The following is a 72,089-nucleotide window of genomic DNA, read 5'->3' as shown; positions in this document are numbered from 1 at the left end:
ATTGGATATCGCTACAAATCATGATCACTATATACTTTCTCTACAAACCTCTAAAACGAACCAAACTACTCATCCGTCCGCTATACCACTTTATCCCACCTAGAACTAGTGCCCAGTTAAAATACTTGACTCTTACTTACCCACACTCAGTCATGCCACACACATTTCACCACTACTCTCACTGAATCCCTCTGACTACGGCTAAATTCATCTTCTACATCAGAACACTACTCCTAAGAGTGGGTTGTATCCATGTCTCGGGTCTTTCATTTAGAATAGGGGCAGCTTCGGTCTCCTTCAACACTGACACTCCAGTGCATATTATTAAAAGATTGGGCAGATGGAAATACTCAGTCTACAACCAATATATTCCTCATCCCAAGAAAGAAATGTGAAAATCTATTAAAAGTTTGGCTTTGTAAATTTGATGCAATAAGTGTGTTTTTCTTTAATGCCTTTTCACCCTCTTTGCATGAACCCGATTTACATATATTACTAATATGTTTCTGAACATATATATTATATTATTCACTCACTCACTCACTCTCTGGGCCGGCCTAAGACATCATGCTGCCTAGGTCCAACGATAAATGACTATGGGGGATAATGTATAATAAACACAGGTTACTGGCTATGGGTGGTATAATGTATAAAAACACAGGTTACTGGCTATGGGGGGGGGGATAATGTATAATAAACACAGGTTACTGGCTATGGGAGGGATAATGTATAATAAACACAGGTTACTGGCTATGGGAGGATAATGTATAATAAACACAGGTTACTAGCTATGGGGGGATAATGTATAATAAACACAGGTTACTGGTTGTGGGGGGATAATGTATAATAAACACATGTTACTGGCTATGGGAGGATAATGTATAATAAACACAGGTTACTGGTTGTGGGGGGATAATGTATAATAAACACATGTTACTGGCTATGGGAGGATAATGTATAATAAACACAGGTTACTGGTTGTGGGGGATAATGTATAATAAACACAGGTTACTGGCTATGGGAGGATAAAGAATAATAAACACAGGTTACTGGCTATGGGAGGATAATGTATAATAAACACAGGTTACTGGCTATGGGAGGATAATGTATAATAAACACAGGTTACTGGCTATGGGGGGGATAATGTATAATAAACACAGGTTACTGGCTATGGGAGGGATAATGTATAATAAACACAGGTTACTGGCTATGTGGGGATAATGTATAATAAACACAGGTTACTGGCTATGTGGGGATAATGTATAATAAACACAGGTTACTGGCTATGGGGGGAGATAATGTATAATAAACACAGGTTAATGGCTATGGGAGGGATAATGTATAATAAACACAGGTTACTGGCTATGGGAGGGATAATGTATAATAAACACAGGTTACTGGCTATGGGGGGATAATGTATAATAAACACAGGTTACTGGTTGTGGGGGGATAATGTATAATAAACACAGGTTACTGGCTATGGGAGGATAATGTATAATAAACACAGGTTACTGGTTGTGGGGGGATAATGTATAATAAACACAGGTTACTGGCTATGGGAGAATAATGTATAATAAACACAGGTTACTGGTTGTGGGGGGATAATGTATAATAAACCCAGGTTACTGGTTTTGGGGGGATAATGTATAATAAACACAGGTTACTGTCTATGGGAGGATAATGTATAATAAACACAGGTTACTGACTATGGGAGGATAATGTATAATAAACACAGGTTACTGGCTATGGGAGGATAATGTATAATAAACACAGGTTACTGGCTATGGGAGGGATAATGTATAATAACCACAAGTTACTGGTTGTGGGGGATAATGTTTAATAAACACAGGCTACTGGTTGTGGGGGGATAATGTGTAATAAACACAGGTTACTGGCTATGGGGGAGATAATGTATAATAAATACAGGTTTCTGGCTATGGGGGAGATAATGTATAAAAAGCACAGGTTACTGGCTATGGGGGGATAATGTATAATAAGCACAGGTTACTGGCTATGGGAGGATAATGTATAATAAACACAGGTTACTGGTTGTGGGGGGATAATGTATAATAAACACAGGTTACTGGCTATGGGAGGATAATGTATAATAAACACAGGTTACTGGCTATGGGAGGATAATGTATAATAAACACAGGTTACTGGCTATAGAGGATAATGTATAATAAACACAGGTTACTGGCTATGGGAGGATAATGTATAATAAACACAGGTTACTGGTTGTGGGGGGATAGTGTATAATAAACACAGGTTACTGGTTGTGGGGGGATAATGTATAATAAACACAGGTTACTGGCTATGGGAGGATAATGTATAATAAACACAGGTTACTGGCTATGGGAGGATAATGTATAATAAACACAGGTTACTGGCTATGGGGGAGATAATGTAGAATAAGCACAGGTTACTGGCTATGGGGGGTAATGTATAATAAACACAGGTTACTGGCTATGGGAGTATAATGTATACTAGACACAAGTTACTGGCTATGGGGGGGGATAATGTATAATAAACACAGGTTACTGGCTATGGGGGATAATGTATAATAAACACAGTTACTGGCTATGGAGGATAATGTATAATAAACACAGTTACTGGCTATGGAGGATAATGTATAATAAACACACAAAAAAAATAATAATAATAAAAAAAAAAGAATGCAGCTTCAGAATTAATCTAAATTGTATGCTGTCTAGGAGGTGGGAGGGTCTGGGAGGGAGGGTCTGCTGCTGATTGGCTGGAATGAGTTTGCTGACTGTGAGGTACAGGGTCAAAGTTTACTCAATGATGACGAATAGGGGGCGGACCGAACATCACATATGTTCGCCGTCCATGGCGAACGCGAAACGCTATGTTCGCCAGGAACTATTCGCCTGCGAACCGTTCGGGACATCACTAGTCACATTATATGATCATACATTGCATAAGCCTGCCAACAACGCCAATGTACCCCATATCTGGCAGGTCCTACACTGCCTAATGTATGCTAAAACAACCAAAGAAGACATATATAGAGCTTACCTGCAAGAAAGGGCAGAAGGCTTGAGCAGCTGCCAGCAGGACACTGAAACAAAAAGGAATGAAGGAAAACAAAAGGGTGTGGCAAATAAAACAGACATTTAAAGGAAACCTGGGAATTCCAGGGACGGAATAAAAGGAATGAACCCAGAAAAACCCAGCATAAAGAAAACCAGACATAGAATAGAAAACCAAAAAAACAAGAAAAACTAAACAAGAATTGTAAAAAGGAGTACTGGATACCAGAAGCCAAGGCCAGACATCTCCACAGAACAGAGCAAGATGTGACACCAATGCAGTCATTGGAAAAAATACTAAACTTGCAGTCGATGAGATAATAAGAACAGTTCTGGTATTTCTGTGAAGATGCTAAGAAAACAAATATATGGAAAACACACATAGTGTAATATTGTTTGGGAAACATAATTTTGAATGATAAATATAGGAATTAGTCACATTATTGATGAAGTGTACCAATGTTAAAATTAAATGAAGAACAGAATCACTCAATGTAGTTGGGATGAAATATTTATTGGATACCAAACATAACAAAAATACAAAAAAGCAGGTAATACAAAGTCCAAAGTGCAAGAGTAATATTGCAAGACGCGTTTCGCCCAATGTCTTTTCTTTATGAAACTGGTATCCATGTATGAGGTGGAATGCAATGGTCACCAGTATATATTAGAATTTATTTAATTACATCATTATTTGTGTACTTGTAATATTGTATCAAATACAGTGCACTGTAGTTATAAGTGATTTAGGTATATAATACTCTATGGATGTTTCATGTCTATATCACTCTGCATGCCTTAATGATGCACTATCCAATAGGTGGAACGCAAGGAGCATTCCAAACATTAATAGGAAGATTTCCTCATTTTCAGATGCCCTCACAAGATGCGTTCCAAAGACCAACCAAATGCTGGAACGCAGAGATGAAGTGAGATGGATTGGTGCGTCCATGCAGGAAGTGACAAACTGGAATTCAGAAGCCGGAAGAATCTCTTTTTTATTTCCTTTTGGAGATCGTTTATTTTTAACTTGTTATATACTGTTACCTTCTGTTTGTTCTCTTTTTCTAACAGTGCTAGGGAAATGTATAAATCCTGTAGTGGTTTACCCAACTTTCTCTTTTGTCGAATCCCTATTTTGATTAAAACTCCTCTTATATAACATTTAAATGTGCACCATAAAATACCTGTATTTACTTCTCCATTATCATTATATTTAATAAATTCATCTATTTTGGTTTGCAAAAATTTAAGATTCTCTTCTGATTTCAAAATAGTTTCGTCTAGTCTCCATTGAGATGTATTTCCTCTTTTGTTTTCCTCTTTTATCTCAAGGGTTAATGGAGCGTGATCTGACCATGTGATCACTTCTATTTTAGAATTTTCAAACTTTCCTAAGTTATAGGCATCTGTGATAAAAAAAGTAAATTCTTGAATATACCTTATGAACCTTAGAAAAAAAAAAGAATAATCTCTTTCTCTGGGATGTTGAACCCTCCATATGTCATAATAATTAAATTCCGACAAAAGAACTTGACATTTTTTTCTTTCCTCCTTTCCCCTTGATTATTCTTATTTATTATCTGATTTTTGGTTCTATCAATTTTATCATCTGGGGCCACGTTCATATCTCCCGCTATTAATAGTCTCCCTTTTTGTATTTTGAGAATATTTGAGAAAACCTTCCTACATTTTTTTTTGAGGATATACATTTGGGGCATAGATGTTAACTAGTGTATACAAAATATCATTGATCTTACAAATAATTATGCTGTATCTACCTTCGGTATCCTTTTGTTCTAGTATCAAATCAAATTTTAATCGTGCGGATATCAAAATGGCAACCCCTCTCTTCTTTTTATTACCTTCTCTGGATTCGAATATCAATGGAAATTTTGCATATCTCCATCTTTGTTTATCACTCTCCTTCCAATGTGTCTCTTGTGTAAAACAAATATCTATATTTCTATTTATTAAAGAATTATACAGGCAGCCCCTTTTCTGACATGAGCTTAAACCCTGGGAGTTTATTGAAAACATCTTAATCGTCATAATTGACGATAAGTGCTATATTATTATCAGAAGGTGACCCGATTCACCTCCCCTCCCAAACCGACAGTGCTCTTCCTTCATCCCAAACATACATCCAAAAACTTTCAATCCTATTGAATCTGTGCCTAGTCTAAGCTAAGCGTTTCCCTAGCAGAAAAAAGGATTAAAAAAAAAAAATTTAATAAAAATTGCTCAGCTAGGTTGCAGTTGCTGGCACAAGCCGGAGCTAAGGTGCGAGTGGGAGACCTTAATATAGCCACAAAATGTCCAAACCAAAAGGGATTCCTTACGTCTGATATATCTTAATATATGCCGAAATTTTCTTTTAAGATATCTTTATCTCTTCCTTTCTCTTTTCCTTTCCATTTTTTTTTCTTCTTCTTCTTCTTGGGATTCTATTCACCGAGTCAAATTTGTCTCTGTCTCTGTACTTGATTATTATTTAACTTTCCATTCTTCTCTATTTCTCTCTCCTTCTTTTGTTCTTCATCAATTACTTGTCAACTTCTCCATAATCTGATCCTCCTTTATAAAATTAATCAGGATTCCGTATATTTGTATTCCTTATTGTTCTTTCTTAAATCTAGAGTTATTTTTATATATTTACCCAAATTGTGATTATTTTATATATGTGTTAGTATGTATACAGCATTCTGTTGTGACTATTCCTATATCTTCTTAACAAACATTATCCTCCCATCTCGATCTTCGATATCTTCAATCTTATATACTTATTAGTGTGTCATATATTCAAACTTGAATACCTGTGTTTATATTTTCTCAATTTTAGAAAAATCATTTGTGTTGTGATTAATATCAATGGATTATATATATTATCTCTTCTTTTTCTTTATTTTTTTCTTTATTTTTCTTTATTATTTTATTATATTTTTTAATTTTTTTCCTCCTTTTTCTTTTCTTTATATGTTTCTACAATATTGTGAATTAAATTTATTTAATTTCTGTGTATTTACTTTTTAACTCCATCTTCCAGTTTTATCCTATATATTGGTCTTTGAATATAAATTAACTGAAAAATTAATTCCCAATACGGATGCCCAATTTGTCTAACTCCTCTGTTGAATCTTTGGCCACAATCATTTTCTCGTTATATTGAATAAGAAGCTTGGTGGGAAACCCCCATCTATATGGGATATTATCATTTCTCAGTGTAGTAGTCATATCCCTAAATCTTTTACAATTATTCCTGGTGGCTTGTGACAAATCCGGAAAAATTACTATATCAGAATATTTTCCTTCTTGATGGACCTCTCTCATCAGGGAGTCTCTAAGTGCGCAATTCGGGAATCGTACTATGACGTCCCTTGGTTCTGTTGTTTTTATATTAGGAGGTTTCTGAATCCTATGTATTCGCTCAAATGGTGCTTCTCCAATCTCCTGAGTTTCCATATATTGAGCCATGTATTCTTTTAAATAATCCTCCAATTTATCTGATTTAATTTCTTCCGAGACTCCCCTGAATCTCAAATTATTCTTTCTTGATCTATCTTCCATTTCCATGGTCCTGTTTTCCAATAAACTAACTTGGTCTTTTAATATATTGTTTTGTGTTTGAAGGAAATGTATTTCCTGACGTGTTTCTTTGATATATTCATCTTGTGCACTCACTTTCTGCTTTAATTCCGTCATCTCAGACTTTAGATCCACCATAAATGATTTAAAATCATTACTAATTTTTCCATAAAGTTTATCTAGTGCTTCCAACAAGCTTTCTTGAGAAACCATTTTGGATTTAGGGATAGTCTGTTTATCTGACTGTCCAGATTCTGAAGAAGTATTCAGTAACTCATGTTGTTCTGGGGATATTGATCTTCTTTGTTCCTTGTGAGGAGGTATAGTTATTTTTGGTGAGAAGAGGGTGTTTGTATTAATTAATATGGTTTTCTCTATTTCTTGAGTTTTCTCTTTTTTTGGACCCATTTTTTCCGAATAAAATGAGACTCAGAGAATTTTTTCCTTTTTTTTTTAATTATACCAGAGAAAGTGATAAACTAAAAACAAAAAATACAGCATAAAATATTCTGCCAGCGTTTCGGTCGGCCAGGGCCTTCAATATGTATTGTTTAAGATCCTTATAGTCCTAATATACTCAATTACTGTTTGTTCCAATGATTTCTGGGTCTATAACGGACCATTTTGTTCTAGCTAGTACTAACAGTACTAAACAGTACTAAACATTAAATAGGTGCTAATTAGGACATAGTAGAGATGTTAATGATACTGTTATACTAGCGGCCTCCTTTGTCATTCTCAATTATTCCAGGTATTACTGCCTGTTCCTCTGCTGGTACTGCCTGGTCCTCTACTGAAACGCTCTCAAACGGCTATTCGGCGTTCCGTGCTGCCGCCATTACCGACCTCTCCCCTGCTCCGAAGTCTCCCTCTCGCTCTCCCATTCTCCTACCCAGCTTAGCTAAATTAATCCCCTTATTAATTAATAATGATCAAGTGGGTTTTGTACAGGGCAGACAGGCACCAGATGGTACCAAAAATTGTATCAATTTGATCCAGCACATTAACTTGACCAAACACCTTAGTTACTTCTATCATTGGATGCAGAAAAAACGTTCGACAGGATACATTGGGGATACCTATGGCGAAAATTAAGCAGATTTAATATCCCATTATCCTTTGTTAATGCAATTAAGGAGCTATACTGTGCCCTTACAGCCCATGTCCAACCGCCATTGGATTCTCAACATCCAGTAACATTGTAGCTCAAACGAACTTTGATTAGAGACCAAAGCTGATCAATTACAGGACCTGAAAAAAAAACATATTTGTAAAAAGTAAATAAATAAATGCCAGTAATTTTTGACAGGGCCGCACTGATACTAGGCGGCCGCCTAATTCGCCTCGTGGTCCCGCCATCACTGTGTGTCTGTATGTGTCTACACGGCTGGATGTATTTATATGTGTTTGTGTGTCTGGGCAGTGTGTTTGTAATTGGGTGTCAGTGTTTTGGAAGGGGTTAAAAGTAAAATAATAAACAACATAAATTGGGAAGAGGTGCTTGCATATGGCAGATAGCAATTACTGGATAAATGTAACATTCAAAACAGAGTATTATTATATATTTGCAAATTGACTAATTCATTGACCCAGGTATAAGTGTCATATCTCCCTGTCACCTTAACAGAGCAGGAATATCTTAAAACAGACTCCTTCTTTGATTCACAACTGAAGAATGCAACGTTCAAAACACAGTACCTTTACTATATATTTATTGATTGATTTATTGGAAATAACCCAGGTATAAGTGTCACATCTCCCTGTCACCTTAACAGAGTAGGAATATCCTAATAACATTTCTTCCATGATTCTCAACTGGCCTGGGTAAAACTCAATGTCGGATGGGAATTGTGGGAGTTGGAATTCGTTTACCATTGGGGCTCTCAGATAACCCTTACATTTGTCTCCCTGCAGCTAAATCTGGGATGAGGTCATAGTTTCTCCATTACTGACAGGTTTATAGCTCCATATATGGTCAGGTGCAGTGACATCATAAAACACTGTGATATCATCTGATGGAACAATGAATGTCACAGTGACCGATACTCAGAGAGACTGGGCATCTTGCGAGGGGACAGTGGCTACTGCATTATCCAAGTGCTATTTTCTAAAATTATATCAGTTAGCTGAATGCATTGCAGGTAAGGTTAACATAAAAGCTTTACAGAGATTGGTCAGTTTAGATACAAAGGGATTTCATACACAATTGCTCATATTGTACATCCATTCACACACTCTGTTTAATCATTATTTTCCACACTTTAATTGGCTTAGGTAATGCTATATTAAACTATAAAGTAATGGTACAAACCAATATTTCTTAGACTATAATAAATCTAGAATATTTATCCATCCATTCTCAAACTGCCAATAATATTAATGAGGAATATGTAATATATTTTTTAACACTAACTATTTATGTTGATTTGTTTCCTGAATTCCCTTTAGATATAATTAGTTACTTTCTATCGATTTTATTTCAGATTTCAGCAATGCGGTCTATTTAACCACGTGCCCTGTATGTAACCTGCAATATGTAGGGGAAAGTGAACGGGATGTGAAGGATTGTATCAGAGAAGAATTCGTGGTTACCATGGTGATTCCTCATTTTCTGCAATGTCAGGATAGAAATGTAAGTAGTTTCTGTTTCCAGATTATTCAGAGAATCGAGTGACGGCTGAGGGTGAGTGACCTGCCCACGTTCTCTCCAATGGGTACATGAATTGTGTGTACCCCTTGGTTACTTGGGCCTCATATGGATTTAATGAAATTATCAGGGGGGTATAGAGCCTCTAATGAAAGTGAGTGAGTAAGATATAGATTTGAGGAATGGTAGTTACCCTGGGAATCCTTAGGCTAATCTTAAGAGGCTTTAAGGGACTTCTTAAAGGATTGCAGACTTGGGGATAGACTAGGTTAGTGGCATGGGTACAGGTCCCTTCTCTAAGGATCATAAAGCAATTCAAAGAGATCCAGCTCCAGTCCAGCACTCAGTAATTTCAGGTACAATGTGTGCTTTATTAAGCCATCCCAAAGGACAGATAATGTTTATATAAGCCACGGCTAGATAAGGAAACACGTTGTGTCGAAACCTTGCCTGTCATTTGGGATGGCTGAATAAAACACACACTGAAATTACAGAGCGTGGCTGGAGCTTTATTGCTTTAATTTAAAGAACCACTATAGGCACCCAGACCACTTCAGCTTAATGAAATGGTCTGGGTACCAGGTCCATCTGGGATTAACCCTGCCTGCTGTAAACATAGCAGTTTCAGAGAAACTGCTATGTTTACATATGGGTTAACCCCTTAAGGACCAAACTTCTGGAATAAAAGGGAATCATGACATGTCACACATGTCATGTGTCCTTAAGGGGTTAATCCAGCCTCTGGTGGCTGTCTCATTGACAGCCGCTAGAGGCGCTTCCACGCTTCTCACTGTGATTTTCACAGTGAGAAGACGCCAGCGTCCATAGGAAAGCATTGAGAATGCTTTCTTATGGGCTGACTGAATGCGTGTGCGCATTCAGCCGAAGAGGGAGGAGAGTCCCAAGCTCCGAGGGAGCACGACGCTGGAGAAAGGTAAGTGTTTAACCCCTTCCTCCAACTTCAGCCCCGCGGGAGGGGGACCCTGAGGGTGGGGGCACCCTCAGGGGAAAACGAGTTTGTTTTCCTTGCACTATAGTGGTCCTTTAAGGTGGAATTGGCTGACTTTGGCGACAGACTGGACAAAGGTGAGGCCACAATAAAAGATGCAGATAAAAAACGCAGTTAGCTTGAAAGGTTGGAATGATGCACAGGGGGAGTGACAAAGAATGATCATTAATTAAGGTGGGAGGTTCAGGAGCTCAGTTTTAGACAGATTGAGTTTTATAAAGCAGGAAGACATCCAATCAGAGATGTCTCTGTCTCAGTCGGTTTTCAACCTAGATTACTGTAACGGACCGTTTTGCACACAAGCGGTTAAAAACCGTTTAGGCGATATTCCCCTTTCCAGATGCACCGACAGCTACTGTAAGCACCAATTGCCCAAACTGCAAACACATGAATTCACCAACTCCCGAACAGGAAACACACAAATACTGGAAACAGCCGAACAGGAAAAGCATACCATCAGCTTACACTCCTGGCAATCAGCATACAATCCAATTCCCCCCCAAGAACGAGACGACACTTCGTTTTGAGGGTCAAGCAGAGTCTGGTTTACTGGGGCAAACTGCCCGGCTTTTATGCAGGTCTCCCACCTGGTGGACACTCCCCTAGGGGACCAGATGGGAACTGGGAAACATATTGGACATTGACCAATCACAAGCTTACAATCCCACAATGCATCACAATCCCTCCTCTCTGTCCTGGAGATAATTTGGAAGTAATCCCATTATTTCCAAGGACAGAGGCAAAACTCCATTAGCCACATGGCAGACAAAGGACAATAAAATACATAAAATTACATACTGTTACATTTATCACATAGAACATACACATTCTACCTATCCCCAGATAGCTTAGATCTGAGCGCACATTATTACCGGATGGCGCTCAGATCACATACATACAGTTCAATCGCCATGGAGCCAAAGTCTTTCATACAGTCTTTCAGTATACGGCTGGGCTCCATGGCATAGCTATCTGGGGTAGCATGGCTTTAACAGTCCGCAGAAAGGCACGAACCAGCCTTTCTGCAGGGAAAAAGAATAGGGGCCATAGTCCAGCAGCAGGAGGCGGGCGACCAGGCTCCTCCAGTGGACAGTGGCGAGGCTGGTTGCGCCACAATTACTATGTAACTATGGCAAAGGACAGAACCTTGGGTGACTGCAATAAGGATAGGATGAGAGAAGTGGAACTACAAAGAAAAGTAGACACTGAAAAATTGTAGGAAAATAGGAACATTAAAAGAACAGTGTAATGAAAGACAATAGTTTGAAGAGTTTAGGAGGAGGAAAAAAACGATACTTGGACCCCATCGAAGAGGAGCAGGAGATCGTAGGAGCAGTCCCCCAAGCACAGCTACACTAGCGAGAGCTGACCTCTGCTTCACCAAGGAGGAGCGCTTCGGGCCCAGCTGCACTAGTGAGAGCAGCACTTTCACAGGCTTGGGCTCCACCGAGGAGCAGAACATCGGGCCCAGCCACACTAGTGAGAGCCGCACTCTCCCAGGCTCGGGTTGCACCGAGGAGCAACATAATAGGCAAAGCCCCACTAGTGAGAGGATAGAATATATTAAATTCAGGGACGTTATTGGCAATAATTTCCAAATTACATAATTTAAAGGCTAAGCATCTTTAATTGACCCCCCCCCCCCCAATTATTAGAATGCCTGGAGGAGGGGCAGTGCAGCAGCCATGGTTCCTCACAGGTTTCCTCCACCGGGGGTTTTTCCTGTCCTGAGTGCTGCTGTACAGACCCAAATAATGTTTTTTTAAAATTCCATAAATATTTACATTATATTAATAGTATTATTTATAAATTACCATTATTAATGTTTAGCCTTTTAATCTATATAAATACCAATGTCTATTGACATGCAATATGTATTTTATATTCTATTTATAAAAATACACCAGTATAAACTAATAATAAATTAATCCAATTATATAAAATCATCTCCTTATGTCATTTGTGTTACATTCTTCATCTGTTTATTTGACAAATGTTCGGTATTTAGTATCAGTTAGGAGTTTTTGATTGGTGGATAGAGTACAGTGAATTGCAACAGAATTTCACATAAATCACATCAAGGGGTTTTATACCTGTACAGGCACGCATCACGAGTCATCAATTATAGTTAGAATTGTCGGAAATTGAAAGTAAATTTAAAATTTAAGGCCAAAAAAAAAAAAAAAAAATATTCTCTCAATTAGCAATGTTTCCAGTTCAGCTCTTTTGGTCAAAAACGTGAAATTCACTTTACTTTTTTTTTTTTTTTAATTCCCAGCAATTCTGATTTCAGGAAATAACTTTGTTAGAACAAATATAAAACTCTCTGAATGAAACACAGACATTGATAAACACTCACGACAAACACATTTAATAATCTTAACTTGGAATTCTTAATCACATTCTAAAATATATTAGTGTCCTGGAGGAATAGTCTTAAAAGATAAATATAAGCACCTCGTCGGTACCTAAAGGAATTCTTCTGATTGGTGAATTATGGCTGCCGTGTTACACAATAAATTGTATCCGCTTTTCACACGCATCACATCAGAGGTTATATACATGGAAGGTTTTATTAAGATTAGTGTTATAAGAACTGGGTTAAACGATAAAGGGACTCTAAATAGACAACGTTCAATGTGATTTGTGAGAGATCAGTAGCAACGTACTGGATACCCCATTTGCCAAATAACCCAGGCGGTTTGAAACCAGGACTGGCCAGGCCTCTCTTCCAAGATATGCCGAATGAATGACGGTTTAGGCATTCGGGGATAACAAAAATAGCAGCTTTATTGGGGCAAAAGCAGGAAAGTTTCGACCCTACCGGGCCTTTATCAAGCTACCACATCAATGAAGTGATATACCTACACATCTAAGCTAATTGCTGCTTTATGACGTCAAGTTTTATAATGAATAAATAGTTAATAAGTAGTATTTCAGATGGTCTCTCTCGTATGCCAGGACAAACCTCTGGGAAAGCGTCCGCAATAGTCTTGTGTCTTGTTAGTTTGAGGATATAAGTTGTATAGAGTCTACAAATTATATATGTCTGTGATATCTGAAACAAGCTGGGACAGCACATATATAAAACTGCTGGTCACTCATAACCTGGTGAACCTGGCTTCATCAGTAATTAAAGTCTGATTTTGACTTATCCAGGAAGTTCACTGATCAGCCACAACATTAAAACCACCTACTCAGTATCATGTAGGCCCCCCTTGTGCTGCCAAAACAACTGATATATCAAGGTGTGGACTCCACAAGACCTCTGAATGTGTCCTGTGGTATCTGGGACCAAGACATTGGCAGCAGATGCTTTAAGTCCTGCAAGCTGCAAGGTGGGGCCTCCATAGATCGGATTTATTGTTCCAGCACATCCCACAGATGCTCAATAGGATTAAAGGAGCACCATAGGATCAGGGACACAAACATGTATTCCTGACCCTATAGTGTTAAAACCACCATATAGCCCCCCTGCCCGCTCTTGCCTCCCTAAATATTGTTAAATCTTACTTGTATTTAAGTCTGACACTGTTGCTTCTGCCTGTGAACTGCCTCTGCTGACATCATCAGAAGTGGTGGTCTGAGCCAATCACAATGCTTTCACATAGGATAGGCTGAGACTGTCAAGGAGGCAGATCAGGGGCAGAGTCAGCAAAAGTCAAACACAACCCTGGACAATCCGCATCTCTTCATAGAGATGAATTGAATCAATGCATCTCAAGAAAAAAGTTCAGTGTCTGCATGCAGAGGGTGTAGACACTGAACGACAGTGCTGCCTACTCTGCACTGCCCCAGGACGCACCTCCAGCAGCCATCTACGGAGTGGCTAGTGAAGTTATCACTAGGTTAAATGTAAACACTACATTTTCTCTGAAAATACAGTGTTTACAGCAAAAAGCCTGAAGGTAATGATTCTACTCATCAGAACAAATGCAATAAGCTGTAGTTGTTCTTGTGACCTTGAACTCTTTGCCATGTTCTTCAAACAATTCCTGAATATTTTTTTGCATTGTGGCATTGTCTGAAAGAGGCCACTACGATCAAGGAAGACCAGTGACATGAAGGGGTGTACGTGTCTGCAACATTCTCTCGGTAGGTGGTATGTGTCAAAGTAATATCCACATGAATGCCAGGACCCAAGGTTTTCCACAGAACATTGCCCAGATCATAACACTGCCTCTACTGGCCTGCTTCCCACAGTGCACCCTGCTGCCATCTGTTGCCCAGGTAAACGGCGCACATGCAAACATCCATCCACCTGATCTAAAAGAAAATGTAATTTGTCAGACAAGGCAACCTTCTTCTATTTCTCCATGGTTCAGTTATGTTGTTAATGTCCATATTGAAGGTGCTTTAAGCGGTGAATAGCTGTCATCATGGTCACTCTGACTGGTCTGCAGCTATGCAGCAAAGTGTGATGAACTGTGTATTCTGATACCTTTTTATCATGGCCAGTATTAGGTTTTCCAGAAATTTGAGCTACAGTAGCTCTTCTGCGTGATTGGACCAGTTGGGCTAGCCTTTGCTCCCCATGTGCACCTATGAGCCTTGGGCATCCATGACTCTGGGGCAGATTCACTGGTTAATCTTCCTTGCATCACTTTTGGTAGGTAATGCTACTGCATAATGGGAACACCCCACAAGACTTATTGTAGAGTAACAGCATATAAAGAAATCACCAGATCATGTCCATAATGATGATTTTATAAACATGTTCAGATGGGGTTTTACTACAAACCTATTAACATTGTATGTGATGTATCTCCCAATAAGCGGACTTCACAATTAAATGAATTTTGGTTGTAAACGTAAGAGGATAACCACAGGTGTGTAAACAGTTCCAGGCTGAATTTCAAGAATCCTGTATACTCATAGTAGGACAGAGCATTCAGAGTACTACAATTTCCAGGGTCCAATTTAAATTATAATTAATAGAATGGCAGCTGCATCCCAAATGCTGCAAGGTCAAAAACCATGGGGGGGTTGAAGACACCTGAATAATTACTCTCTCTGTCAGTCCATGGTTTTTGCAGCAGGTAGCTCAAATTTGTTTCTCACCCCAATGTTCCAATGCTGAGTTGGAATCGAATGTTGAAGAGGAAAGAAGAAACTGCATTGACTGAAATTAATTTCGAGTGGCATATTGCTGGCTCTGAAGATTGTGAGTGCAATACTACATTGTGCAAAACTTTGTTTATATATACGTGTTATGCTATTCATTTTGCTTTGATTTCTCTTTTATATTTATCCATGCCATTTTGTACCTGAAGGGTAACAATATTATTTGAGGTTGTGTATACTTACACTTTATTTATTTATTTTTGCCCACATATTTCCTCCAGTGTCTCATGTCTGTGTAGTAGTGAAGCCATTTTAGACTAACTTACATGGAGTCCTGTTATGAGCTTTCATTAACTCTTATGAGCTAAGTCCTGGAGTGTAAAGCCATCTCATTGGCTTAGAACATCATCTGATCACTCTCACCCAGTGAGCCAAGCTCTTCAACGCTGGGCTTATCTGACGCAGAGAGATGGCTTGACAAAAACTGCATCTTCCCTGGCATCTGATGATCGGACCTTCTTCTGTTGCTTGGACAAGTTGAATTTCCTCATAATGTATATGTAATGATAGTCTAAGAGTGCTAGAATTGGTTAGCCCCGTGCACAGACATACCTTGCTTTGGATAGATATTTAGATAGGTATTTCACAAACTGGGATATAGGTATCATAAGATATTACCAAATCCCTTAAAACCGGATACATCAATTTTGTATGCTAGCAAACCATATTTAAAATTATGCCACTTCAAGTACATACAAATATAATAATATAGTAAAAACCAAAGAAAAAGTTACCTGCGCTCTCTTCTAAATCCCTATGTATTTAACCCCTTAAGGACACATGACATGTGTGACATGTCATAATTCCCTTTTATTTCAGAAGTTTGGTCCTTAAGGGGTTAAACAAATGGAGATTATTTACTTACCTCAATGGCCATTGGAGGGAAAGCCCGCCTGCCACGTCAAGACAAACCTCTCAGGTGGGTCCTACACCTAAGCAAGGTGTAAGGTCAGTGTAGGACCCACCTGAGAGGTTTGCCTCCCATGAGTATTGTACGCAGTACCGGAGACCGTATCTTCAGAAGGATATTGATACTTTAGAGAGAGTTTAGAGAAGGGCTACTAAACTGGTTCATGGATTGCAGGATAAAACTTACCAGGAAAGGTTAAAGGATCTTAACATGTATAGCATGGAGGAAAGACGAGACAGGGGGGATATGATAGAAACATTTAAATACATAAAGGGAATCAACACAGTAAAGGAGGAGACTATATTTAAAAGAAGAAAAACTACCACAACAAGAGGACATAGTCTTAAATTAGAGGGACAAAGGTTTAAAAATAATATCAGGAAGTATTACTTTACTGAGAGGGTAGTGGATGCATGGAATAGCCTTCCAGCTGAAGTGGTAGAGGTTAACACAGTAAAGGAGTTTAAGCATGCGTGGGATAGGCATAAGGCTATCCTAACTATAAGATAAGGCCAGGGACTAATGAAAGTATTTAGAAAATTGGGCAGACTAGATGGGCCGAATGGTTCTTATCTGCCGTCACATTCTATGTTTCTATGTCTATAATGAACACCGTGATGAGGCTCATTTACTTGGCCTCCTTCATGTCTAGTGCCTCCCCACTCCTTGAGTACATTGGCTTCCTGTAATTTATTGAGCTCAATATAAAATTCTGGTCCTCATTTTCAAATCTCTTTATAGCAATGCTCCTATCCACCTCAGCACCAACTGCTCCTGTACGTTCAACTGGTCTTGAGCTAAAATATTGTTTGTTAGTCTACATACTGTGAGAATTATATTAGTGCTTTATAAATGATTCTAAATCTGTAGGACAAGATGCAAAGCATTTAGTAATATCAAAGTAGCAAGGGGTATATGGTCGGAGCACCACAAACTGGACTTTTCAACAGACCCTTAATAATTAGGGTTACTCCATGTAATTCAATAATTTTATATAGTTTTATAATTTTATAAATTCATTTGGGTGCTAGAGAAGGCCAGTAAGTCTCACATCGGTACTGAGAAAATTAAGGCATTGCGGATAAAAATAATATAACGTCAAGAGAATATCTATATATATATAAATGTTACTAAGGTTTTACATTTGGATGGATGGTAAATATCCAAATGTTAATAAAACATTTATAATAACTTACTCATAATATCTAGGCATGGATTTGGAGCATTTATATAGTAATCAGTTAGGTGAATACATATTGTAGGCAAAATAGCCAAGATTGGAAATCAACTAAGTTTGAGATTTAAAAGATATGGTATAAAATATACACCAACTAGTGGAGTGCTTATACAAATACAAAGTGATAGAGGGGTCCACTTACCCCAACAATTTAGTGTGATCTCACACTTAAGAGTATGCTTGAAAACATATATAAAAGGGAAAACAAAAACCATATAGTGAGATGGTCTTTAGCAGTGATGAGTGATATTAGTGAATACCTAGAACCACTCACATGGTCTGGAGCATATATGGTATTGGCTCCATGAAATCAACCTTTTTGCTCCTTGGGCAGCAACACACCACTTCCTCTATGATGTACCTCCAAAAATAAACAGGAAAGAGGAGAAACAGACCAAATGAATAGTACTGTGCAAACTGGCAATAATTATGCTGGTAGTAAGTATTATGCTCACCTTGTTGAGAGCCTTAAGTTCCTGGCTCGGAGGATGTCCAGCAGTGTGCCAATATATAGGGATGGCACTTCCTAACAGAAATATAACAGAGATACACATGTCCCCCCTTAAATAAGCTCAGGAACAATGAATGGTTATATCATGCTATTTGCACAAGCTCCCCCTAGACTCCCCTTTACTGTGTGCTGCTATATAAGCTTTGTTCTGTTTAATAAACATCAGACGTTCTCTGAATCAGCTCCTTTATATGGTTTACGTCACTGAAGGACCACAAGTGCATGGGGCGTGTGACGATCTGGAGAGAACATGTCAGAAGAGGCCCGGGAATCACCTAGGAGCAGTTCCAACATTATACATGGTCAATAGAGTGTTTGGTGAATGCGAAATTTTGAGGGAAAAAGATGAAGCATTGCTAAACGGTCATCAGGGTTATATTTTTGGTCCTGCCCTAGTTGATATATTTACACCCCCCCATCTATTGCCCATAATTGCTTAGTTCCAATTCTTGGAGGACTAGCCCCTAAGCCCTTGCCAAAAAAATGTTACTAAATTAGGCATGTGGAATTTAATATAAAACATTTTTAAAAACACAGCATCCAGGTGCCCTAACAGGTCGGGCTTGTCTTTAATATCTTCTCTGAGGGGATGTGGTGATAGGGATGAAGATGGGCTAGGAGATGCCCAATATACAGATTTATTATGTGACAAGAAATTAACAAGGTTGTTCAATAAAGTAAAGGTGGATCAAGGTCAAATACACATCAAAATATTGCTTTAAGTTAAAGTGCAAAATATATATAAAGTGCAAATACTCTCGATAATAGTGTTGCTTGAAGTATATATATATATATATATCTATATATATGGTACAAACTATATATTATATGGTACAAAATATAACATACTCAGTGTTGCTTTAAAATAAAGTCTCTGTTGCCAACAAATTGGTGAAAATAGTCCCAATTGTCAGGGTGGCGGTCCAGTGCCCGGGACACAGACACTGTCCGGGCGGCGGTGCAAGGACCGGGACCCAGTATGCCTGATGTTCAGAGTAGGAGTCACAGTGTGCAGGTGGATTAGCAGGGTCTGATGCAGGGTAACCGTACGCCACCTGGTGTTGAGCACCAGCGTTTGTGTAGCCACATACCAGAACCCTGATTCAGCTTATGCGGATCCCAGGAACTAGGAGCAGGAATTAAGCAGACCTCCCAGGAGCTGAATAGGGAGGCTCTGCAGCAAGATTGTATCCACTACAGAAACAAGGCAAGACTAGGAAAGGCACCAAACATGGAAACAAGACAGAACTAGAGAACCGGAGAAATATAGTAAGCTAAACCCAGAACTTGTACACAAGACATGAGGGAAACATGAACATAACATGGGCATGACTGGACAGGACTGTACATGGACTGGGTATACAAACTAAAACAAGACAAGATAAGATATGCAAAACAAGAGAAGACATAACTAAGCACTATATATGAAAATCATGGGGATTTAGTCACATTTAGTGATGTCGTGAACATGAAATTTTCCGTTCATGAATGGCGAACGCGAACTTCCGCAAATGTTCGCGAACGGGCGAACCTGGCGAACCGCCATAGACTTCAATAGGCAGGCGAATTTTAAAACCCACAGGGACTCTTTCTGGCCACAAACGTGATGGAAAAGTTGTTTCAAGGGGACTAACACCTGGACTGTGGCATGCCGGAGGGGGATACATGGCAAAACTCCCATGGAAAATTACTTAGTTGATGCAGAGTCTGGTTTTAATCCATAAAGGGCATAAATCACCTAACATTCCTAAATTGTTTGGAATAACGTGCTTTAAACCATCAGGTATGATGTTGTATCGATCAGGTAGTGTATGGGTTACGCCCGCTTCACAGTGACAGACCAAACTCCCCGTTTAACCCACCGCAAACAACCGCAAACAGTCCATTTGCACAACCGCAAACTCCCCATTTGCACAAGGTTGGAAACCAAGCTAGCCATGTCCCGTTCCTTGTCCTCACTGATGTCATTGAAGGTCTCTTCCTCCACCCAGCCACGTACAACACCAAGGGTCCCCGAAAGGTGACAACCAGCCCCCTGTATTTATTTTTAAATGTACACTACTGTTACATCAGATATGAGTTGCACTGGTGTGACACTGTGCCCTGGCAGGCCCTGAAACGCACACGTGTGAAGGAAACTGACTGCTATTATATTACAGTCAAAAATGTTTATTTTTTTTTAAATGCAAGCTATTGTGACACCAGATATGAGTGGTGGCACTGGGACCACCTTAAAAATATTGGATATCGCTAAAAATCATGATCACTATATACTTTCTCTACAAACCTCTAAAACGAACCAAACTACTCATCCATCCGCTATACCACTTTATCCCACCTAGAACTAGTGCCCAGTTAAAATACTTGACTCTTACTTGGCTATGGGAGGATAATGTATAATAAACACAGGTTACTGGCTATGGGAGGGATAATGTGTAATAAACACAGGTTACTGGTTGTGGGGGGATAATTTATAATAAACACAGGTTACTGGTTGTGGGGGGATAATTTATAATAAACACAGGTTACTGGTTGTGGGGGGATAATGTATAATAAACACAGGTTACCTGCTATGGGGGAGATAATGTATAATAAGCACAGGTTATTGGCTATGGGGGTAATGTATAATAAACACAGGTTACTGGCTATGGGAGGATAATGCATACTAAACACAGGTTACTGGCTATGGGGGGGGATAATGTATAATAAACACAGGTTACTGGCTATGGGGGATAATGTACAATAAACACAGGTTACTGGCTATGGGAGGATAATGTACAATAAACACAGGTTACTGGCTATGGGAGGATAATGTATAATAAACACAGGTTACTGGCTATGTGAGGATAATGTATAATAAACACAGGTTACTGGCTATGGGAGGATAATATATACTAAACACAGGTTACTGGCTATGGGAGGGATAATGTATAATAAACACAGGTTACTGGCTATGGGGGATAATGTACAATAAACACAGGTTACTGGCTATGGGAGGATAATGTATAATAAACACAGGTTACTGGCTATGGGAGGATAATGTATAATAAACACAGGTTACTGGCTATGGGAGGGATAATGTATAATAAACACAGGTTACTGGCTATGGGGAGATAATGTATAATAAACACAGGTTACTGGCTATGGTGGGATAATGTATAATAAGCACAGGTTACTGGCTATGGGAGGGATAATGTATAATAAACACAGGTTACTGGCTATGGGGGAGAATGTATAATAAACACAGGTTACTGGCTATGGGGGGATAATGTATAATAAACACAGGTTACTGGCTATGGGAGGATAATGTATAATAAACACAGGTTACTGGCTATGGGAGGATAATGTATAATAAACACAGGTTACTGGCTATGGGGGGGATAATGTATAATAAACACAGGTTACTGGCTATGGGAGGGATAATGTATAATAAACACAGGTTACTGGCTATGGGAGGATAATGTATAATAAACACAGGTTACTGGCTATGGGAGGATAATGTATAATAAACACAGGTTACTGGCTATGGGGGGATAATGTATAATAAACACAGGTTACTGGCTATGGAGGATAATGTATAATAAACACAGGTTACTGGCTATGGAGGAGAATGTATAATAAACACAGGTTACTGGCTATGGGAGGATAATGTATAATAAACACAGGTTACTGGCTATGGGGGATAATGTATAATAAACACAGGTTACTGGCTATGGAGGATAATGTATAATAAACACAGGTTACTGGCTATGGAGGAGAATGTATAATAAACACAGGTTACTGGCTATGGAGGATAATGTATAATAAACACAGGTTACTGGCTATGGAGGATAATGTATAATAAACACAGGTTACTGGCTATGGGAGGGATAATGTATGATAAACACAGGTTACTGGCTATGGAGGAGAATGTATAATAAACACAGGTTACTGGCTATGGGGGGGATAATGTATAATAAACACAGGTTACTGGCTATGGGAGGATAATGTATAATAAACACAGGTTACTGGCTATGGGAGGATAATGTATAATAAACACAGGTTACTGGCTATGGGGGGGATAATGTATAATAAACACAGGTTACTGGCTATGGGAGGATAATGTATACTAAACACAGGTTACTGGCTATGGGGGGGATAATGTATAATAAACACAGGTTACTGGCTATGGGGGATAATGTACAATAAACACAGGTTCCTGGCTATGGGAGGATAATGTATAATAAACACAGGTTACTGGCTATGGGGGGGATAATGTATAATAAACACAGGTTACTGGCTATGGGGAGGATAATGTATACTAAACACAGGTTACTGGCTATGGGGGGGATAATGTATAATAAACACAGGTTACTGGCTATGGGGGATAATGTACAATAAACACAGGTTCCTGGCTATGGAGGATAATGTATAATAAACAAAAAAATAATAATAATAATAATAAAAAAAAAAGAATGCAGTTTCAGAATTAATCTAAATTGTATGCTGTCTAGGAGGTGGGAGAGTCTGGGAGGGAGGGTCTACTGCTGATTGGCTGGAATGAGTCTGCTGACTGCGAGGTACAGGGTCAAAGTTTACTCAATGATGATGAATAGGGGGCGGACCGAACATCGCATATGTTCGCCATCCGTGGCGAACGCGAACACGCTATGTTCGCCAGGAACTATTCGCCAGCGAACCGTTTGAGACATCACTAGTCACATTATATGATCATACATTGCATAAGCCTGCCAACAACGCCAATGTACCCCATACCTACACTGCCTAATGTATGCTAAAACAACCAAAGAAGACATATATAGCACTTACCTGCAAGAAAGGGCAGAAGGCTTGAGCAGCTGCCTGCAGGACACTGAAACAAAAAGGAATGAAGGAAAACAAACGGGTGTGGCAAATAAAACAAACATTTAAAGGAACCCTGGGCACTGGGAATTCCAGGGACGGAATAAAAGGAATGAACCCAGAAAAACCCAGCATAAAGAAAACCAGACATAGAATAGAAAACCAAAAAAACAAGAAAAACTAAACAAGAATTGTAACAAGAGTACTGGATACCAGAAGCCAAGGCCAGACATCTCCGCAGAACAGAGCAAGATGTGACACCAATGCAGTCATTGGAAAAAATACTAAACTTGCAGTCGACGAGATAATAAGAACAGTTCTGGTATTTCTGTGAAGATGCTAAGAAAACAAATATATGGAAAACACACATAGTGTAATATTGTTTGGGAAACATAATTTTTAATGATAAATATAGGAATTAGTCACATTATTGATGAAGTGTACCAAAGTTAAAATTAAATGAAGAACAGAATCACTCAATGTAGTTGGGATGAAATATTTATTGGATACCAAACATAACAAAAATACAAAAAAGCAGGTAATACAAAGTCCAAAGTGCAAGAGTAATATTGCAAGACGCATTTCGCCCAATGTCTTTTCTTTATGAAACTCGTATCCATGTATGAGGTGGAATGCAATGGTCACCAGCATATATTAGAATTTATTTAATTAAATAATTATTTGTGTACTTTTAATATTGTATCAAATACAGTGCACTGTAGTTATAAGTGATTTAGGTATATAATACTCTATGGATGTTTCATGTCTATATCACTCTGCATGCCTTAATGATGCACTATCCAATAGGTGGAACGCAAGGAGCATTCCAAACATTAATAGGAAGATTTCCTCATTTTCAGATGCCCCAAGGTGGTCACAAGATGCGTTCCAAAGACCAACCAAATGCTGGAACGCAGAGATGAAGTGAGATGGATTGGTGCGTCCATGCAGGAAGTGACAAACTGGAATTCAGAAGCCGGAAGAATCTCTTTTTTATTTCCTTTTGGAGATCGTTTATTTTTAACGTGTTATATACTGTTACCTTCGGTTTGTTCTCTTTTTCTAACAGTGCTAGGGAAATGTATAAATCCTGTAGTGGTTTACCCAGCTTTCTCTTTTGTCGAATCCCTATTTTGATTAAAACTCCTCTTATATAACATTTAAATGTGCACCATAAAATACCTGTATTTACTTCTCCATTATCATTATATTTAATAAATTCATCTATTTTGGTTTGCAAAAATTTAAGATTCTCTTCTGATTTCAAAATAGTTTCGTCTAGTCTCCATTGAGATGTATTTCCTCTTTTGTTTTCCTCTTTTATCTCAAGGGTTAATGGAGCGTGATCTGACCATGTGATAACTTCTATTTTAGAATTTTCAAACTTTCCTAAGTTATAGGCATCTGTGATAAAAAAGTCAATTCTTGAATATACCTTATGAACCTTAGAAAAAAAAAAAAGAATAATCTCCTTCTCTGGGATGTTGAACCCTCCATATGTCATAATAATTAAATTCCGACAAAAGAGCTTGACATTTTTTAACTTTCCTCCTTTCCCCTTGATTATTCTTATTTATTATCTGATTTTTGGTTCTATCAATTTTATCATCTGGGGCCACGTTCATATCTCCCGCTATTAATAGTCTCCCTTTTTGTATTTTGAGAATATTTGAGAAAACCTTCCTACATTTTTTTTTGAGGATATACATTTGGGGCATAGATGTTAACTAGTGTATACAATATATCATTGATCTTACAAATAATTATGCTGTATCTACCTTCGGTATCCTTTTGTTCTAGTATCAAATCAAATTTTAATCGTGCGGATATCAAAATGGCAACCCCTCTCTTCTTTTTATTACCTTCTCTGGATTCGAATATCAATGGAAATTTTGCATATCTCCATCTTTGTTTATCACTCTCATTCCAATGTGTCTCTTGTGTAAAACAAATATCTATATTTCCATTTATTAAAGAATTATACAGGCAGCCCCTTTTCTGACGTGAGCTTAAACCCTGGGAGTTTATTGAAAACATCTTAATCGTCATCATTGACGATAAGTGCTATATTATTATCAGAAGGTGACCCGATTCACCTCCCCTCCCAAACCGACAGTGCTCTTCCTTCATCCCAAACATACATCCAAAAACTTTCAATCCTATTGAATCCGTGCCTAGTCTAAGCTAAGCGTTTCCCTAGCAGAAAAAAGGATTAAAAAAATAAATAAATAAAAATTGCTCAGCTAGGTTGCAGTTGCTAGCACAAGCCGGAGCTAAGGTGCGAGTGGGAGACCTAAATATAGCCACAAAATGTCCAAACCAAAAGGGATTCCTTATGTCTGATATATCTTAATATATTTTCTTTTAAGATATCTTTATCTCTTCCTTTCTCTTTTCCTTTCCATTTTTTTTCTTCTTCTTCTTCTTGGGATTCTATTCACCGAGTCAAATTTGTCTCTGTCTCTGTACTTGATTATTATTTAACTTTCCATTCTTCTCTATTTCTCTCTCCTTCTTTTGTTCTTCATCAATTACTTGTCAACTTCTCCATAATCTGATCCTCCTTTATTAAATTAATCAGGATTCCGTATATTTTTATTCCTTATTGTTCTTTCTTAAATCTGGAGTTATTTTTTATATATTTACCCCAATTGTGATTATTTTATATCTGTGTTAGTATGTATACAGCATTCTGTTGTGACTATTCCTATATCTTCTTAACAAACATTATCCTCCCATCTCGATCTTCGATATCTTCAATCTTATATACTTATTAGTGTGTCATATATTCAAACTTGAATACCTGTGTTTATATTTTCTCAATTTTAGAAAAATCATTTGTGTTGTGATTAATATCAACGGATTATATATATTATCTCTTCTTTTTCTTTATTATTTTTTTATTTTTTCTTTATTATTTTATTATATTTTTTATTTTTTTCCTCCTTTTTCTTTTCTTTATATGTTTCTACAATATTGTGAATTACATTTATTTATAATCGTGTATTTACTTTTTAACTCCATTTTCCAGTTTTATCCTATATATTGGTCTTTGAATATAAATTAACTGAAAAATTAATTCCCAATACGGATGCCCAATTTGTCTAACTCCTCTGTTGAATCTTTGGCCACAATCATTTTCTCGTTATATTGAATAAGAAGCTTGGTGGGAAACCCCCATCTATATGGGATATTATCATTTCTCAGTGTAGTAGTCATATCCCTAAATCTTTTACGATTATTCCTGGTGGCTTGTGACAAATCCGGAAAAATTACTATATCAGCATATTTTCCTTCTTGAAGTTTTTAATAATGGACCTCTCTCATCAGGGAGTCTCTACGTGCGCAATTCGGGAATCGTACTATGATGTCCCTTGGTTCTGTTGTTTTTATATTAGGAGGTTTCTGAATCCTATGTATTCGCTCAAATGGTGCTTCTCCAATCTCCTGAGTTTCCATATATTGAGCCATGTATTCTTTTAAATAATCCTCCAATTTATCTGATTTAATTTCTTCCGAGACTCCCCTGAATCTCAAATTATTCCTTCTTGATCTATCTTCCATTTCCGTGGTCCTGTTGTCTAATAAACTAACTTGGTCTTTTAATATATTGTTTTGTGTTTGAAGGAAATGTATTTCCTGACGTGTTTCTTTGATATATTCATCTTGTGCACTCACTTTCTGCTTTAATTCCGTCATCTCAGACTTTAGATACACCATAAATGATTTAAAATCATTACTAATTTTTCCATAAAGTTTATCTAGTGCTTCCACCAAGCTTTCTTGAGAAACCATTTTGGATTTAGGGATAGTCTGTTTATCTGACTGTCCAGATGCTGAATAAGTATTCAGTAACTCATGTTGTTCTGGGGATATTGATCTTCTTTGTTCCTTGTGAGGAGGTATAGTTATTTTTGGTGAGAAGAGGGTGTTTGTATTAATTAATATGGTTTTCTCTATTTCTTGAGTTTTCTCTTTTTTTGGACCCATTTTTTCCAAATAAAATGAGACTCAGAGAATTTTTTTTTTAATTATACCAGAGAAAATGATAAACCAAAAACAAAAAATACAGCATAAAATATTCTGCCAGTGTTTCGGTCGGCCAGGGCCTTCAATATGTATTGTTTAAGATCCTTATAGTCCTAATATACTCAATTACTGTTTGTTCCAATGATTTCTGGGTCTATAACGGACCATTTTGTTCTAGCTAGTACTAACAGTACTAAACATTAAATAGGTGCTAATTAGGACATAGTAGAGATGTTAATGATACTGTTATACTAGCGGCCTCCTTTGTCATTCTCAATTATTCCAGGTATTACTGCCTGTTCCTCTGCTGGTACTGCCTGGTCCTCTACTGAAACGCTCTCAAACGGCTATTCGGCGTTCCGTGCTGCCGCCATTACCGACCTCTCCCCTGCTCCGAAGTCTCCCTCTCGCTCTCCCATTCTCCTACTCGCGCGTCCGCAACTTCACTCCGTTGGCTACGTCATCACCGCCTGTATGTGCAGTGTTTCCCCTTTCCAGAAAATTTAATTCCCCATATGACAAAATTGTTCAGCTCCTATAAATCTGAGGGGAAGATCCTGGAGGAGTCCTTGTGCGCACAAATAGTCACCTTGCCAAAACCGGGGAAAACTCCTGATAGGTGTCCTAATTTTAGGCCCCTTTCTCTGATAAATAATGATTAAAAAATGTACTCTAGCAAACAGCTTAGCTAAATTAATCCCCTTATTAATTAATAATGATCAAGTGGGTTTTGTACAGGGCAGACAGGCACCAGATGGTACCAAAAATTGTATCAATTTGATCCAGCACATTAACTTGACCAAACACCTTAGTTACTTCTATCATTGGATGCAGAAAAAACGTTCGACAGGATACATTGGGGATACCTATGGCGAAAATTAAGCAGATTTAATATCCCATTATCCTTTGTTAATGCAATTAAGGAGCTATACTGTGCGCTTACAGCCCATGTCCAACCGCCATTGGATTCTCAACATCCAGTAACATTGTAGCTCAAACGAACTTTGATTAGAGACCAAAGCTGATCAATTACAGGACCTGAAAAAAAACATATTTGTAAAAAGTAAATAAATAAATGCCAGTAATTTTTGACAGGGCCGCACTGATACTAGACGGCCGCCTAATTCGCCTCGTGGTCCAGCCATCACTGTGTGTCTGCATGTGTCTACACGGCTGGATGTATTTATATGTGTTTGTGTGTCTGGGCAGTGTGTTTGTAATTGGGTGTCAGTGTTTTGGAAGGGGTTAAAAGTAAAATAATAAACAACATAAATTGGGAAGAGGTGCTTGCATATGGCAGATAGCAATTACTGGATAAATGTAACATTCAAAACAGAGTATTATTATATATTTGCAAACCGACTAATTCATTGACCCAGGTATAAGTGTCATATCTCCCTGTCACCTTAACGGAGCAGGAATATCTTAAAACAGACTCCTTCTTTGATTCACAACTGAAGAATGCAACGTTCAAAACACAGTACCTTTACTATATATTTATTGATTGATTTATTGGAAATAACCCAGGTATAAGTGTCACATCTCCCTGTCACCTTAACAGAGTAGGAATATCCTAATAACATTTCTTCCATGATTCTCAACTGGCCTGGGTAAAACTCAATGTCGGATGGGAATTGTGGGAGTTGGAATTCGTTTACCATTGGGGCTCTCAGATAACCCTTACATTTGTCTCCCTGCAGCTAAATCTGGGATGAGGTCATAGTTTCTCCATTACTGACAGGTTTATAGCTCCATATATGGTCAGGTGCAGTGACATCATAAAACACTGTGATATCATCTGATGGAACAATGAATGTCACAGTGACCTATACTCAGAGAGACTGGGCATCTTGCGAGGGGACAGTGGCTACTGCATTATCCAAGTGCTATTTTCTAAAATTATATCAGTTAGCTGAATGCATTGCAGGTAAGGTTAACATAAAAGCTTTACAGAGATTGGTCACTTTAGAAACATAAGAGATTTCATACACAATTGCTCATATTGTACATCCATTCACAGACTCACAGACTGTTTTATCATTATTTTCCACACTTTTTTTTGCCTTAAGGGCTTAGGTAATGCTATATTAAACTATAAAGTAAACTATAAAGTAATGGTATAAAGTAAACTATAAAGTAATGGTACAGACCAGATTTCATAGACTATAATAAATCTAGAATATTTATCCATCCATTCTCAAACTGCCAATAATATTAATGAGGAATATGTAATATATTTTTTAACACTAACTATTTATGTTGATTTGTTTCCTGAATTCCCTTTAGATATAATTAGTTACTTTCTATCTGTTTTATTTCAGATTTCAGCAATGCGGTCTATTTAACCACGTGCCCTGTATGTAACCTGCAATATGTAGGGGAAAGTGAACGGGATGTGAAGGATTGTATCAGAGAAGAATTCGTGGTTACCATGGTGATTCCTCATTTTCTGCAATGTCAGGATAGAAATGTAAGTAGTTTCTGTTTCCAGATTATTCAGAGAATAAAGCGACGGCTGAGGTGAGTGACCTACCGCACGTTCTCTCCAATGGGTACATGAATTGTATGTACCCCTTGGTTACTAGGGCCTCATATGGATTTAATGGAATTATTAGGGGGTATAGAGCCTCTAATTAAAGTGAGTGAGTAAGATATAGATTTGAGGAATGGCAGTTACCCTGTGAGTCCTTAGGCTAATCTTAAGAGGCTTTAAGGGACTTCTTAAAGGATTGCAGACTTGGGGATAGACTAGGTTAGTGGCATGGGTACAGGTCCCTTCTCTAAGGCTCATAAAGCAATTCAAAGAGATCCAGCTCCAGTCCACCACTCGGTAATTTCAGGTACAATGTGTGCTTTATTAAGCCATCCCAAATGACAGATAATGTTTACATAAGCCACGGCTAGATAAGGAAACACGTTGTGTCGAAACCTTGCCTGTCATTTGGGATGGCTGAATAAAACACACACTGAAATTACAGAGAGTGGCTGGAGCTTTATTTCTTTAATTTAAAGGACCACTATAGGCACCCAGACCACTTCAGCTTAATGAAATGGTCTGGGTACCAGGCCCATCTAGGGTTAACCCTGCCTGCTCTAAACATAGCAGTTTCAGAGAAACTGCTATGTTTACATATGGGTTAATCCAGTCTCTGGTGGCTGTCTCATTGACAGCCGCTAGAGGCGCTTCCGCGCTTCTCACTGTGATTTTCACAGTGAGAAGACGCCAGCGTCCATAGGAAAGCATTGAGAATGCTTTCCTATGGGCTGACTGAATGCGTGTGCGCATTCAGCCGAAGAGGGAGGAGAGTCCCAAGCTCCGAGGGAGCACGACGCTGGAGAAAGGTAAGTGTTTAACCCCTTCCTCCAACTTCAGCCCCGCGGGAGGGGGACCCTGAGGGTGGGGGCACCCTCAGGGGAAAACGAGTTTGTTTTCCTTGCACTATAGTGGTCCTTTAAGGTGGAATTGGCAGACTTTGGCGACAGACTGGACAAAGGTGAGGCCACAATAAAAGATGCAGATAAAAAACGCAGTTAGCTTGAAAGGTTGGAATGATGCACAGGGGGAGTGACAAAGAATGATCATTAATTAAGGTGGGAGGTTCAGGAGCTCAGTTTTAGACAGATTGAGTTTTATAAAGCAGGAAGACATCCAATCAGAGATGTCTCTGTCTCAGTCGGTTTTCAACCTAGATTACTGTAACGGACCGTTTTGCACACAAGCGGTTAAAAACCGTTTAGGTGATATTCCCCCGGCTTTTATGCAGGTCTCCCACCTGGTGGACACTCCCCCAGGAAACCAGATGGGAACTGGGAAACATATTGGACATTGACCAATCACAAGCTTACAATCCCACAATGCATCACAATCCCTCCTCTCTGTCCTGGAGATAATTTGGAAGTAATCCAATTATGTCCAAGGACAGAGGCAAAACTCCATTAGCCACATGGCAGACAAAGGACAATAAAATACATAAAATTACATACTGTTACATTTATCACATAGAACATACACATTCTACCTATCCCCAGATAGCTTAGATCTGAGCGCACATTATTACCGGATGGCGCTCAGATCACATACATACAGTTCAATCGCCATGGAGCCAAAGTCTTTCATACAGTCTTTCAGTATACGGCTGGGCTCCATGGCATAGCTATCTAGGGTAGCATGGCTTTAACAGTCCGCAGAAAGGCACGAACCAGCCTTTCTGCAGGGAAAAAGAACAGGGGCCATAGTCCAGCGGCAGGAGGCGGGCGACCAGGCTCCTCCAGTGGACAGTGGCGAGGCTGGTTTCGCCACAATTACTATGTAACTATGGCAAAGGACAGAACCTTGGGTGACTGCAATAAGGATAGGATGAGAGAAGTGGAACTACAAAGAAAAGTAGACACTGAAAAATTGTAGGAAAATAGGAACATTAAAAGAACAGTGTCATGAAAGACAATAGTTTGAAGAGTTTAGGAGGAGGAAAAAAACGATACTTGGACCCCATCGAAGAGGAGCAGGAGATCGTAGGAGCAGTCCCCCAAGCACAGCTACACTAGCGAGAGCTGACCTCTGCTTCACCAAGGAGGAGCGCATTCGGGCCCAGCTGCACTAGTGAGAGCAGCACTTTCACAGGCTTGGGCTCCACCGAGGAGCAGAACATCGGGCCCAGCCACACTAGTGAGAGCCGCACTCTCCCAGGCTCGGGTTGCACCGAGGAGCAACATAATAGGCAAAGCCCCACTAGTGAGAGGATAGAATATATTAAATTCAGGGACGTTATTGGCAATAATTTCCAAATTACATAATTTAAAGGCTAAGCATCTTTAATTGACCCCCCCCCCCCCCCAATTATTAGAATGCCTGGAGGAGGGGCAGTGCAGCAGCCATGGTTCCTCACAGGTTTCCTCCACCGGGGGTTTTTCCTGTCCTGAGTGCTGCTGTACAGACCCAAATAATGTTTTTTAAAAATTCCATAAATATTTACATTATATTAATAGTATTATTTATAAATTACCATTATTAATGTTTAGCCTTTTAATCTATATAAATACCAATGTCTATTGACATGCAATATGTATGTTATATTCTATTTATAAAAATACACCAGTATAAACTAATAATAAATTAATCCAATTATATAAAACCATCTCCTAATGCCTTTTGTGTTACATTCTTCATCTGTTTATTTGACAAATGTTCGGTATTTAGTATCAGTTAGGAGTTTTTGATTGGTGGATAGAGTACAGTGAATTGCAACAGAATTTCACATAAATCACATCAAGGGGTTTTATACCTGTACAGGCACGCATCACGAGTCATCAATTATAGTTAGAATTGTCGGAAATTGAAAGTAAATTTAAAATTTAAGGCCAAAAAAAAAAAAAAAAAATATTCTCTCAATTAGCAATGTTTCCAGTTCAGTTCTTTTGGTCAAAAATTTGAAATTCACTTTACTTTTTTTTTTTTTTAATTCCCAGCAATTCTGACTTCAGGAAATAACTTTGTTAGAACAAATATAAAACTCTCTGAATGAAACACAGACATTGATAAACACTCACGACAAACACATTTAATAATCTTAACTTGGAATTCTTAATCACATTCTAAAATATATTAGTGTCCTGGAGGAATAGTCTTAAAAGATAAATTTAAGCACCTCGTCGGTAACTAAAGGAATTCTTCTGATTGGTGAATTATGGCTGCCGTGTTACACAATGAATTGTATCCGCTTTTCACACGCATCACATCAGAGGTTATATACATGGAAGGTTTTATTAAGATTAGTGTTATAAGAACTGGGTTAAACGATAAAGGGACTCTAAATAGACAACGTTCAATGTGATTTGTGAGAGATCAGTAGCGACGTACTGGATACCCCACTCACCAAATAACCCAGGTGCTTTGAAACCAGGACTGGCCAGGCCTCTCTTCCAAGAAATGCAGAATAAATAACGGTTCAGGCATTCTGGGATATCAAAAATAGCAGCTTTATTGGGGCAAAAGCAGCAACGTTTCAACCCTACCCGGCCTTTATCAAGCTACCACATCAATGAAGTGATATACCTACACATCTAAGCTAATTGCTGCTTTATGACGTCAAGTTTTATAATGAATAAATAGTTAATAAGTAGTTTTCAGATGGTCTCTCTCGTATGCCAGGACAAACCTCTGGGAAAGCGGCCGCAATAGTCTTGTAAGTGTCTTGTTAGTTTGAGGATATAAGTTGTATAGAGTCTACAAGTTATATGTCTGTGATATCTGAAACAAGCTGGGACAGCACATATATAAAACTGCTGGTCACTCATAACCTGGTGAACCTGGCTTCATCAGTAATTAAAGTCTGATTTTGACTTATCCAGGAAGTTCACTAATCAGCCACAACATTAAAACCACCTACTCAGTATCATGTAGGCCCCGCTTGTGCTGCCAAAACAACTGATGTATCAAGGCGTGGACTCCACAAGACCTCTGAATGTGTCCTGTGGTATCTGGGACCAAGACATTACCAGCAGATGCTTTAAGTCCTGCAAGATGCAAGCTGGGGCCTCCATAGATCGGATTGATTGTTCCAGCACATCCCACAGATGCTCAATAGGATTAAAGGAGCACCATAGGGTCAGGGACACAAACATGTATTCCTGACCCTATAGTGTTAAAACCACCATATAGCCCCCCTGCCCGCTCTTGCCTCCCTAAATATTGTAAAATCTTACTTGTATTTAAGTCTGAAGCTGTTGCTTCTGCCTGTGAACTGCCTCTGCTGACATCATCAGAAGTGGTGGTCTGAGCCAATCACAATGCTTTCACATAGGATAGGCTGAGACTGTCAAGGAGGCAGATCAGGGGCAGAGTCAGCACAAGTCAAACACAACCCTGGACAATCCGCATCTCTTCATAGAGATGAATTGAATCAATGCATCTCAAGAAAAAAGTTCAGTGTCTGCATGCAGAGGGTGTAGACACTGAATGACAGTGCTGCTTACTCTGCACTGCCCCAGAACGCACCTCTAGCAGCCATCTACGGAGTGGCTAGTGAAGTTATCACTAGGCTAAATGTAAACACTACATTTTCTCTGAAAATACAGTGTTTACAGCAAAAAGCCTGAAGGTAATGATTCTACTCATCAGAACAAATGCAATAAGCTGTAGTTGTTCTTGTGACCTTGAACTCTTTGCCATGTTCTTCAAACAATTCCTGAATATTTTTTGCATTGTGGCATTGTCTGAAAGAGTCCACTACGATCAAGGAAGACCAGTGACATGAAGGGGTGTACGTGTCTGCAACATTCTCTCGGTAGGTGGTATGTGTCAAAGTAATATCCACATGAATGCCAGGACCCAAGGTTTTCCACAGAACATTGCCCAGATCATAACACTGCCTCTACTGGCCTGCTTCCCACAGTGCACCCTGCTGCCATCTGTTGCCCAGGTAAACGGCGCACATGCAAACATCCATCCACCTGATCTAAAAGAAAATGTAATTTGTCAGACAAGGCAACCTTCTTCTATTTCTCCATGGTTCAGTTATGGTGTTAACGTCCATATTGAAGGTGCTTTAAGCGGTGAACAGCTGTCATCATGGTCACTCTGACTGGTCTGCAGCTATGCAGCAAAGTGTGATGAACTGTGTATTCTGATACCTTTCTATCATGGCCAGTATTACGTTTTCCAGACATTTGAGCTACAGTAGCTCTTCTGCGTGATTGGACCAGTTGGGCTAGCCTTTGCTCCCTATGTGCACCCATGAGCCTTGGGCATCCATGACTCTGGGGCAGATTCACCGGTTAATCTTCCTTGCATCACTTTTGGTAGGTAATGCTACTGCATAATGGGAACACCCCACAAGACGTATTGTAGAGTAACAGCATATAAAGAAATCACCAGATCATGTACATAATGATGATTTTATAAACATGTTCAGATGGGGTTTTACTACAAACCTATTGACATTGTATGTGATGTATCTCCCAATAAGCGGACTTCACAATTAAATGAATTTTGGTTGTAAACGTAAGAGGATAACCACAGGTGTGTAAACAGTTCCAGGCTGAATTTCAAGAATCCTGTATACTCATAGTAGGACAGAGTATTCAGAGTACTACAATTTCCAGGGTCCAATCTAAATTATAATTAATAGAATGGCAGCTGAATCCCAAATGCTGCAAGGTCAAAAACCATGGGGGGGGGGGGGGGGGGGGGGGGGGGGGTTGAAGACACCTGAATAATTACTCTCTCTGTCAGTCCATGGTTTTTGCAGCAGGTAGCTCAAATTTGTTTCTCACCCCAATGTTCCAATGCTGAGTTGGAATCGAATGTGGAAGAGCAAAGAAGAAACTGCATTAACTGAAATTAATTTCGAGTGGCATATTGCTGGCTCTGAAGATTGTGAGTGCAATACTACATTGTGTAAAACTTTGTTTATATATACATGTTATGCTATTCATTTTTCTTTGATTTCTCTTTTATATTTATCCATGCCATTTTGTACCTGAAGGGTAACAATATTATTTGAGGTTGTGTATATTTTCTTCAGTGTCTCCAATGTCTCAAATGTAGTGAAGCCATTTTAGACTAACTTACATGGAGTCCTGTTATGAGCTTTCATTAACTCTTATGAGCTAAGTCCTGGAGTGTAAAGCCATCTCATTGGCTTAGAACATCATCTGATCACTCTCACCCAGTGAGCCAAGCTCTTCAACGCTGGGCTTATCTGACGCAGAGAGATGGCTTGACAAAAACTGCATGATCGGACCTTCTTCTGTTGCTTGGACAAGTTGAATTTCCTCATAATGTATATGTAATGATAGTCTGAGAGTGCTAGAATTGGTTTGCCCCGTGCACAGACATACCTTGCTTTGGATAGCTATTTAGATAGGTATTTCACAAACTGGGATATAGGTATCATAAGATATTAACAAATCCCTGAAAACCGGACACATCAATTTTGTATGCTAGGACCATATTTTAAACCATATTTAAAATTATGCCACTTCAAGTACATACAAATATAATAATATAGTAAAAACCAAAGAAAAAGTTACCTGCGCTCTCTTCTAAATCCCTATGTATTTAAACAAATGGAGATTATTTAGTTACCTCAATGGCCATTGGAGGGAAAGCCCGCCTGCAACGTCAAAACAAACCTCTCAGGTGGGTCCTACACCTAAGCAAGGTGTAAGGTCAGTGTAGGACCCACCTGAGAGGTTTACCTCCCATGAGTATTGTACGGAGTACTGGAGACCGTATCTTCAGAAGGATATTGATACTTTAGAGAGAGTTTAGAGAAGGGCTACTAAACTGGTTCATGGATTGCAGGATAAAACTTACCAGGAAAGGTTAAAGGATCTTAACATGTATAGCTTGGAGGAAAGACGAGACAGGGGGGATATGATAGAAACATTTAAATACATAAAGGGAATCAACACAGTAAAGGAGGAGACCATATTTAAAAGAAGAAAAACTACCACAACAAGAGGACATAGTCTTAAATTAGAGGGGCAAAGGTTTAAAAATAATATCAGGACGTAATACTTTACTGAGAGAGTAGTGGATGCATGAAATAGCCTTCCAGCTGAAGTGGTAGAGGTTAACACAGTAAAGGAGTTTAAGCATGCGTGGGATAGGCATAAGGCTATCCTAACTATAAGATAGGGCCAGGGACTAATGAAAGTATTTAGAAAATTGGGCAGACTAGATGGGCCAAATGGTTCTTATCTGCCGTCACATTCTATGTTTCTATGTCTATAATGAATACTTTGATGAGGCTCATTTACTTGGCCTCCTTCATGTCTAGTGCCTCCCCACTCCTTGAGTACATTGGCTTCCTGTAATTTATTGAGCTCAATATAAAATTCTGGTCCTCATTTTCAAATCTCTTTATAGCAATGCTCCTATCTACCTCAGCACCATCTGCTCCTGTACGTTCAACTGGTCTTGAGCTTAAATATTGTTTGTTAGTCTACATACTGTGAGAATTATATTAGTGCTTTATAAATGATTCTAAGTCTGTAGGACAAGATGCAATGCATTTAGTAATATCAAAGTAGCAAGGGGTATATGGCCGGAGCACCACAAATTGGACTTTTCAACAGACCCTTAATAATTAGGGTTACTCCATGTAATTCAATAATTTTATATAGTTTTTATAATTTTATAAATTCATTTGGGTGTTAGAGAAGGCCAGTAAGTCTCATATCGGTACTGAGAAAATTAAGGCATTGCGGATAAAAATAATATAACGTCAAGAGAATATCTATATATATATATATAAATGTTACTAAGGTTTTACATTTGGATGGATGGTAAATATCCAAATGTTAATAAAACATTTATAATAACTTACTCATAATATCTAGGCACGAATTTGGAGCATTTATATAGTAATCAGTTAGGTGAATACATATTGTAGGCAAAATAGCCAAGACTGGAAATCAACTAAGTTTGAGATTTAAAAGATATGGTATAAAATATACACCAACTAGTGGAGTGCTTATACAAATATAAAGTGATAGAGGGGTCCACTTACCCCATCAATTTAGTGTGATCTCACACTTAAGAGTATGCTTTAAAACATATATAAAAGGGAAAACAAAAACCATATAGTGAGATGGTCTTTAGCAGTGATGAGTGATATTAGTGAATACCTAGAACCACTCACATGGTCTGGAGCCTATATGGTAATGGCTCCAGGAAATCAACCTTTTTGCTCTTTGGGCAGCAACACACCACTTCCTCTATGATGTCCTCCAAAAAGACACAGGAAAGAGGAGAAACAGACCAAATGCATAGTACTGTGCAAACTGGCAATAATTATGCTGGTAGTAAGTATTATGCTCACCTTGTTGAGAGCCTTAAGTTCCTGGCTCTGAGGGTGTTCAGCAGTGTGCCAATATATAGGGATGGCACTTCCTAACAGAAATATAACAGAGATACACATGTCCCCCCTTAAATAAGCTCAGGAACAATGAATGGTTATATCATGCTATTTGCACAAGCTCCCCCTAGACTCCCCTTTACTGTGTGCTGCTATATAAGCTTTGTTCTGTTTAATAAACATCAGACGTTCTCTGAATCAGCTCCTTTGTATGGTTTACGTCACTGAGGGACCACAAGTGCATGGGGCGTGTGACGATCTGGAGAGAACATGTCAGAAGAGGCCCGGGAATCACCTAGGAGCAGTTCCAACATTATACATGGTCAATAGAGTGTTTGGTGAATGCAACATTTTGAAGGAAAAAGATGAAGCATTGTTAAACGGTCATCAGGGTTATATTTTTGGTCCTGCCCTAGTTGATATATTTACACCCCCCCATCTATTGCCCATAATTGCTTAGTTCCAATTCTTGGAGGACTAGCCCCTAAGCCCTTGCCAAAAAAATGTTACTAAATTAGGCATGTGGAATTTAATATAAAACATTTTTAAAAACACAGCATCCAGGTGCCCTAACAGGTCGGGCTTGTCTTTAATATCTTCTCTGAGGGGATGTGGTGATAGGGATGAAGATGGGGTAGGAGATGCCCGATATACAGATGTATTATGTGACAAGAAATTAACAAGGTTGTTCAATAAAGTAAAGGTGGATCAAGTGCAAATACACATCAAAATATTGCTTTAAGATAAAGTGCAAAATATAAATAAAGTGCAAATACTCTCGATCATAGTGTTGCTTAAAGTACATATATATATATAGTTTGTTTAGCTATTTAAGTGCAAATGTGTGTAAGTGTATTTTTTTGTGCTGAACTGATCCTGATGAAAGCCACGGACGATGGCTGAAACGTTGATGACTACTAAGATGTTTTAAATAATTTTGGAATAAAGAAGAAACATTTTATCCTTATAAAAGTCCGTGATTGCAAGCCTTATTTCCATTATTTTCTATATATATATATAAATATATATATATATAGTACAAACTATATATTATATGGTACAAAATATAACATACTCAGTGTTGCTTTAAAATAAAGTCTCTGTTGCCAACAAATTGGTGAAAATAGTCCCAATTGTCAGGGTGGCGGTCTGGTGCCCGGGACCCAGACACTGTCCGGGCGGCGGTGCAAGGACCGGGACCCAGTATGCCTGATGTTCAGAGTAGGAGTCACAGTGTGGAGGTGGATTAGCAGGGTCTGATGCAGGGTAACCCTACGCCACCTGGTGTTGAGCACCAGCGTTTGTGCAGCCACATACCAGAACCCTGATTCAGCTTATGCGGATCCCAGGAACTAGGAGCAGGAATTAAGCAGACCTCCCAGGAGCTGAATAGGGAGGCTCTGCAGCAAGATTGTATCCAGTACAAAAACAAGGCAAGACTAGGAAAGGCACCAAACATGGAAACAAGACAGAACCAATAGAACCCAGAACCGGAGAAAGATAGTAAGCTAAACCCAGAACTTGTACACAAGACATGAGGGAAACATGAACATAACATGGGCATGACTGGACAGGACTGTACATGGACTGGGTATACAAACTAAAACAAGACAAGATAAGATATGCAAAACAAGAGGAGACATAACTAAGCACTATATATGAAAATCATGGGGATTTAGTCACATTTAATGATGTCACGAACATGAAATTTTCCGTTCGCGAATGGCGAACGCGAACTTCCGCAAATGTTCGCGAATGGGCGAACCCGGCGAACCGCCATAGACTTCAATAGGCAGGCGAATTTTAAAACCCACAGGGACTCTTTCTGGCCACAATAGTGATGGAAAAGTTGTTTCAAGGGGACTTACACCTGGACTGTGGCATGCCGGAGGGGGATCCATGGCAAAACTCCCATGGAAAATTACATAGTTGATGCAGAGTCTGGTTTTAATCCATAAAGGGCATAAATCACCTAACATTCCTAAATTGTTTGCAATAACGTGCTTTAAACCATCAGGTATGATGTTGTATCGATCAGGTAGTGTAAGGGTTACGCCCGCTTCACAGTGACAGACCAAACTCCCCGTTTAACGCACCGCAAACAACCGCAAACAGTCCATTTGCACAAGCGCAAACTCCCCATTTGCACAATGTTGGATACCAAGCTAGCCATGTCCCGTTCCTTGTCCTCACTGATGTCATTGAAGGTCTCTTCCTCCACCCAGCCACGTACAACACCAAGGGTCCCCGAAAGGTGACAACAAGCCCACTGTATTTTTTTTTTTTAAATGTACACTACTGTTACACCAGATATGAGTTGCACTGGTGTGACACTGTGCCCTGGTAGGCCCTGAAACGCACACGTGTGAAGGAAACTGACTGCTATTATATTACAGTCAAAAAAGTTTTGTTTTGTTTTTAAATGCAAGCTATTGTGACACCAGATATGAGTGGTGGCACTGGGACCACCTTAAAAATATTGGATATCGCTACAAATCATGATCACTATATACTTTCTCTACAAACCTCTAAAACGAACCAAACTACTCATCCGTCCGCTATACCACTTTATCCCACCTAGAACTAGTGCCCAGTTAAAATACTTGACTCTTACTTACCCACACTCAGTCATGCCACACACATTTCACCACTACTCTCACTAAATCCCTCTGACTACGGCTAAATTCATCTTCTACATCAGAACACTACTCCTAAGAGTGGGTTGTATCCATGTCTCGGGTCTTTCATTTAGAATAGGGGCAGCTTCGGTCTCCTTCAACACTGACACTCCAGTGCATATTATTAAAAGATTGGGCAGATGGAAATACTCAGTCTACAACCAATATATTCCTCATCCCAAGAAAGAAATGTGAAAATCTATTAAAAGTTTGGCTTTGTAAATTTGATGCAATAAGTGTGTTTTTCTTTAATGCCTTTTCACCCTCTTTGCATGAACCCGATTTACATATATTACTAATATGTTTCTGAACATATATATTATATTATTCACTCACTCACTCACTCTCTGGGCCGGCCTAAGACATCATGCTGCCTAGGTCCAACGATAAATGACTATGGGGGATAATGTATAATAAACACAGGTTACTGGCTATGGGTGGTATAATGTATAAAAACACAGGTTACTGGCTATGGGGGGGGGGATAATGTATAATAAACACAGGTTACTGGCTATGGGAGGGATAATGTATAATAAACACAGGTTACTGGCTATGGGAGGATAATGTATAATAAACACAGGTTACTAGCTATGGGGGGATAATGTATAATAAACACAGGTTACTGGTTGTGGGGGGATAATGTATAATAAACACATGTTACTGGCTATGGGAGGATAATGTATAATAAACACAGGTTACTGGTTGTGGGGGGATAATGTATAATAAACACATGTTACTGGCTATGGGAGGATAATGTATAATAAACACAGGTTACTGGTTGTGGGGGATAATGTATAATAAACACAGGTTACTGGCTATGGGAGGATAAAGAATAATAAACACAGGTTACTGGCTATGGGAGGATAATGTATAATAAACACAGGTTACTGGCTATGGGAGGATAATGTATAATAAACACAGGTTACTGGCTATGGGGGGGATAATGTATAATAAACACAGGTTACTGGCTATGGGAGGGATAATGTATAATAAACACAGGTTACTGGCTATGTGGGGATAATGTATAATAAACACAGGTTACTGGCTATGTGGGGATAATGTATAATAAACACAGGTTACTGGCTATGGGGGGAGATAATGTATAATAAACACAGGTTAATGGCTATGGGAGGGATAATGTATAATAAACACAGGTTACTGGCTATGGGAGGGATAATGTATAATAAACACAGGTTACTGGCTATGGGGGGATAATGTATAATAAACACAGGTTACTGGTTGTGGGGGGATAATGTATAATAAACACAGGTTACTGGCTATGGGAGGATAATGTATAATAAACACAGGTTACTGGTTGTGGGGGGATAATGTATAATAAACACAGGTTACTGGCTATGGGAGAATAATGTATAATAAACACAGGTTACTGGTTGTGGGGGGATAATGTATAATAAACCCAGGTTACTGGTTTTGGGGGGATAATGTATAATAAACACAGGTTACTGTCTATGGGAGGATAATGTATAATAAACACAGGTTACTGACTATGGGAGGATAATGTATAATAAACACAGGTTACTGGCTATGGGAGGATAATGTATAATAAACACAGGTTACTGGCTATGGGAGGGATAATGTATAATAACCACAAGTTACTGGTTGTGGGGGATAATGTTTAATAAACACAGGCTACTGGTTGTGGGGGGATAATGTGTAATAAACACAGGTTACTGGCTATGGGGGAGATAATGTATAATAAATACAGGTTTCTGGCTATGGGGGAGATAATGTATAAAAAGCACAGGTTACTGGCTATGGGGGGATAATGTATAATAAGCACAGGTTACTGGCTATGGGAGGATAATGTATAATAAACACAGGTTACTGGTTGTGGGGGGATAATGTATAATAAACACAGGTTACTGGCTATGGGAGGATAATGTATAATAAACACAGGTTACTGGCTATGGGAGGATAATGTATAATAAACACAGGTTACTGGCTATAGAGGATAATGTATAATAAACACAGGTTACTGGCTATGGGAGGATAATGTATAATAAACACAGGTTACTGGTTGTGGGGGGATAGTGTATAATAAACACAGGTTACTGGTTGTGGGGGGATAATGTATAATAAACACAGGTTACTGGCTATGGGAGGATAATGTATAATAAACACAGGTTACTGGCTATGGGAGGATAATGTATAATAAACACAGGTTACTGGCTATGGGGGAGATAATGTAGAATAAGCACAGGTTACTGGCTATGGGGGGTAATGTATAATAAACACAGGTTACTGGCTATGGGAGTATAATGTATACTAGACACAAGTTACTGGCTATGGGGGGGGATAATGTATAATAAACACAGGTTACTGGCTATGGGGGATAATGTATAATAAACACAGTTACTGGCTATGGAGGATAATGTATAATAAACACAGTTACTGGCTATGGAGGATAATGTATAATAAACACACAAAAAAAATAATAATAATAAAAAAAAAAGAATGCAGCTTCAGAATTAATCTAAATTGTATGCTGTCTAGGAGGTGGGAGGGTCTGGGAGGGAGGGTCTGCTGCTGATTGGCTGGAATGAGTTTGCTGACTGTGAGGTACAGGGTCAAAGTTTACTCAATGATGACGAATAGGGGGCGGACCGAACATCACATATGTTCGCCGTCCATGGCGAACGCGAAACGCTATGTTCGCCAGGAACTATTCGCCTGCGAACCGTTCGGGACATCACTAGTCACATTATATGATCATACATTGCATAAGCCTGCCAACAACGCCAATGTACCCCATATCTGGCAGGTCCTACACTGCCTAATGTATGCTAAAACAACCAAAGAAGACATATATAGAGCTTACCTGCAAGAAAGGGCAGAAGGCTTGAGCAGCTGCCAGCAGGACACTGAAACAAAAAGGAATGAAGGAAAACAAAAGGGTGTGGCAAATAAAACAGACATTTAAAGGAAACCTGGGAATTCCAGGGACGGAATAAAAGGAATGAACCCAGAAAAACCCAGCATAAAGAAAACCAGACATAGAATAGAAAACCAAAAAAACAAGAAAAACTAAACAAGAATTGTAAAAAGGAGTACTGGATACCAGAAGCCAAGGCCAGACATCTCCACAGAACAGAGCAAGATGTGACACCAATGCAGTCATTGGAAAAAATACTAAACTTGCAGTCGATGAGATAATAAGAACAGTTCTGGTATTTCTGTGAAGATGCTAAGAAAACAAATATATGGAAAACACACATAGTGTAATATTGTTTGGGAAACATAATTTTGAATGATAAATATAGGAATTAGTCACATTATTGATGAAGTGTACCAATGTTAAAATTAAATGAAGAACAGAATCACTCAATGTAGTTGGGATGAAATATTTATTGGATACCAAACATAACAAAAATACAAAAAAGCAGGTAATACAAAGTCCAAAGTGCAAGAGTAATATTGCAAGACGCGTTTCGCCCAATGTCTTTTCTTTATGAAACTGGTATCCATGTATGAGGTGGAATGCAATGGTCACCAGTATATATTAGAATTTATTTAATTACATCATTATTTGTGTACTTGTAATATTGTATCAAATACAGTGCACTGTAGTTATAAGTGATTTAGGTATATAATACTCTATGGATGTTTCATGTCTATATCACTCTGCATGCCTTAATGATGCACTATCCAATAGGTGGAACGCAAGGAGCATTCCAAACATTAATAGGAAGATTTCCTCATTTTCAGATGCCCTCACAAGATGCGTTCCAAAGACCAACCAAATGCTGGAACGCAGAGATGAAGTGAGATGGATTGGTGCGTCCATGCAGGAAGTGACAAACTGGAATTCAGAAGCCGGAAGAATCTCTTTTTTATTTCCTTTTGGAGATCGTTTATTTTTAACTTGTTATATACTGTTACCTTCTGTTTGTTCTCTTTTTCTAACAGTGCTAGGGAAATGTATAAATCCTGTAGTGGTTTACCCAACTTTCTCTTTTGTCGAATCCCTATTTTGATTAAAACTCCTCTTATATAACATTTAAATGTGCACCATAAAATACCTGTATTTACTTCTCCATTATCATTATATTTAATAAATTCATCTATTTTGGTTTGCAAAAATTTAAGATTCTCTTCTGATTTCAAAATAGTTTCGTCTAGTCTCCATTGAGATGTATTTCCTCTTTTGTTTTCCTCTTTTATCTCAAGGGTTAATGGAGCGTGATCTGACCATGTGATCACTTCTATTTTAGAATTTTCAAACTTTCCTAAGTTATAGGCATCTGTGATAAAAAAAGTAAATTCTTGAATATACCTTATGAACCTTAGAAAAAAAAAAGAATAATCTCTTTCTCTGGGATGTTGAACCCTCCATATGTCATAATAATTAAATTCCGACAAAAGAACTTGACATTTTTTTCTTTCCTCCTTTCCCCTTGATTATTCTTATTTATTATCTGATTTTTGGTTCTATCAATTTTATCATCTGGGGCCACGTTCATATCTCCCGCTATTAATAGTCTCCCTTTTTGTATTTTGAGAATATTTGAGAAAACCTTCCTACATTTTTTTTTGAGGATATACATTTGGGGCATAGATGTTAACTAGTGTATACAAAATATCATTGATCTTACAAATAATTATGCTGTATCTACCTTCGGTATCCTTTTGTTCTAGTATCAAATCAAATTTTAATCGTGCGGATATCAAAATGGCAACCCCTCTCTTCTTTTTATTACCTTCTCTGGATTCGAATATCAATGGAAATTTTGCATATCTCCATCTTTGTTTATCACTCTCCTTCCAATGTGTCTCTTGTGTAAAACAAATATCTATATTTCTATTTATTAAAGAATTATACAGGCAGCCCCTTTTCTGACATGAGCTTAAACCCTGGGAGTTTATTGAAAACATCTTAATCGTCATAATTGACGATAAGTGCTATATTATTATCAGAAGGTGACCCGATTCACCTCCCCTCCCAAACCGACAGTGCTCTTCCTTCATCCCAAACATACATCCAAAAACTTTCAATCCTATTGAATCTGTGCCTAGTCTAAGCTAAGCGTTTCCCTAGCAGAAAAAAGGATTAAAAAAAAAAAATTTAATAAAAATTGCTCAGCTAGGTTGCAGTTGCTGGCACAAGCCGGAGCTAAGGTGCGAGTGGGAGACCTTAATATAGCCACAAAATGTCCAAACCAAAAGGGATTCCTTACGTCTGATATATCTTAATATATGCCGAAATTTTCTTTTAAGATATCTTTATCTCTTCCTTTCTCTTTTCCTTTCCATTTTTTTTTCTTCTTCTTCTTCTTGGGATTCTATTCACCGAGTCAAATTTGTCTCTGTCTCTGTACTTGATTATTATTTAACTTTCCATTCTTCTCTATTTCTCTCTCCTTCTTTTGTTCTTCATCAATTACTTGTCAACTTCTCCATAATCTGATCCTCCTTTATAAAATTAATCAGGATTCCGTATATTTGTATTCCTTATTGTTCTTTCTTAAATCTAGAGTTATTTTTATATATTTACCCAAATTGTGATTATTTTATATATGTGTTAGTATGTATACAGCATTCTGTTGTGACTATTCCTATATCTTCTTAACAAACATTATCCTCCCATCTCGATCTTCGATATCTTCAATCTTATATACTTATTAGTGTGTCATATATTCAAACTTGAATACCTGTGTTTATATTTTCTCAATTTTAGAAAAATCATTTGTGTTGTGATTAATATCAATGGATTATATATATTATCTCTTCTTTTTCTTTATTTTTTTCTTTATTTTTCTTTATTATTTTATTATATTTTTTAATTTTTTTCCTCCTTTTTCTTTTCTTTATATGTTTCTACAATATTGTGAATTAAATTTATTTAATTTCTGTGTATTTACTTTTTAACTCCATCTTCCAGTTTTATCCTATATATTGGTCTTTGAATATAAATTAACTGAAAAATTAATTCCCAATACGGATGCCCAATTTGTCTAACTCCTCTGTTGAATCTTTGGCCACAATCATTTTCTCGTTATATTGAATAAGAAGCTTGGTGGGAAACCCCCATCTATATGGGATATTATCATTTCTCAGTGTAGTAGTCATATCCCTAAATCTTTTACAATTATTCCTGGTGGCTTGTGACAAATCCGGAAAAATTACTATATCAGAATATTTTCCTTCTTGATGGACCTCTCTCATCAGGGAGTCTCTAAGTGCGCAATTCGGGAATCGTACTATGACGTCCCTTGGTTCTGTTGTTTTTATATTAGGAGGTTTCTGAATCCTATGTATTCGCTCAAATGGTGCTTCTCCAATCTCCTGAGTTTCCATATATTGAGCCATGTATTCTTTTAAATAATCCTCCAATTTATCTGATTTAATTTCTTCCGAGACTCCCCTGAATCTCAAATTATTCTTTCTTGATCTATCTTCCATTTCCGTGGTCCTGTTTTCCAATAAACTAACTTGGTCTTTTAATATATTGTTTTGTGTTTGAAGGAAATGTATTTCCTGACGTGTTTCTTTGATATATTCATCTTGTGCACTCACTTTCTGCTTTAATTCCGTCATCTCAGACTTTAGATCCACCATAAATGATTTAAAATCATTACTAATTTTTCCATAAAGTTTATCTAGTGCTTCCAACAAGCTTTCTTGAGAAACCATTTTGGATTTAGGGATAGTCTGTTTATCTGACTGTCCAGATTCTGAAGAAGTATTCAGTAACTCATGTTGTTCTGGGGATATTGATCTTCTTTGTTCCTTGTGAGGAGGTATAGTTATTTTTGGTGAGAAGAGGGTGTTTGTATTAATTAATATGGTTTTCTCTATTTCTTGAGTTTTCTCTTTTTTTGGACCCATTTTTTCCGAATAAAATGAGACTCAGAGAATTTTTTCCTTTTTTTTTTAATTATACCAGAGAAAGTGATAAACTAAAAACAAAAAATACAGCATAAAATATTCTGCCAGCGTTTCGGTCGGCCAGGGCCTTCAATATGTATTGTTTAAGATCCTTATAGTCCTAATATACTCAATTACTGTTTGTTCCAATGATTTCTGGGTCTATAACGGACCATTTTGTTCTAGCTAGTACTAACAGTACTAAACAGTACTAAACATTAAATAGGTGCTAATTAGGACATAGTAGAGATGTTAATGATACTGTTATACTAGCGGCCTCCTTTGTCATTCTCAATTATTCCAGGTATTACTGCCTGTTCCTCTGCTGGTACTGCCTGGTCCTCTACTGAAACGCTCTCAAACGGCTATTCGGCGTTCCGTGCTGCCGCCATTACCGACCTCTCCCCTGCTCCGAAGTCTCCCTCTCGCGCTCCCATTCTCCTACCCAGCTTAGCTAAATTAATCCCCTTATTAATTAATAATGATCAAGTGGGTTTTGTACAGGGCAGACAGGCACCAGATGGTACCAAAAATTGTATCAATTTGATCCAGCACATTAACTTGACCAAACACCTTAGTTACTTCTATCATTGGATGCAGAAAAAACGTTCGACAGGATACATTGGGGATACCTATGGCGAAAATTAAGCAGATTTAATATCCCATTATCCTTTGTTAATGCAATTAAGGAGCTATACTGTGCCCTTACAGCCCATGTCCAACCGCCATTGGATTCTCAACATCCAGTAACATTGTAGCTCAAACGAACTTTGATTAGAGACCAAAGCTGATCAATTACAGGACCTGAAAAAAAAACATATTTGTAAAAAGTAAATAAATAAATGCCAGTAATTTTTGACAGGGCCGCACTGATACTAGGCGGCCGCCTAATTCGCCTCGTGGTCCCGCCATCACTGTGTGTCTGTATGTGTCTACACGGCTGGATGTATTTATATGTGTTTGTGTGTCTGGGCAGTGTGTTTGTAATTGGGTGTCAGTGTTTTGGAAGGGGTTAAAAGTAAAATAATAAACAACATAAATTGGGAAGAGGTGCTTGCATATGGCAGATAGCAATTACTGGATAAATGTAACATTCAAAACAGAGTATTATTATATATTTGCAAATTGACTAATTCATTGACCCAGGTATAAGTGTCATATCTCCCTGTCACCTTAACAGAGCAGGAATATCTTAAAACAGACTCCTTCTTTGATTCACAACTGAAGAATGCAACGTTCAAAACACAGTACCTTTACTATATATTTATTGATTGATTTATTGGAAATAACCCAGGTATAAGTGTCACATCTCCCTGTCACCTTAACAGAGTAGGAATATCCTAATAACATTTCTTCCATGATTCTCAACTGGCCTGGGTAAAACTCAATGTCGGATGGGAATTGTGGGAGTTGGAATTCGTTTACCATTGGGGCTCTCAGATAACCCTTACATTTGTCTCCCTGCAGCTAAATCTGGGATGAGGTCATAGTTTCTCCATTACTGACAGGTTTATAGCTCCATATATGGTCAGGTGCAGTGACATCATAAAACACTGTGATATCATCTGATGGAACAATGAATGTCACAGTGACCGATACTCAGAGAGACTGGGCATCTTGCGAGGGGACAGTGGCTACTGCATTATCCAAGTGCTATTTTCTAAAATTATATCAGTTAGCTGAATGCATTGCAGGTAAGGTTAACATAAAAGCTTTACAGAGATTGGTCAGTTTAGATACAAAGGGATTTCATACACAATTGCTCATATTGTACATCCATTCACACACTCTGTTTAATCATTATTTTCCACACTTTAATTGGCTTAGGTAATGCTATATTAAACTATAAAGTAATGGTACAAACCAATATTTCTTAGACTATAATAAATCTAGAATATTTATCCATCCATTCTCAAACTGCCAATAATATTAATGAGGAATATGTAATATATTTTTTAACACTAACTATTTATGTTGATTTGTTTCCTGAATTCCCTTTAGATATAATTAGTTACTTTCTATCGATTTTATTTCAGATTTCAGCAATGCGGTCTATTTAACCACGTGCCCTGTATGTAACCTGCAATATGTAGGGGAAAGTGAACGGGATGTGAAGGATTGTATCAGAGAAGAATTCGTGGTTACCATGGTGATTCCTCATTTTCTGCAATGTCAGGATAGAAATGTAAGTAGTTTCTGTTTCCAGATTATTCAGAGAATCGAGTGACGGCTGAGGGTGAGTGACCTGCCCACGTTCTCTCCAATGGGTACATGAATTGTGTGTACCCCTTGGTTACTTGGGCCTCATATGGATTTAATGAAATTATCAGGGGGGTATAGAGCCTCTAATGAAAGTGAGTGAGTAAGATATAGATTTGAGGAATGGTAGTTACCCTGGGAATCCTTAGGCTAATCTTAAGAGGCTTTAAGGGACTTCTTAAAGGATTGCAGACTTGGGGATAGACTAGGTTAGTGGCATGGGTACAGGTCCCTTCTCTAAGGATCATAAAGCAATTCAAAGAGATCCAGCTCCAGTCCAGCACTCAGTAATTTCAGGTACAATGTGTGCTTTATTAAGCCATCCCAAAGGACAGATAATGTTTATATAAGCCACGGCTAGATAAGGAAACACGTTGTGTCGAAACCTTGCCTGTCATTTGGGATGGCTGAATAAAACACACACTGAAATTACAGAGCGTGGCTGGAGCTTTATTGCTTTAATTTAAAGAACCACTATAGGCACCCAGACCACTTCAGCTTAATGAAATGGTCTGGGTACCAGGTCCATCTGGGATTAACCCTGCCTGCTGTAAACATAGCAGTTTCAGAGAAACTGCTATGTTTACATATGGGTTAACCCCTTAAGGACCAAACTTCTGGAATAAAAGGGAATCATGACATGTCACACATGTCATGTGTCCTTAAGGGGTTAATCCAGCCTCTGGTGGCTGTCTCATTGACAGCCGCTAGAGGCGCTTCCACGCTTCTCACTGTGATTTTCACAGTGAGAAGACGCCAGCGTCCATAGGAAAGCATTGAGAATGCTTTCTTATGGGCTGACTGAATGCGTGTGCGCATTCAGCCGAAGAGGGAGGAGAGTCCCAAGCTCCGAGGGAGCACGACGCTGGAGAAAGGTAAGTGTTTAACCCCTTCCTCCAACTTCAGCCCCGCGGGAGGGGGACCCTGAGGGTGGGGGCACCCTCAGGGGAAAACGAGTTTGTTTTCCTTGCACTATAGTGGTCCTTTAAGGTGGAATTGGCTGACTTTGGCGACAGACTGGACAAAGGTGAGGCCACAATAAAAGATGCAGATAAAAAACGCAGTTAGCTTGAAAGGTTGGAATGATGCACAGGGGGAGTGACAAAGAATGATCATTAATTAAGGTGGGAGGTTCAGGAGCTCAGTTTTAGACAGATTGAGTTTTATAAAGCAGGAAGACATCCAATCAGAGATGTCTCTGTCTCAGTCGGTTTTCAACCTAGATTACTGTAACGGACCGTTTTGCACACAAGCGGTTAAAAACCGTTTAGGCGATATTCCCCTTTCCAGATGCACCGACAGCTACTGTAAGCACCAATTGCCCAAACTGCAAACACATGAATTCACCAACTCCCGAACAGGAAACACACAAATACTGGAAACAGCCGAACAGGAAAAGCATACCATCAGCTTACACTCCTGGCAATCAGCATACAATCCAATTCCCCCCCAAGAACGAGACGACACTTCGTTTTGAGGGTCAAGCAGAGTCTGGTTTACTGGGGCAAACTGCCCGGCTTTTATGCAGGTCTCCCACCTGGTGGACACTCCCCTAGGGGACCAGATGGGAACTGGGAAACATATTGGACATTGACCAATCACAAGCTTACAATCCCACAATGCATCACAATCCCTCCTCTCTGTCCTGGAGATAATTTGGAAGTAATCCCATTATTTCCAAGGACAGAGGCAAAACTCCATTAGCCACATGGCAGACAAAGGACAATAAAATACATAAAATTACATACTGTTACATTTATCACATAGAACATACACATTCTACCTATCCCCAGATAGCTTAGATCTGAGCGCACATTATTACCGGATGGCGCTCAGATCACATACATACAGTTCAATCGCCATGGAGCCAAAGTCTTTCATACAGTCTTTCAGTATACGGCTGGGCTCCATGGCATAGCTATCTGGGGTAGCATGGCTTTAACAGTCCGCAGAAAGGCACGAACCAGCCTTTCTGCAGGGAAAAAGAATAGGGGCCATAGTCCAGCAGCAGGAGGCGGGCGACCAGGCTCCTCCAGTGGACAGTGGCGAGGCTGGTTGCGCCACAATTACTATGTAACTATGGCAAAGGACAGAACCTTGGGTGACTGCAATAAGGATAGGATGAGAGAAGTGGAACTACAAAGAAAAGTAGACACTGAAAAATTGTAGGAAAATAGGAACATTAAAAGAACAGTGTAATGAAAGACAATAGTTTGAAGAGTTTAGGAGGAGGAAAAAAACGATACTTGGACCCCATCGAAGAGGAGCAGGAGATCGTAGGAGCAGTCCCCCAAGCACAGCTACACTAGCGAGAGCTGACCTCTGCTTCACCAAGGAGGAGCGCTTCGGGCCCAGCTGCACTAGTGAGAGCAGCACTTTCACAGGCTTGGGCTCCACCGAGGAGCAGAACATCGGGCCCAGCCACACTAGTGAGAGCCGCACTCTCCCAGGCTCGGGTTGCACCGAGGAGCAACATAATAGGCAAAGCCCCACTAGTGAGAGGATAGAATATATTAAATTCAGGGACGTTATTGGCAATAATTTCCAAATTACATAATTTAAAGGCTAAGCATCTTTAATTGACCCCCCCCCCCCCAATTATTAGAATGCCTGGAGGAGGGGCAGTGCAGCAGCCATGGTTCCTCACAGGTTTCCTCCACCGGGGGTTTTTCCTGTCCTGAGTGCTGCTGTACAGACCCAAATAATGTTTTTTTAAAATTCCATAAATATTTACATTATATTAATAGTATTATTTATAAATTACCATTATTAATGTTTAGCCTTTTAATCTATATAAATACCAATGTCTATTGACATGCAATATGTATTTTATATTCTATTTATAAAAATACACCAGTATAAACTAATAATAAATTAATCCAATTATATAAAATCATCTCCTTATGTCATTTGTGTTACATTCTTCATCTGTTTATTTGACAAATGTTCGGTATTTAGTATCAGTTAGGAGTTTTTGATTGGTGGATAGAGTACAGTGAATTGCAACAGAATTTCACATAAATCACATCAAGGGGTTTTATACCTGTACAGGCACGCATCACGAGTCATCAATTATAGTTAGAATTGTCGGAAATTGAAAGTAAATTTAAAATTTAAGGCCAAAAAAAAAAAAAAAAAATATTCTCTCAATTAGCAATGTTTCCAGTTCAGCTCTTTTGGTCAAAAACGTGAAATTCACTTTACTTTTTTTTTTTTTTTAATTCCCAGCAATTCTGATTTCAGGAAATAACTTTGTTAGAACAAATATAAAACTCTCTGAATGAAACACAGACATTGATAAACACTCACGACAAACACATTTAATAATCTTAACTTGGAATTCTTAATCACATTCTAAAATATATTAGTGTCCTGGAGGAATAGTCTTAAAAGATAAATATAAGCACCTCGTCGGTACCTAAAGGAATTCTTCTGATTGGTGAATTATGGCTGCCGTGTTACACAATAAATTGTATCCGCTTTTCACACGCATCACATCAGAGGTTATATACATGGAAGGTTTTATTAAGATTAGTGTTATAAGAACTGGGTTAAACGATAAAGGGACTCTAAATAGACAACGTTCAATGTGATTTGTGAGAGATCAGTAGCAACGTACTGGATACCCCATTTGCCAAATAACCCAGGTGGTTTGAAACCAGGACTGGCCAGGCCTCTCTTCCAAGATATGCCGAATGAATGACGGTTTAGGCATTCGGGGATAACAAAAATAGCAGCTTTATTGGGGCAAAAGCAGGAAAGTTTCGACCCTACCGGGCCTTTATCAAGCTACCACATCAATGAAGTGATATACCTACACATCTAAGCTAATTGCTGCTTTATGACGTCAAGTTTTATAATGAATAAATAGTTAATAAGTAGTATTTCAGATGGTCTCTCTCGTATGCCAGGACAAACCTCTGGGAAAGCGTCCGCAATAGTCTTGTGTCTTGTTAGTTTGAGGATATAAGTTGTATAGAGTCTACAAATTATATATGTCTGTGATATCTGAAACAAGCTGGGACAGCACATATATAAAACTGCTGGTCACTCATAACCTGGTGAACCTGGCTTCATCAGTAATTAAAGTCTGATTTTGACTTATCCAGGAAGTTCACTGATCAGCCACAACATTAAAACCACCTACTCAGTATCATGTAGGCCCCCCTTGTGCTGCCAAAACAACTGATATATCAAGGTGTGGACTCCACAAGACCTCTGAATGTGTCCTGTGGTATCTGGGACCAAGACATTGGCAGCAGATGCTTTAAGTCCTGCAAGCTGCAAGGTGGGGCCTCCATAGATCGGATTTATTGTTCCAGCACATCCCACAGATGCTCAATAGGATTAAAGGAGCACCATAGGATCAGGGACACAAACATGTATTCCTGACCCTATAGTGTTAAAACCACCATATAGCCCCCCTGCCCGCTCTTGCCTCCCTAAATATTGTTAAATCTTACTTGTATTTAAGTCTGACACTGTTGCTTCTGCCTGTGAACTGCCTCTGCTGACATCATCAGAAGTGGTGGTCTGAGCCAATCACAATGCTTTCACATAGGATAGGCTGAGACTGTCAAGGAGGCAGATCAGGGGCAGAGTCAGCAAAAGTCAAACACAACCCTGGACAATCCGCATCTCTTCATAGAGATGAATTGAATCAATGCATCTCAAGAAAAAAGTTCAGTGTCTGCATGCAGAGGGTGTAGACACTGAACGACAGTGCTGCCTACTCTGCACTGCCCCAGGACGCACCTCCAGCAGCCATCTACGGAGTGGCTAGTGAAGTTATCACTAGGTTAAATGTAAACACTACATTTTCTCTGAAAATACAGTGTTTACAGCAAAAAGCCTGAAGGTAATGATTCTACTCATCAGAACAAATGCAATAAGCTGTAGTTGTTCTTGTGACCTTGAACTCTTTGCCATGTTCTTCAAACAATTCCTGAATATTTTTTTGCATTGTGGCATTGTCTGAAAGAGGCCACTACGATCAAGGAAGACCAGTGACATGAAGGGGTGTACGTGTCTGCAACATTCTCTCGGTAGGTGGTATGTGTCAAAGTAATATCCACATGAATGCCAGGACCCAAGGTTTTCCACAGAACATTGCCCAGATCATAACACTGCCTCTACTGGCCTGCTTCCCACAGTGCACCCTGCTGCCATCTGTTGCCCAGGTAAACGGCGCACATGCAAACATCCATCCACCTGATCTAAAAGAAAATTTAATTTGTCAGACAAGGCAACCTTCTTCTATTTCTCCATGGTTCAGTTATGTTGTTAATGTCCATATTGAAGGTGCTTTAAGCGGTGAATAGCTGTCATCATGGTCACTCTGACTGGTCTGCAGCTATGCAGCAAAGTGTGATGAACTGTGTATTCTGATACCTTTTTATCATGGCCAGTATTAGGTTTTCCAGAAATTTGAGCTACAGTAGCTCTTCTGCGTGATTGGACCAGTTGGGCTAGCCTTTGCTCCCCATGTGCACCTATGAGCCTTGGGCATCCATGACTCTGGGGCAGATTCACTGGTTAATCTTCCTTGCATCACTTTTGGTAGGTAATGCTACTGCATAATGGGAACACCCCACAAGACTTATTGTAGAGTAACAGCATATAAAGAAATCACCAGATCATGTCCATAATGATGATTTTATAAACATGTTCAGATGGGGTTTTACTACAAACCTATTAACATTGTATGTGATGTATCTCCCAATAAGCGGACTTCACAATTAAATGAATTTTGGTTGTAAACGTAAGAGGATAACCACAGGTGTGTAAACAGTTCCAGGCTGAATTTCAAGAATCCTGTATACTCATAGTAGGACAGAGCATTCAGAGTACTACAATTTCCAGGGTCCAATTTAAATTATAATTAATAGAATGGCAGCTGCATCCCAAATGCTGCAAGGTCAAAAACCATGGGGGGGTTGAAGACACCTGAATAATTACTCTCTCTGTCAGTCCATGGTTTTTGCAGCAGGTAGCTCAAATTTGTTTCTCACCCCAATGTTCCAATGCTGAGTTGGAATCGAATGTTGAAGAGGAAAGAAGAAACTGCATTGACTGAAATTAATTTCGAGTGGCATATTGCTGGCTCTGAAGATTGTGAGTGCAATACTACATTGTGCAAAACTTTGTTTATATATACGTGTTATGCTATTCATTTTGCTTTGATTTCTCTTTTATATTTATCCATGCCATTTTGTACCTGAAGGGTAACAATATTATTTGAGGTTGTGTATACTTACACTTTATTTATTTATTTTTGCCCACATATTTCCTCCAGTGTCTCATGTCTGTGTAGTAGTGAAGCCATTTTAGACTAACTTACATGGAGTCCTGTTATGAGCTTTCATTAACTCTTATGAGCTAAGTCCTGGAGTGTAAAGCCATCTCATTGGCTTAGAACATCATCTGATCACTCTCACCCAGTGAGCCAAGCTCTTCAACGCTGGGCTTATCTGACGCAGAGAGATGGCTTGACAAAAACTGCATCTTCCCTGGCATCTGATGATCGGACCTTCTTCTGTTGCTTGGACAAGTTGAATTTCCTCATAATGTATATGTAATGATAGTCTAAGAGTGCTAGAATTGGTTAGCCCCGTGCACAGACATACCTTGCTTTGGATAGATATTTAGATAGGTATTTCACAAACTGGGATATAGGTATCATAAGATATTACCAAATCCCTTAAAACCGGATACATCAATTTTGTATGCTAGCAAACCATATTTAAAATTATGCCACTTCAAGTACATACAAATATAATAATATAGTAAAAACCAAAGAAAAAGTTACCTGCGCTCTCTTCTAAATCCCTATGTATTTAACCCCTTAAGGACACATGACATGTGTGACATGTCATAATTCCCTTTTATTTCAGAAGTTTGGTCCTTAAGGGGTTAAACAAATGGAGATTATTTACTTACCTCAATGGCCATTGGAGGGAAAGCCCGCCTGCCACGTCAAGACAAACCTCTCAGGTGGGTCCTACACCTAAGCAAGGTGTAAGGTCAGTGTAGGACCCACCTGAGAGGTTTGCCTCCCATGAGTATTGTACGCAGTACCGGAGACCGTATCTTCAGAAGGATATTGATACTTTAGAGAGAGTTTAGAGAAGGGCTACTAAACTGGTTCATGGATTGCAGGATAAAACTTACCAGGAAAGGTTAAAGGATCTTAACATGTATAGCATGGAGGAAAGACGAGACAGGGGGGATATGATAGAAACATTTAAATACATAAAGGGAATCAACACAGTAAAGGAGGAGACTATATTTAAAAGAAGAAAAACTACCACAACAAGAGGACATAGTCTTAAATTAGAGGGACAAAGGTTTAAAAATAATATCAGGAAGTATTACTTTACTGAGAGGGTAGTGGATGCATGGAATAGCCTTCCAGCTGAAGTGGTAGAGGTTAACACAGTAAAGGAGTTTAAGCATGCGTGGGATAGGCATAAGGCTATCCTAACTATAAGATAAGGCCAGGGACTAATGAAAGTATTTAGAAAATTGGGCAGACTAGATGGGCCGAATGGTTCTTATCTGCCGTCACATTCTATGTTTCTATGTCTATAATGAACACCGTGATGAGGCTCATTTACTTGGCCTCCTTCATGTCTAGTGCCTCCCCACTCCTTGAGTACATTGGCTTCCTGTAATTTATTGAGCTCAATATAAAATTCTGGTCCTCATTTTCAAATCTCTTTATAGCAATGCTCCTATCCACCTCAGCACCAACTGCTCCTGTACGTTCAACTGGTCTTGAGCTAAAATATTGTTTGTTAGTCTACATACTGTGAGAATTATATTAGTGCTTTATAAATGATTCTAAATCTGTAGGACAAGATGCAAAGCATTTAGTAATATCAAAGTAGCAAGGGGTATATGGTCGGAGCACCACAAACTGGACTTTTCAACAGACCCTTAATAATTAGGGTTACTCCATGTAATTCAATAATTTTATATAGTTTTATAATTTTATAAATTCATTTGGGTGCTAGAGAAGGCCAGTAAGTCTCACATCGGTACTGAGAAAATTAAGGCATTGCGGATAAAAATAATATAACGTCAAGAGAATATCTATATATATATAAATGTTACTAAGGTTTTACATTTGGATGGATGGTAAATATCCAAATGTTAATAAAACATTTATAATAACTTACTCATAATATCTAGGCATGGATTTGGAGCATTTATATAGTAATCAGTTAGGTGAATACATATTGTAGGCAAAATAGCCAAGATTGGAAATCAACTAAGTTTGAGATTTAAAAGATATGGTATAAAATATACACCAACTAGTGGAGTGCTTATACAAATACAAAGTGATAGAGGGGTCCACTTACCCCAACAATTTAGTGTGATCTCACACTTAAGAGTATGCTTGAAAACATATATAAAAGGGAAAACAAAAACCATATAGTGAGATGGTCTTTAGCAGTGATGAGTGATATTAGTGAATACCTAGAACCACTCACATGGTCTGGAGCATATATGGTATTGGCTCCATGAAATCAACCTTTTTGCTCCTTGGGCAGCAACACACCACTTCCTCTATGATGTACCTCCAAAAATAAACAGGAAAGAGGAGAAACAGACCAAATGAATAGTACTGTGCAAACTGGCAATAATTATGCTGGTAGTAAGTATTATGCTCACCTTGTTGAGAGCCTTAAGTTCCTGGCTCGGAGGATGTCCAGCAGTGTGCCAATATATAGGGATGGCACTTCCTAACAGAAATATAACAGAGATACACATGTCCCCCCTTAAATAAGCTCAGGAACAATGAATGGTTATATCATGCTATTTGCACAAGCTCCCCCTAGACTCCCCTTTACTGTGTGCTGCTATATAAGCTTTGTTCTGTTTAATAAACATCAGACGTTCTCTGAATCAGCTCCTTTATATGGTTTACGTCACTGAAGGACCACAAGTGCATGGGGCGTGTGACGATCTGGAGAGAACATGTCAGAAGAGGCCCGGGAATCACCTAGGAGCAGTTCCAACATTATACATGGTCAATAGAGTGTTTGGTGAATGCGAAATTTTGAGGGAAAAAGATGAAGCATTGCTAAACGGTCATCAGGGTTATATTTTTGGTCCTGCCCTAGTTGATATATTTACACCCCCCCATCTATTGCCCATAATTGCTTAGTTCCAATTCTTGGAGGACTAGCCCCTAAGCCCTTGCCAAAAAAATGTTACTAAATTAGGCATGTGGAATTTAATATAAAACATTTTTAAAAACACAGCATCCAGGTGCCCTAACAGGTCGGGCTTGTCTTTAATATCTTCTCTGAGGGGATGTGGTGATAGGGATGAAGATGGGCTAGGAGATGCCCAATATACAGATTTATTATGTGACAAGAAATTAACAAGGTTGTTCAATAAAGTAAAGGTGGATCAAGGTCAAATACACATCAAAATATTGCTTTAAGTTAAAGTGCAAAATATATATAAAGTGCAAATACTCTCGATAATAGTGTTGCTTGAAGTATATATATATATATATATCTATATATATGGTACAAACTATATATTATATGGTACAAAATATAACATACTCAGTGTTGCTTTAAAATAAAGTCTCTGTTGCCAACAAATTGGTGAAAATAGTCCCAATTGTCAGGGTGGCGGTCCAGTGCCCGGGACACAGACACTGTCCGGGCGGCGGTGCAAGGACCGGGACCCAGTATGCCTGATGTTCAGAGTAGGAGTCACAGTGTGCAGGTGGATTAGCAGGGTCTGATGCAGGGTAACCGTACGCCACCTGGTGTTGAGCACCAGCGTTTGTGTAGCCACATACCAGAACCCTGATTCAGCTTATGCGGATCCCAGGAACTAGGAGCAGGAATTAAGCAGACCTCCCAGGAGCTGAATAGGGAGGCTCTGCAGCAAGATTGTATCCACTACAGAAACAAGGCAAGACTAGGAAAGGCACCAAACATGGAAACAAGACAGAACTAGAGAACCGGAGAAATATAGTAAGCTAAACCCAGAACTTGTACACAAGACATGAGGGAAACATGAACATAACATGGGCATGACTGGACAGGACTGTACATGGACTGGGTATACAAACTAAAACAAGACAAGATAAGATATGCAAAACAAGAGAAGACATAACTAAGCACTATATATGAAAATCATGGGGATTTAGTCACATTTAGTGATGTCGTGAACATGAAATTTTCCGTTCATGAATGGCGAACGCGAACTTCCGCAAATGTTCGCGAACGGGCGAACCTGGCGAACCGCCATAGACTTCAATAGGCAGGCGAATTTTAAAACCCACAGGGACTCTTTCTGGCCACAAACGTGATGGAAAAGTTGTTTCAAGGGGACTAACACCTGGACTGTGGCATGCCGGAGGGGGATACATGGCAAAACTCCCATGGAAAATTACTTAGTTGATGCAGAGTCTGGTTTTAATCCATAAAGGGCATAAATCACCTAACATTCCTAAATTGTTTGGAATAACGTGCTTTAAACCATCAGGTATGATGTTGTATCGATCAGGTAGTGTATGGGTTACGCCCGCTTCACAGTGACAGACCAAACTCCCCGTTTAACCCACCGCAAACAACCGCAAACAGTCCATTTGCACAACCGCAAACTCCCCATTTGCACAAGGTTGGAAACCAAGCTAGCCATGTCCCGTTCCTTGTCCTCACTGATGTCATTGAAGGTCTCTTCCTCCACCCAGCCACGTACAACACCAAGGGTCCCCGAAAGGTGACAACCAGCCCCCTGTATTTATTTTTAAATGTACACTACTGTTACATCAGATATGAGTTGCACTGGTGTGACACTGTGCCCTGGCAGGCCCTGAAACGCACACGTGTGAAGGAAACTGACTGCTATTATATTACAGTCAAAAATGTTTATTTTTTTTTAAATGCAAGCTATTGTGACACCAGATATGAGTGGTGGCACTGGGACCACCTTAAAAATATTGGATATCGCTAAAAATCATGATCACTATATACTTTCTCTACAAACCTCTAAAACGAACCAAACTACTCATCCATCCGCTATACCACTTTATCCCACCTAGAACTAGTGCCCAGTTAAAATACTTGACTCTTACTTGGCTATGGGAGGATAATGTATAATAAACACAGGTTACTGGCTATGGGAGGGATAATGTGTAATAAACACAGGTTACTGGTTGTGGGGGGATAATTTATAATAAACACAGGTTACTGGTTGTGGGGGGATAATTTATAATAAACACAGGTTACTGGTTGTGGGGGGATAATGTATAATAAACACAGGTTACCTGCTATGGGGGAGATAATGTATAATAAGCACAGGTTATTGGCTATGGGGGTAATGTATAATAAACACAGGTTACTGGCTATGGGAGGATAATGCATACTAAACACAGGTTACTGGCTATGGGGGGGGATAATGTATAATAAACACAGGTTACTGGCTATGGGGGATAATGTACAATAAACACAGGTTACTGGCTATGGGAGGATAATGTACAATAAACACAGGTTACTGGCTATGGGAGGATAATGTATAATAAACACAGGTTACTGGCTATGTGAGGATAATGTATAATAAACACAGGTTACTGGCTATGGGAGGATAATATATACTAAACACAGGTTACTGGCTATGGGAGGGATAATGTATAATAAACACAGGTTACTGGCTATGGGGGATAATGTACAATAAACACAGGTTACTGGCTATGGGAGGATAATGTATAATAAACACAGGTTACTGGCTATGGGAGGATAATGTATAATAAACACAGGTTACTGGCTATGGGAGGGATAATGTATAATAAACACAGGTTACTGGCTATGGGGAGATAATGTATAATAAACACAGGTTACTGGCTATGGTGGGATAATGTATAATAAGCACAGGTTACTGGCTATGGGAGGGATAATGTATAATAAACACAGGTTACTGGCTATGGGGGAGAATGTATAATAAACACAGGTTACTGGCTATGGGGGGATAATGTATAATAAACACAGGTTACTGGCTATGGGAGGATAATGTATAATAAACACAGGTTACTGGCTATGGGAGGATAATGTATAATAAACACAGGTTACTGGCTATGGGGGGGATAATGTATAATAAACACAGGTTACTGGCTATGGGAGGGATAATGTATAATAAACACAGGTTACTGGCTATGGGAGGATAATGTATAATAAACACAGGTTACTGGCTATGGGAGGATAATGTATAATAAACACAGGTTACTGGCTATGGGGGGATAATGTATAATAAACACAGGTTACTGGCTATGGAGGATAATGTATAATAAACACAGGTTACTGGCTATGGAGGAGAATGTATAATAAACACAGGTTACTGGCTATGGGAGGATAATGTATAATAAACACAGGTTACTGGCTATGGGGGATAATGTATAATAAACACAGGTTACTGGCTATGGAGGATAATGTATAATAAACACAGGTTACTGGCTATGGAGGAGAATGTATAATAAACACAGGTTACTGGCTATGGAGGATAATGTATAATAAACACAGGTTACTGGCTATGGAGGATAATGTATAATAAACACAGGTTACTGGCTATGGGAGGGATAATGTATGATAAACACAGGTTACTGGCTATGGAGGAGAATGTATAATAAACACAGGTTACTGGCTATGGGGGGGATAATGTATAATAAACACAGGTTACTGGCTATGGGAGGATAATGTATAATAAACACAGGTTACTGGCTATGGGAGGATAATGTATAATAAACACAGGTTACTGGCTATGGGGGGGATAATGTATAATAAACACAGGTTACTGGCTATGGGAGGATAATGTATACTAAACACAGGTTACTGGCTATGGGGGGGATAATGTATAATAAACACAGGTTACTGGCTATGGGGGATAATGTACAATAAACACAGGTTCCTGGCTATGGGAGGATAATGTATAATAAACACAGGTTACTGGCTATGGGGGGGATAATGTATAATAAACACAGGTTACTGGCTATGGGGAGGATAATGTATACTAAACACAGGTTACTGGCTATGGGGGGGATAATGTATAATAAACACAGGTTACTGGCTATGGGGGATAATGTACAATAAACACAGGTTCCTGGCTATGGAGGATAATGTATAATAAACAAAAAAATAATAATAATAATAATAAAAAAAAAAGAATGCAGTTTCAGAATTAATCTAAATTGTATGCTGTCTAGGAGGTGGGAGAGTCTGGGAGGGAGGGTCTACTGCTGATTGGCTGGAATGAGTCTGCTGACTGCGAGGTACAGGGTCAAAGTTTACTCAATGATGATGAATAGGGGGCGGACCGAACATCGCATATGTTCGCCATCCGTGGCGAACGCGAACACGCTATGTTCGCCAGGAACTATTCGCCAGCGAACCGTTTGAGACATCACTAGTCACATTATATGATCATACATTGCATAAGCCTGCCAACAACGCCAATGTACCCCATACCTACACTGCCTAATGTATGCTAAAACAACCAAAGAAGACATATATAGCACTTACCTGCAAGAAAGGGCAGAAGGCTTGAGCAGCTGCCTGCAGGACACTGAAACAAAAAGGAATGAAGGAAAACAAACGGGTGTGGCAAATAAAACAAACATTTAAAGGAACCCTGGGCACTGGGAATTCCAGGGACGGAATAAAAGGAATGAACCCAGAAAAACCCAGCATAAAGAAAACCAGACATAGAATAGAAAACCAAAAAAACAAGAAAAACTAAACAAGAATTGTAACAAGAGTACTGGATACCAGAAGCCAAGGCCAGACATCTCCGCAGAACAGAGCAAGATGTGACACCAATGCAGTCATTGGAAAAAATACTAAACTTGCAGTCGACGAGATAATAAGAACAGTTCTGGTATTTCTGTGAAGATGCTAAGAAAACAAATATATGGAAAACACACATAGTGTAATATTGTTTGGGAAACATAATTTTTAATGATAAATATAGGAATTAGTCACATTATTGATGAAGTGTACCAAAGTTAAAATTAAATGAAGAACAGAATCACTCAATGTAGTTGGGATGAAATATTTATTGGATACCAAACATAACAAAAATACAAAAAAGCAGGTAATACAAAGTCCAAAGTGCAAGAGTAATATTGCAAGACGCATTTCGCCCAATGTCTTTTCTTTATGAAACTCGTATCCATGTATGAGGTGGAATGCAATGGTCACCAGCATATATTAGAATTTATTTAATTAAATAATTATTTGTGTACTTTTAATATTGTATCAAATACAGTGCACTGTAGTTATAAGTGATTTAGGTATATAATACTCTATGGATGTTTCATGTCTATATCACTCTGCATGCCTTAATGATGCACTATCCAATAGGTGGAACGCAAGGAGCATTCCAAACATTAATAGGAAGATTTCCTCATTTTCAGATGCCCCAAGGTGGTCACAAGATGCGTTCCAAAGACCAACCAAATGCTGGAACGCAGAGATGAAGTGAGATGGATTGGTGCGTCCATGCAGGAAGTGACAAACTGGAATTCAGAAGCCGGAAGAATCTCTTTTTTATTTCCTTTTGGAGATCGTTTATTTTTAACGTGTTATATACTGTTACCTTCGGTTTGTTCTCTTTTTCTAACAGTGCTAGGGAAATGTATAAATCCTGTAGTGGTTTACCCAGCTTTCTCTTTTGTCGAATCCCTATTTTGATTAAAACTCCTCTTATATAACATTTAAATGTGCACCATAAAATACCTGTATTTACTTCTCCATTATCATTATATTTAATAAATTCATCTATTTTGGTTTGCAAAAATTTAAGATTCTCTTCTGATTTCAAAATAGTTTCGTCTAGTCTCCATTGAGATGTATTTCCTCTTTTGTTTTCCTCTTTTATCTCAAGGGTTAATGGAGCGTGATCTGACCATGTGATAACTTCTATTTTAGAATTTTCAAACTTTCCTAAGTTATAGGCATCTGTGATAAAAAAGTCAATTCTTGAATATACCTTATGAACCTTAGAAAAAAAAAAAAGAATAATCTCCTTCTCTGGGATGTTGAACCCTCCATATGTCATAATAATTAAATTCCGACAAAAGAGCTTGACATTTTTTAACTTTCCTCCTTTCCCCTTGATTATTCTTATTTATTATCTGATTTTTGGTTCTATCAATTTTATCATCTGGGGCCACGTTCATATCTCCCGCTATTAATAGTCTCCCTTTTTGTATTTTGAGAATATTTGAGAAAACCTTCCTACATTTTTTTTTGAGGATATACATTTGGGGCATAGATGTTAACTAGTGTATACAATATATCATTGATCTTACAAATAATTATGCTGTATCTACCTTCGGTATCCTTTTGTTCTAGTATCAAATCAAATTTTAATCGTGCGGATATCAAAATGGCAACCCCTCTCTTCTTTTTATTACCTTCTCTGGATTCGAATATCAATGGAAATTTTGCATATCTCCATCTTTGTTTATCACTCTCATTCCAATGTGTCTCTTGTGTAAAACAAATATCTATATTTCCATTTATTAAAGAATTATACAGGCAGCCCCTTTTCTGACGTGAGCTTAAACCCTGGGAGTTTATTGAAAACATCTTAATCGTCATCATTGACGATAAGTGCTATATTATTATCAGAAGGTGACCCGATTCACCTCCCCTCCCAAACCGACAGTGCTCTTCCTTCATCCCAAACATACATCCAAAAACTTTCAATCCTATTGAATCCGTGCCTAGTCTAAGCTAAGCGTTTCCCTAGCAGAAAAAAGGATTAAAAAAATAAATAAATAAAAATTGCTCAGCTAGGTTGCAGTTGCTAGCACAAGCCGGAGCTAAGGTGCGAGTGGGAGACCTAAATATAGCCACAAAATGTCCAAACCAAAAGGGATTCCTTATGTCTGATATATCTTAATATATTTTCTTTTAAGATATCTTTATCTCTTCCTTTCTCTTTTCCTTTCCATTTTTTTTCTTCTTCTTCTTCTTGGGATTCTATTCACCGAGTCAAATTTGTCTCTGTCTCTGTACTTGATTATTATTTAACTTTCCATTCTTCTCTATTTCTCTCTCCTTCTTTTGTTCTTCATCAATTACTTGTCAACTTCTCCATAATCTGATCCTCCTTTATTAAATTAATCAGGATTCCGTATATTTTTATTCCTTATTGTTCTTTCTTAAATCTGGAGTTATTTTTTATATATTTACCCCAATTGTGATTATTTTATATCTGTGTTAGTATGTATACAGCATTCTGTTGTGACTATTCCTATATCTTCTTAACAAACATTATCCTCCCATCTCGATCTTCGATATCTTCAATCTTATATACTTATTAGTGTGTCATATATTCAAACTTGAATACCTGTGTTTATATTTTCTCAATTTTAGAAAAATCATTTGTGTTGTGATTAATATCAACGGATTATATATATTATCTCTTCTTTTTCTTTATTATTTTTTTATTTTTTCTTTATTATTTTATTATATTTTTTATTTTTTTCCTCCTTTTTCTTTTCTTTATATGTTTCTACAATATTGTGAATTACATTTATTTATAATCGTGTATTTACTTTTTAACTCCATTTTCCAGTTTTATCCTATATATTGGTCTTTGAATATAAATTAACTGAAAAATTAATTCCCAATACGGATGCCCAATTTGTCTAACTCCTCTGTTGAATCTTTGGCCACAATCATTTTCTCGTTATATTGAATAAGAAGCTTGGTGGGAAACCCCCATCTATATGGGATATTATCATTTCTCAGTGTAGTAGTCATATCCCTAAATCTTTTACGATTATTCCTGGTGGCTTGTGACAAATCCGGAAAAATTACTATATCAGCATATTTTCCTTCTTGACGTTTTTAATAATGGACCTCTCTCATCAGGGAGTCTCTACGTGCGCAATTCGGGAATCGTACTATGATGTCCCTTGGTTCTGTTGTTTTTATATTAGGAGGTTTCTGAATCCTATGTATTCGCTCAAATGGTGCTTCTCCAATCTCCTGAGTTTCCATATATTGAGCCATGTATTCTTTTAAATAATCCTCCAATTTATCTGATTTAATTTCTTCCGAGACTCCCCTGAATCTCAAATTATTCCTTCTTGATCTATCTTCCATTTCCGTGGTCCTGTTGTCTAATAAACTAACTTGGTCTTTTAATATATTGTTTTGTGTTTGAAGGAAATGTATTTCCTGACGTGTTTCTTTGATATATTCATCTTGTGCACTCACTTTCTGCTTTAATTCCGTCATCTCAGACTTTAGATACACCATAAATGATTTAAAATCATTACTAATTTTTCCATAAAGTTTATCTAGTGCTTCCACCAAGCTTTCTTGAGAAACCATTTTGGATTTAGGGATAGTCTGTTTATCTGACTGTCCAGATGCTGAATAAGTATTCAGTAACTCATGTTGTTCTGGGGATATTGATCTTCTTTGTTCCTTGTGAGGAGGTATAGTTATTTTTGGTGAGAAGAGGGTGTTTGTATTAATTAATATGGTTTTCTCTATTTCTTGAGTTTTCTCTTTTTTTGGACCCATTTTTTCCAAATAAAATGAGACTCAGAGAATTTTTTTTTTAATTATACCAGAGAAAATGATAAACCAAAAACAAAAAATACAGCATAAAATATTCTGCCAGTGTTTCGGTCGGCCAGGGCCTTCAATATGTATTGTTTAAGATCCTTATAGTCCTAATATACTCAATTACTGTTTGTTCCAATGATTTCTGGGTCTATAACGGACCATTTTGTTCTAGCTAGTACTAACAGTACTAAACATTAAATAGGTGCTAATTAGGACATAGTAGAGATGTTAATGATACTGTTATACTAGCGGCCTCCTTTGTCATTCTCAATTATTCCAGGTATTACTGCCTGTTCCTCTGCTGGTACTGCCTGGTCCTCTACTGAAACGCTCTCAAACGGCTATTCGGCGTTCCGTGCTGCCGCCATTACCGACCTCTCCCCTGCTCCGAAGTCTCCCTCTCGCTCTCCCATTCTCCTACTCGCGCGTCCGCAACTTCACTCCGTTGGCTACGTCATCACCGCCTGTATGTGCAGTGTTTCCCCTTTCCAGAAAATTTAATTCCCCATATGACAAAATTGTTCAGCTCCTATAAATCTGAGGGGAAGATCCTGGAGGAGTCCTTGTGCGCACAAATAGTCACCTTGCCAAAACCGGGGAAAACTCCTGATAGGTGTCCTAATTTTAGGCCCCTTTCTCTGATAAATAATGATTAAAAAATGTACTCTAGCAAACAGCTTAGCTAAATTAATCCCCTTATTAATTAATAATGATCAAGTGGGTTTTGTACAGGGCAGACAGGCACCAGATGGTACCAAAAATTGTATCAATTTGATCCAGCACATTAACTTGACCAAACACCTTAGTTACTTCTATCATTGGATGCAGAAAAAACGTTCGACAGGATACATTGGGGATACCTATGGCGAAAATTAAGCAGATTTAATATCCCATTATCCTTTGTTAATGCAATTAAGGAGCTATACTGTGCCCTTACAGCCCATGTCCAACCGCCATTGGATTCTCAACATCCAGTAACATTGTAGCTCAAACGAACTTTGATTAGAGACCAAAGCTGATCAATTACAGGACCTGAAAAAAAAACATATTTGTAAAAAGTAAATAAATAAATGCCAGTAATTTTTGACAGGGCCGCACTGATACTAGGCGGCCGCCTAATTCGCCTCGTGGTCCCGCCATCACTGTTTGTCTGTATGTGTCTACACGGCTGGATATATTTATATGTGTTTGTGTGTCTGGGCAGTGTGTTTGTAATTGGGTGTCAGTGTTTTGGAAGGGGTTAAAAGTAAAATAATAAACAACATAAATTGGGAAGAGGTGCTTGCATATGGCAGATAGCAATTACTGGATAAATGTAACATTCAAAACAGAGTATTATTATATATTTGCAAATTGACTAATTCATTGACCCAGGTATAAGTGTCATATCTCCCTGTCACCTTAACAGAGCAGGAATATCTTAAAACAGACTCCTTCTTTGATTCACAACTGAAGAATGCAACGTTCAAAACACAGTACCTTTACTATATATTTATTGATTGATTTATTGGAAATAACCCAGGTATAAGTGTCACATCTCCCTGTCACCTTAACAGAGTAGGAATATCCTAATAACATTTCTTCCATGATTCTCAACTGGCCTGGGTAAAACTCAATGTCGGATGGGAATTGTGGGAGTTGGAATTCGTTTACCATTGGGGCTCTCAGATAACCCTTACATTTGTCTCCCTGCAGCTAAATCTGGGATGAGGTCATAGTTTCTCCATTACTGACAGGTTTATAGCTCCATATATGGTCAGGTGCAGTGACATCATAAAACACTGTGATATCATCTGATGGAACAATGAATGTCACAGTGACCTATACTCAGAGAGACTGGGCATCTTGCGAGGGGACAGTGGCTACTGCATTATCCAAGTGCTATTTTCTAAAATTATATCAGTTAGCTGAATGCATTGCAGGTAAGGTTAACATAAAAGCTTTACAGAGATTGGTCACTTTAGAAACATAAGAGATTTCATACACAATTGCTCATATTGTACATCCATTCACAGACTCACAGACTGTTTTATCATTATTTTCCACACTTTTTTTTGCCTTAAGGGCTTAGGTAATGCTATATTAAACTATAAAGTAAACTATAAAGTAATGGTATAAAGTAAACTATAAAGTAATGGTACAGACCAGATTTCATAGACTATAATAAATCTAGAATATTTATCCATCCATTCTCAAACTGCCAATAATATTAATGAGGAATATGTAATATATTTTTTAACACTAACTATTTATGTTGATTTGTTTCCTGAATTCCCTTTAGATATAATTAGTTACTTTCTATCTGTTTTATTTCAGATTTCAGCAATGCGGTCTATTTAACCACGTGCCCTGTATGTAACCTGCAATATGTAGGGGAAAGTGAACGGGATGTGAAGGATTGTATCAGAGAAGAATTCGTGGTTACCATGGTGATTCCTCATTTTCTGAAATGTCAGGATAGAAATGTAAGTAGTTTCTGTTTCCAGATTATTCAGAGAATAAAGCGACGGCTGAGGTGAGTGACCTACCGCACGTTCTCTCCAATGGGTACATGAATTGTATGTACCCCTTGGTTACTAGGGCCTCATATGGATTTAATGGAATTATTAGGGGGTATAGAGCCTCTAATTAAAGTGAGTGAGTAAGATATAGATTTGAGGAATGGCAGTTACCCTGTGAGTCCTTAGGCTAATCTTAAGAGGCTTTAAGGGACTTCTTAAAGGATTGCAGACTTGGGGATAGACTAGGTTAGTGGCATGGGTACAGGTCCCTTCTCTAAGGCTCATAAAGCAATTCAAAGAGATCCAGCTCCAGTCCACCACTCGGTAATTTCAGGTACAATGTGTGCTTTATTAAGCCATCCCAAAGGACAGATAATGTTTATATAAGCCACGGCTAGATAAGGAAACACGTTGTGTCGAAACCTTGCCTGTCATTTGGGATAGCTGAATAAAACACACACTGAAATTACAGAGCGTGGCTGGAGCTTTATTGCTTTAATTTAAAGAACCACTATAGGCACCCAGACCACTTCAGCTTAATGAAATGGTCTGGGTACCAGGTCCATCTGGGATTAACCCTGCCTGCTGTAAACATAGCAGTTTCAGAGAAACTGCTATGTTTACATATGGGTTAACCCCTTAAGGACCAAACTTCTGGAATAAAAGGGAATCATGACATGTCACACATGTCATGTGTCCTTAAGGGGTTAATCCAGCCTCTGGTGGCTGTCTCATTGACAGCCGCTAGAGGCGCTTCCACGCTTCTCACTGTGATTTTCACAGTGAGAAGACGCCAGCGTCCATAGGAAAGCATTGAGAATGCTTTCTTATGGGCTGACTGAATGCGTGTGCGCATTCAGCCGAAGAGGGAGGAGAGTCCCAAGCTCCGAGGGAGCACGACGCTGGAGAAAGGTAAGTGTTTAACCCCTTCCTCCAACTTCAGCCCCGCGGGAGGGGGACCCTGAGGGTGGGGGCACCCTCAGGGGAAAACGAGTTTGTTTTCCTTGCACTATAGTGGTCCTTTAAGGTGGAATTGGCAGACTTTGGCGACAGACTGGACAAAGGTGAAGCCACAATAAAAGATGCAGGTAAAAAACGCAGTTAGCTTGAAAGGTTGGAATGATGCACAGGGGGAGTGACAAAGAATGATCATTAATTAAGGTGGGAGATTAAGGAGCTCAGTTTTAGAGAGATTGAGTTTTATAAAGCAGGAAGACATCCAATCAGAGATGTCTCTGTCTCAGTCGGTTTTCAACCTAGATTACTGTAACGGACCGTTTTGCACACAAGCGGTTAAAAACCGTTTAGGCGATATTCCCCTTTCCAGATGCACCGACAGCTACTGTAAGCACCAATTGCCCAAACTGCAAACACATGAATTCACCAACTCCCGAACAGGAAACACACAAATACTGGAAACAGCCGAACAGGAAAAGCATACCATCAGCTTACACTCCTGGCAATCAGCATACAATCCAATTCCCCCCCAAGAACGAGACGACACTTCGTTTTGAGGGTCAAGCAGAGTCTGGTTTACTGGGGCAAACTGCCCGGCTTTTATGCAGGTCTCCCACCTGGTGGACACTCCCCTAGGGGACCAGATGGGAACTGGGAAACATATTGGACATTGACCAATCACAAGCTTACAATCCCACAATGCATCACAATCCCTCCTCTCTGTCCTGGAGATAATTTGGAAGTAATCCAATTATTTCCAAGGACAGAGGCAAAACTCCATTAGCCACATGGCAGACAAAGGACAATAAAATACATAAAATTACATACTGTTACATTTATCACATAGAACATACACATTCTACCTATCCCCAGATAGCTTAGATCTGAGCGCACATTATTACCGGATGGCGCTCAGATCACATACATACAGTTCAATCGCCATGGAGCCAAAGTCTTTCATACAGTCTTTCAGTATACGGCTGGGCTCCATGGCATAGCTATCTGGGGTAGCATGGCTTTAACAGTCCGCAGAAAGGCACGAACCAGCCTTTCTGCAGGGAAAAAGAATAGGGGCCATAGTCCAGCAGCAGGAGGCGGGCGACCAGGCTCCTCCAGTGGACAGTGGCGAGGCTGGTTGCGCCACAATTACTATGTAACTATGGCAAAGGACAGAACCTTGGGTGACTGCAATAAGGATAGGATGAGAGAAGTGGAACTACAAAGAAAAGTAGACACTGAAAAATTGTAGGAAAATAGGAACATTAAAAGAACAGTGTAATGAAAGACAATAGTTTGAAGAGTTTAGGAGGAGGAAAAAAACGATACTTGGACCCCATCGAAGAGGAGCAGGAGATCGTAGGAGCAGTCCCCCAAGCACAGCTACACTAGCG

Source organism: Pelobates fuscus, chromosome 13, assembly GCF_036172605.1.
Source record: "Pelobates fuscus isolate aPelFus1 chromosome 13, aPelFus1.pri, whole genome shotgun sequence".
NCBI classification, from domain to species: domain Eukaryota; kingdom Metazoa; phylum Chordata; class Amphibia; order Anura; family Pelobatidae; genus Pelobates; species Pelobates fuscus.
The sequence above is the reverse complement of the archived record's forward strand: the minus strand, read 5'-3'. Positions refer to the sequence as shown.